Source organism: Bos javanicus, chromosome 3 (genome assembly GCF_032452875.1).
Source record: "Bos javanicus breed banteng chromosome 3, ARS-OSU_banteng_1.0, whole genome shotgun sequence".
Taxonomy (NCBI): domain Eukaryota; kingdom Metazoa; phylum Chordata; class Mammalia; order Artiodactyla; family Bovidae; genus Bos; species Bos javanicus.
Genome location: NC_083870.1, coordinates 121,043,195 through 121,106,852, shown reverse-complemented (window position 1 = coordinate 121,106,852; position 63,658 = coordinate 121,043,195). Strand labels below are relative to the sequence as shown.

The following is a 63,658-nucleotide window of genomic DNA, read 5'->3' as shown; positions in this document are numbered from 1 at the left end:
TTTACAGCATCAAACCTTGCTTCTAAGACCATTCCCACCCACAACTGGGTGTTGTTTTTGCTTTGGCTCCATCCCTTCATTCTTTCCGGAGTTATTCCTCCACTCATCTCCAGTAGCATATTGGGCACCTGGTGAGTTCATCTTTCAGTGTCCTATCTTTTTGCCTTTTCATGCTGTTCATGGCGTCCTCAAGGCAAGAATCCTGAGTGGTTTGCCATTCCCTTCTCCAGTGGACCACATTCTGTTAGACCTCTCCACCATGACCCGTCCATCTTGGGTGGCCCCACAGGGCATGGCTTAGTTTCATTGAGTTAGACAAGCTGTGGTCCATGTGATCACATTGGCTAACTGTCTGTGATTGTGGTTTCCATCTGTCTGCCCTCTGGTGCCCTATCTCAGTGCCTGCCATCTTACTTGGGTTTCTCTTACCTTGGACGTGGGGTATCTCTTCATGGCAGCTCCAGCAAAGCACAGCCGCTGCTCCTTACCTCGGATGTGAGGTAGCTCCTCTCAGCTGCCGCCCCTGACCTTGGACATGAGGTAACTCCTCACAGCCACACTCCTGTGCTGTGGGGAACCCCAAAAATGGCCTCTGAAAGGCACACTAGCTTTTGCCCAAAGCAGTGAGAGAACTCAGAATCTCCTTACTTTCAGTCCTTCGGGGCCCTCAGTCGGAATCCGGGTCTCAGGGACCCATGCCGCATGTCTTCCTGTTGCCTCCCTGTCTCCTGTCCCCCTCTGTCTCTCTCCATCAGGTTTCCTAGATGACCCCTACTCGACCTTTCATGCCCACATGATCTCTTGGAGAGGATTCTGAGGTTCCCTTTGGTCCAGGTCTTTCTCCTATATTCAAAAGCCTGAAGGATCAAAAGCTCTCCTAACATTCTGAAGCTCCCCTTCTAACTAAGCTTATCTCTCAGGTGGGGAGAGAACCAAGCTTCCCCCACCCCTGAACATCCTAAAGAATTCCCTTGTAACTACTCCTGTTTCTCAGGATGGGGAAGGACCAAGCTTCCCCCACTCCTGCAAATTCCCTTAACCCTTCAGATCCTTCTCATGGGACAAAGACCTCCCAACCAGAGGTACAATCCAAGATTTGTATCAGCTGATCTGCCTCTGATAGCAGAGTCAATTTGAGCACCATTTGGCCTATAATTTAGATATAAAACTATGACTACAGAAAGGAAAGGTGACTTTAGGACACAGGATGGCCATGATATTCTTTAGACTCTGGAGAAAATTGGTTAAACTGAAAAAAATTTTTCTTGGAAATTGCAGAACCAGTTCTTTTTGCATATGCAATTAAAAACAACAAGTTTGTTTAAAAGACTGCCTAGGGAAAAGCTTGAAGTTAACCCTTTTCGTGTCCCTGAAATACACAGCCCACTTTGCCTGAGACCTCAGCCTTGGGCAAATTAGAACTTCAAAAAAATGGGTGGGGGGAGGGGGTGGTCAAAGAGACCTTTTAAATGTCAAGTGGAAAACTATGAGATTTCTGTCTGTCTGTCTCGATGTATCTGTCTCAGTGTGTGTCTTTTGTTTGTTTGTTTTAATAATATTGCCAAAATGGTAAATGAGTTCTAATTTAATTGGCCTAAAGAAAAGTTGAAGAATAAAAGTTCTTAAAGTAAGGGTTGGGGGAGTTGGTAGGTTTGTTTCACTTAACGTGTCTCTAGTTGTTCCACCACCACTTGTTGAAAAGACTGTCCTTTCAGGATGCTTGTTGAAAGCCAGCTGGCCATAGATTTGAGGGTCACATTTCCCTGGTAGCTCAGATGGTAAAGCGTCTGCCTACAATGCAGGAGACCCGGGGTCAATCCCTGGGTCCGGAAGATCTCCTGGAGAAGGAAATGGTAACCCACTCCAGTATTCTTGCCTGGAAAATCCCATGGACAGAGAAGCCTGTTAGACTACAGTCCATGGGGTTGAAAAGAGTTGGACACAACTGAGCGACTTCACTTCACTTCACTTCAAAGAAAAATAAGTACTTACAAATCAGACAATTCTAAATACAAGAGAAATTAACCTAAAAGAATATCGGATTCACGTGAACTGGGAAATATTCAATATGAAATATCTAGTATTAATGTTTCTTTGCTAATCTAATATAGACATGTCTAAGAGTCGTTAACATTAAGCTTAATATTTTCATTGTGCCTAGGTTTATTATAAGTTAAATATTGTTATATTGTTATATCTGTTACACGTTTGTCAACAAGGAAAGTACCTGTAGAAAAAAAAACTCATAAAAAAATGTAAATGAGATATAAACTATTAAGAATAATTATATTTTAGGAATGTCTGTCTAAAATAGTGTTTCCAGATTTGGTAAGTTGAATTTCTGCTGCTGCTGCTAAGTCACTTCAGTCGTGTCCGACTCTATGCGACCCCATAGACGTCAGCCCACCAGGCTCCCCCATCCCTGAGACTCTCCAGGCAAGAACACTGGAGTGGGTTGCCATTTCCTTCTCCAATGTATGAAAGTAAAAAGTGAAAGTGAAGTCACTCAGTCATGCCCAAATCTTAGTGACCCCGTGGACTGCAGCCCACCAGGCTCCTCTGCCCATGAGATTTTCCAGGCAAGAGTACTGGAGTGGGGTGCCATTGCCTTCTCTGAGAATTGAGGTCTGGTGACCTCTAAATCTGTCTCCAAAAGACAGGCCATCCAAGGAGAGACCTTGAATTACAGCTGTACTCAGCTAATTATAATGAGGTATGTTGGTTAAGTCCAAAGAGGGAGCAAGCGTGTCCTGGTGGCAGAGGGTAAAGACTGTTTCTGTGTCCCCACTTCCTGCTGCCCAGGGGCCCAGACAGCTTATGTTCCCAGGATGTCATCTTTTGGCTCGGGTATCTGGAAGGAGTCCTGCCATTTGTTTCTCAAGGACGTACAGTCATGAACTTTCTTTATTCAATTGAAAATAAAAATCCTGCTAACTACTGAAGTGTCAGATGAGGTGAGGGTGAAACACGGCCCCTCAGCTCCTGGTCCCAGAAAGAGGGAAGAGAAGAAAGAGACCTTTGATGAACTCACATACGGTGTGTTTCTTTTACTGCTCATTGAGGCATCATCACAGTTTGAGTTCCTTCCTCACAGATCTCACAGGCTGGAGAGGTAATCAAGCATGATCAGAGCCCTGGGGAGTTTCAGATGAGCCCAGATGCACCAAGAAGAAGGGGTGGCCATCAGCAAGTCTTCATGGAGTGGGCAACTTCTGAACTGGGTCTCTAAGGGTGAGTTAGTTATCTAGCTGAAGCTTGGCACTGGGTGCAAAGACAAACACAAGATGAGTGAATGAATGGGGCATCCCTCTAACACAGGAGGCAGCCCACCAAGACGGTAGCCTGAGATCACAGGCCCCCCTGGGGAACTGGGGGAAGGGGCTGCAGTGTGCTGCCGGCCTCAACCCTTGTGTGAACTCTGCTGCCACACTGGCCTGTTTCTACCTGCTCAGGGAAACCTTTCTGCCCTCTGCTCTGGCATAGCTCCTCTTTACGGGCAATGACCACACATGGTGTTCTGTGTGCGATTGCCCTCCGCTTGAGGGGAGTGGCTTGGTGCAGAGGTGAAGGTCAGTGTGCAGTCTGAGGCTGGAGAGAACAGTGGGGAGCCCTGCAGTGGTGGGATCACGGTGGGAGGTGCTTGGCTGTGACGAGGCAGACGCCAGTCCTGGGACTTGAGGGCAGGGTGATTAGTGGCTACCCTTAAAGGGTGGACTCATTTGGGGCTGCATTGCCTTTGAGCAGTTTGGTGGATCTTCGGTTAGAAACATCTGGAAGGAATTACAGAGGATAAATATATGAGAGCATTTGGACCAGAATTCATGACCCAGGTGAGGTGAAGAGAAAGTGGAGTAAAAGGGGCCTCAGGACATGGTGGAAATTCATTGACCAAGGTCATCAAGGGGGAGACCTTCATGTCCATTCCACAGCCTCCTGGTTACTCCCAGAGTGCCGGGCTCAGACAGACCACTCAATAAACAGGTGCTCACTTGATCCAAAATCACTGAAGCTTTCACTTTGACTCACCACAATATAATATGCTGAATTCAAGAAACTGGTGCCCAGGTTTATATTAATGAGCTAGAAAAGAGAAAGGAAAATAGACTCAAGAAAAATCAAAGAATCCACACTATTAAAACCCTGAACATGCTTTCCACTGTGGCCTCAGGGTCTTGGCACTTGCTGCTCTCCCAGCTCAGAACACTCTGCCATCCCCATTGATTACTCTCTAAACACACTCTGAAATTCACCTAAACTTCCTGAATTTATTTTTCATCAAGATACGTATTACCATTGGACTTTGCATACATTTTATTTTTTCTGTCTCTGAGCCTGTCAGTTTCATGTAAGAATTGGGGTCTGCAGCCTCCTGCTTGACCTACAGCTGAGCCCGTGTCTGGAATGGGCCAGGAACAAAGTGGGCCTCCATGAACGTGCTCTGGGAGGGAGCCCTCAGTGTGTATTGGGGACAGCAGGTGTCACGAAGCACTGTTCCAGGCTGTGAATGAAGGGGTCAGAGGACAACCTGACGAAGGTCTTAACTCTCATTTTGCATCTGTCTTACATAATCAGGATTGAACATCAGGCCCACAGAAGGCAGCTGCTCTGACCTGGGGACAGCTGTACACACAGAAACCCGCAGCTCCTGTGCTGAGATCAAGGATGGATGTCAGGCTCTCACCAGGAGCTCTCCTTCTCCACCATCTCATTTCTCTCTAAGAAACCTACACTCAGGACTGGTGAGTCCTGCCCAAGGCCACAGAAGCTGAGCCCAGGACCAACGACACTTCTGAAGGTAACTCAGCCCTTTGTAACCATTGCCAAAACCCCCAATCATCACTAACAAGCTTCCTGACTCCCAATTAGGCAAAGATGCCCACTCCAGTAAACACCCCCACAGCACCCTAATCAATCACCCGATGCCAGCCCTACAGCAGGAATTTTCTTTGTCTTGAGGCCATAAAAATTGGTTATTAAACCCACAAAAACTGCCAAATCTCCCTGGTCTGCCAGGAGGTCAGCCCACTGTGCTGGCAGTGCCCACATTATCTCTTTGTTTGTAATCAACCCACTGCCTTCTGAAATGCTGTGCCTGGAGATTCCTTTCCAGCCCACACTCAGACTGCCTCAACAAGGATGGCAACCAATCCCTCCATTTGGTGGGCAGGTTCTGAGCGGTCCATACTTCCAGCTCAGAAAAGACTTGGCCTGTGCTTTGCAACTTAGAAACCCCTGCCCTCCACACGGGACCCACTCGAGTCTCACCTGCCCCACAGCCACCCCACTTCCAGAGGCATTTGCAGTCTTTGTTCAGCGGGTGAGAACCCAGAGGGCAGGCACTGAGGCTCCTCCAGCTGCCACGATCCCCCTACACCTCCGTGAGGAGTCCTGAGCCTCTGAGGGGATGGGGCCCCCTCCGTGGGTCTCCCTGGGCTGTGACGGAACCTCCTTCCTCCTGGACCGGCACAAGGATGACTTGTCCATACCCGTGAGGGGTCAGGTAGGAGTGCAGAGCGGCCCCGAGGGTCTAACGCCCTGGGATCCTGGGGGTGGAAGCGGTGAGGGAAGGGGCCGCAGGGTGGCTCGCCCAGCGTGAGGGCCGGGACGCCAGGCTGCTTCCAAGTGGCCACACCAGCCACAGACGCTGATGGGGACAAAGTGCTCCGTGTCTATGCGAGCCAGTCACTCAGCGAGTGCTCTCAGAACCAGCGTTTATGGTTAAAAAAAAAAGCACCTGTGCTGATTGGCACAGGAGAAGGGATTGGCAACAGGAGAAGGGATGACTGTGACCCGGGAAACTCTCACCTAACCTTCAGGAAACACTCTGACAGGGTCTCTGAAGATGCAAAAAAAAAAAAAAGTCTGCTTTAGTTAAGAAGACATGAGAGGAATTGAACATTGGCTGCAAAGGTACATTTTTGAAAAAGTAGAAAACAGCATTATTTCTAAATTAAAAGCCTATGTTTAGAACAAGATTACTTATAACTAATTGTATAATGCAGGCATTGGTGAAAATAAAAGCTATGTTATAGGCTGTTTTAACATCAATTTGTATTTTCCTAAATTTCACATTAGTCTAAAGTTGGGTGTCCTGTTTGGGAGGTGCTAGTTCTCCGCCAGTGTGCTTCACTCTTTAGGAGAAGTGATAACACCTGTTTACACAGGTGTGTGGCACGGAGCACAGGTGGCTAGGGCCCCTGGGCTGTGGAGACAGAAGGAAGGGGGTTGGCCAGGGAGGATGGGTCCTGCCCTCAGGCTTCTGCTTTGCCCACTCAGGGTCCCCTGGTTCATTCTTGACCTACTAATGGGGGAGACAGACAAGAGGAGCCGTAGGGGGAGCTGTAGTCGGCGCCTTCCATGTACTCTCCATTTACATCTTGGGCATGGAGCACTCTCGAAGCTCTTCAAAGGTCTAGGTTCTTCTGATGTCTCTGGTCTTCACTAGTCTTCTTGTTAAGGTATCTGTGTGCATACATGCTGTCGCTTCAGTCAGGTCTGACTGCAACGCTATGTACTATAGTCTGCCGTGCTCCTCTGTCCACGGGGTTCTCCAGGCAAGAATACTGCAGTGGAAGCCACTCCTCTCTCCAGGACATCTTCTCCACCTGGGGATCAAGCCTGGGTCTCCTGCACTGCAGGCAGACTCTTTACCATCTGAACCATCAGGGAGGTAATTACTTAATTCTAGTTATTTTCCTACAACACTATGTGGGTGTTGACCCCAAGTGTATCCCCGTGTTTTCCTTTCCCCTGTGATTTGAAGCCTCTGCTGACACCTTGGTGCTCCCACTGGGTACCTTATTATTCTTCGCCCACACTGCCTGCCCCAGCGCCACCCCTGGCCAGAGACACTCTGTGAGTTAGCAGTGGAGTTCAATCAATGGCCTACCAGCAAATCTAATGAGAACCACCCATGAACTCATGATTTTCAGCCCATTCCTGAAATGTGAATGGATGCAATTTGAAGGACAAACTCTCATACAGCAAGAGCTCTGGGAAGGGTATGAGTAGTGGGAACATGGCAGACATGCCCATTTGGCTCCTAGGAGTCTGGTCACTTCTCTCCTAGGGTGATTGCACCCTCAGTTTTGAACTGAGCACATGGCTGCCCGAGACTACAGACATTCCCATCATCCTCTGAAGCTGGGATGCTTATGAGACAAGCTCTCCTTCCAGGATGGAGGGAAAACAATTTGTGCAACTTGTTGACTATTTTCTAGGTGAAAGAACCTGGCTCTTCTTCTCCTGCTGTCTTGCTGCTGGGAACGTCAGCCTAGAAAGGGAGGCTCCATTCTGCTCCCTGTCCACCCTGGAGGGGGCAAACGCCCCTGGGATGACAGAACAGTATTCCTAGGATGGGAATGGAGCTTTCTGGGACAGCCCTGCCAGACCAACCCTGGGCTGCCTCCCTCCGCATCTAAATGGGAGACGGATGCACACTTCTCCTGGCTGTAATTTTGTGGGGACTTTTTGTTTTTGTCCACAACCTTGACTGGCACATCAGGCTTTGAGGGGGGTTTCTGTGCAGCAGCCTTGTCAGGCTGCTCCAACGTGCAGTAGTCTGGTATTTTCAGCTCTCCTTTCTGTGGGAGGACAGCCAAGCTCAGCGCCAATCCGCTGTCTTCACCAGCTGCGTCTCTGAAAATCTATGTGGAAAATAGATGCTCCCAATTCAGTGAATCAGGACCTGATTCCTCTACCTTCCAGGAAAATGGACTTGTTCCTTTCCCCGCACCTTGCACCCTCCACTCTCTCCTAAACACATAACCTGCTTTGAAATGTGCGCTCTTTCCCTGATAATATGGGCAGTTTCTAACTGCACAGCCTCAAGGCACAGGCATCTCGTGGGGGTGTAACTGGATTATTGCAAGAAAGATGAGTTTCACTCTGGTAAGTCCCCTGCTAAACTGATGCATTGAAAACTTTAATTGAAAATATCACTAAAATCCATTTTCAGTATTAAGCTAAAATATGGGAAGTTGCTAAGTTTTGCCCTAAGCTCTCAGTTCAAGGAGACAGATATTTAGGACTTCCCAGGGCTCTGATCTTGTTTATGTAATTTCTTAGATGTCCTTCACCCTTATGGAACTTGCTAGTTTATAGAGAAAAAAACCATATAGTGAAATATTAAACTGCTTGAGAACATTGTAGTAAGTTTTATAATTCATTTATTCATTTGTGCTTGTCTGAAAAGTGTCTTCTCTTTCAGGGCTAGTTTAAAATATAATTTGTTAAAAATGTCCTTCAGGTAAATGTGAGCCTTAGAAGAGGTGGGGGGTGGGGATGAGAGTTGACTCCGGCCAAGCTGTTCTGGGTGATTCTCTATTAAATAGTGACAGTCTCACCCACAGATGACTGATGTCTCCAGCATCACAAGACAGGGCTGGTCTTTTTGAATGAAGCTCACAACCACATCCTTACAGGTCACTGATTCCTGAGAACAAAGTGGGTGTTCCACATCAGGTGGTACTGTTGCAGGAAGGGGGACCCTTCCAGGGCCTGAAACTGGGCTCCTGTCGAACACTCGGAAGTGAATTGTCTGAGGAGACACATGTCTGACAAAGCCAGAGATTTTATTGGGAAAGGGCACCCGCATGGAGAGCAGTAGGGTAAGGGAACCCAGAACAGCTCTGCCACACGGCTCACAGTCTCGGGTTTTACGGTGATGGGATTAGTTTTTGGGTTGTCTTTAGCCAATCATTCTGACTCAGAGTCCTTCCTGCTGGTGCACATCTTGGTTCAGCCAAGATGGATGCCAGAGAGAAGGATTCTGGGAGGTGGTCGGACCTGTGATGTCTCCTTTTGACCTTTCCCGAACTCTTCCAGTTGCTGGAGGCTTGTTAGTTCCCTGTTCCTTACCAGGACCTCCTGTCATAAAACAACTCATGCAAATGGTTACTGTGGTGCCTGGCCAGGGTGGGCGGTTTCAGTCAGCATGCTTCCCCTCACAGTTCCACTGTGGTTTTATAGATCAGGCCATAGCATCCTACATCCCCTGGGTCAAATTCTACCACAACCTGTGCTGGTTGGACCTAAAAGCTGAGAATGATTTTTATTATTTTAAATGTTATAAAGTTTTGTGAGACATATGAATTATATGGCTGTCAAATTTCAGTGTCTATAAAGATATCTAAGACTGCTTTCCTGCTGCAATAACAGAATTGAGTAGATGCAGCAGAGGTCATATGACAGTCTAAAATATCTACTATCTGCCCTTTAGAAAAACTTGCCGGCTCTGGCTCAGGAAAGTAGTATTTTAATTACTGTATGCTGGAGTTTTACTTGAAGAAAAGTAAAGTTTTATTAAATTTTGCCCCATGAAATAAATCTTTTTTAAGTAATGTAAAACTGGCCATGTTACTCTCAGTAATCTCAGAATAAACACAAGGACAGCAAATATTTATTAATAATTGAAAATTTGTTACAGAATCAGGTCATTTAGATGATCTTCTGCATGACACATTGACGTGGTTGATTCCAGAGTTGCATTTTCCCTTAGGATCAGGTGGATTCTATAGTCTCTCCGTGTGTGTGTGTGTGTGTGTGTGTGTGTGTCTTGAATGATTGCATGCTTCTTTATTCTTGCCTCCCTGGTGCTGCTTAGAGACCCTGGATATTTTATGGAAGCAATGGCCACACCACGCTAAGAGGCCTAACCCTGTCTCTGTCTTGTGTCTTCAGGAGCTGAGTGCATACCAAATGTGCATGAAAGGTCCAGATGTGAAAGCTCAGGCGTCCCATTGACTCACACCTCCTATGTAAAGGGAACGGCCTTCTTCTACCCTCATGGGGATAATTGGGGCCAGATGTGAGGACAAAGTGTACGATGGGTCCAGGTGCAAAAAGTCAGTTATCCCCTTGCTTCATACCTGTGGTGCAAAGGGAAAATCCTTCCTTTGGGAAAACAGCTCAGAGCTCATAGAGACAAGGGCTGCCCCCTGCAGAGTGGGGCCAGTCGCCTCTGGTGGGGAAGACTGGGGTGATGACTGACTGGCTGGGGGCTCCCAGGATGAGGCAAGAGGCTGAGGAGCCCAAGTCTGCAGAGCCAAGGTCATACCAACCCCTCCTTGGATCTGCGTCTGTCTGAGTGGAGCAGTGACTTTACGGGGCTAGGATGCCAGCTGCCTGCCTGGAGGTTACAGGAGAAGGAGGGGGCAGAAAAGCAGGCGGTGTGGCTCGTCTTGGTTTCTGAAGACACTTCTTTCTGGCACCAGGTGCCAAGCTATGCGAAAGATTGTATTCTTTTTATAAAGCTGCTTTAGCTGTTCTAATTCATTTGCCTTTCCATCTTAGTTCGTTTAAAAGATAAATGTACAAATGTATATATATTTTTTTCTTTTAGCACCAGTGGAAATCCTATAACTTGGCTATTTTATCCAACAATTCATCATACAGATCTTTCCAAGTCAGTACCGATACAAATTTCCTTCCCAGATCCGTCTTAATGGCTGTTTCCTGAATGTTCTGTTTTTATACTGAGTGATACTAATATCAACAATCTTAGTACACAGGTATTTGCACAAATGTTCCTCCCACGCTGAGTTGTTATCATTGGACCTTCCGTGTGGAAGATGAAAAGGTGGTCTATGGCTGTTTATCATTCATTTCTTTGATGGCTTCTGAAGAGACTGTTTTAAAACAAATGTTGTATCATGATTCCACTCTTTCTATTCCACAGAATAAAAATCATTCATACATGATTTTACCCAGTCCTTTCATGGTTTCAGTTTTACAGTCCACACAGTCTAAGTCTCACTAAATTCCTAAGTCCGCCCGGGAGCAGGGACCTGCCCTCTGGGCCGCCTGGGTCCGAGGCTCGGGAATCGCTGAGGAGCGCGCCTTCTCCCGCAGCTGCCCGGGGAGGTCTTCCCAGCTCCCGCCTTCCCGTCCGGTGTCTGGGTCTCCGCGCCCTGCCGGGCCGGGAGCCGGCTCCCAGGCGGACGCGCGGGACAAGCGGGGCGTAGGGCGGCCCGGCGGTCGGGGTCCGCCCGGGGCCGTGTGCGCCGCCCGTCGGGAGCCACCCAGCGGCCGCCGTGAGCCCGTCCCTTCCTGGGGAACGTTGGCGACTCCCGCGAAGTTTTGGCCGCCGAGCCCGGGGCAGAGCTCCAGAGGCGGGGGGTGACAGCGGCAACGCTCCCGGTGCCATGAGACCTGGGAAGAGCCTGCTGTCTCCGGAGATTCGGGCTGCAGGTCCGCGGCCTGGGCGGGCGGCGTCGGTCGGTGTCGGTCGGTGTCGCTGCCCGGCCGGGTGGACCAGCGCGCCGCGGGGCCCCTTCTGCCCGCGGGCACCGCCGGGGCAGCTGAGCGCGAGCAGGAAAGGTCACGGCGCCGGCGTCCGCGGGGTTACACCTTCTCCATGTTTCCCACGCGTCCGGAGGTGCGGACCACACGGACGCACGCAGACATGTCCAGTCTTCCCAGCCTCCCCCATGGACCCCGATAGTCCCGATTCACAAACGTGTGTCCTCTCCCCGGAGAGGGCCGGCCCTGGTGTCCAGAACCGGAGGCACCGGCAGGGACCACGGGCCGCCCGTCCTCCTCCCCAAAGAGCGCCGGAAGCGCTTCCTTGCCTCCTTGGGGGAACGGTCCTCCCGCTGCCTTCAGTGTCGTCCCCCAGGCGGCCACGGTTCCCGGTGACGTGCTCAGGACTCCGCAGACGGGTTTCCTGCAGGTCGGGCTGCATCTATTCCAGGGGCGCCAGGAGTCCCTTCTATTCTCCTCGGGCTCACAAGTGGAAAGGATGGTGTCCGTGTGGAGGCGCTGTGTTTCCCGGGTATGAGACATGGATACATCTGTGTGAGAATCACAAAGCTGACAGATTGGTGGCTGCTGTGGCGAGGTCGACCAGATGGCCCGACAGGTTATTGGGGGTTTTTGTTAATATTTGTATTGTAATGTAAGTATTCAATGAGAAATCTTGAAATTAATTATAATGAAAATTAACATTATCATCGTTACTCAAAAATAACGTAATTATTACCTTTGTTTGCAATTAATTTCAGAAAAACTGTTTCAAGTTTATCCACAGAGTATCCAATTGAAGACGACCAGAGAAGGATGTTGAAATGAAGAACTTTCTTAACACACTGGGAAGTTGGGGAACCTCTCCTTCCAGTCACGAGGTCCTGCCCTGCAGCAACCGACCTGGAAAACCAGACCCCAGCCCCTGCAGCAATGGGCTCCAGGATTCAGTGCGTGGTCAGTGACTGTCACCTTCCTTATTTTTCTTCCTTTCTATTTAGTACCAAATGGAGGAAGCCAAATCTCATCTAAGCTGTCACCTGGGACGGCCCTCTTCCTGCCAGCCTGCGTCTGGCTTCCCCATATTACACGCTCTGAGCAGGACACGCTTTCCCTCTTTCCCACCAGAGCATGTCCCCACTCCTCTGTGTGCCCTGAGTCTCAGCCTAGGCGAGTGGTGGTGGCTGACTCCTTGCTCTGGAGACAAATTCTGAAGAAACAGTGAAGGATCAGGAAAATATCCTGGAGTAGGAAATGGCCACCCACTCCAGTATTCTTGCCTGGAAAATTCCATGAACAGAGGAGCCTGGCTATCTGCAGGCCGTGGGGTCACAAAGAGTCAAACACGACTGAGCATGCGCACACAGACACAGGCATGTTTGTTTATGTCTACAGAGCTTAGAGTGAGAACCAAATAAAGCACTGAGGATAATATGTGGGTTTTGTTATTTTTGAAAAAAAATTCAAATTAATCATTTTAAGTTGAAATATATATCATATACCCAAAAATTCTCCTTTGAGCACTATATTTTAGTGATTGCCTATTTATATAGTTGTGTAGCCATCATCACTATCTGATCCAGAAGATTTTATATTTTATCTCCCTACAAAGACACCTAATGTTCCTTAATCAGTCACTTAAATTCCACATTCCTCACTCTTTCATCCTCATGGAATTGCCTATTCTGTGTATTTCAAGCACATGGCTTTGTACAACTGTGGCCATTTAGGTCCGGTTTCTTACACAGTGTCATGTTTTTGAAGCTCATTCATATTTTATTATGTGATCCAATTTTTTGTTTGGCTTCAGAATTTTCCTGTCTTTAACACATGCACACACACACACACACACACACATACACACAGACGTGCTACAGTTCTTTAAATGTGGAAAATACACAGAGGTCCAATGTCACCATTAGAACCATTTTATGCACACAGTTCCATGGCATAAAGTACTGCCTTCCTGTAGGCACTCAACCTGCCCACCAACCCAGAGCGGCCAGCAAGCACAGAGGACGGCAGCCCAACTGTGCTGCCCATTGTCAGAACCCCCACAGCACCCACTCAGGCCAAGGCTAAACAATAGGTCCACTTCCCAATGGCCAAAGAAGAGACCAAGGGTGGCCAAGGGTGAGAGAGATGAAAGGAGAGACAAGCGGGAAAGTCCACAGCACCTGGTCTTTCCAGCTGGTCTTGCAACCAAGTACTAGCCAGGCTCAACCTTGCTTTAGCTTCTGAGCTCAGAAATTACCAGGGGCCTTCATGGTGGCATGGCCCTAGATGATGGCAGCCCCGACCAGGCACCCCAATACCCTGTGCTGTGGGGCCCTGCCATGCCAACCTCACCAGCCCCTGTCAGAGCCCTGGGGTGCCCAGCATCTGTGGGCAAACTGCTCCTGACACATCCTTCAGCCCTGTGGAGGCCCAGCCATCAGGCTGTGACTTGGAGTTCCCAGGAGATGGTTATCACTCAGGGTATGTGGCCAGTGGCAATAGGGCCTGACCCTCTGGAAGTGAGTGGAGAAAAGCCCAGTGCTCTAATTCAATGCTGTCCTGGCACCAACTGCGTGTCTCTCGCTGACATCTTCACTGCTTCATCCAGATATTGCACGTACCACTCGTGTTCCGGCTGGGATTCTAGGGGCAGCCTTCACGGGGCTGCAGCCTTTCAGTGACCAATCCCAAGTGCCGAAGCCTCTGCCTGTGGACCCTCACATAGGTGGTACCGCTGTCAATGCTTAGGGATAAAACAGCAGATCTGAGACGCTGAAGACTTGTCCTAGGTCTGGCAAACAGCTCAGAACTGAGGTCTGGTGGCCTTAATGCTGTGACCTAAGACCACACCATCTGCCAGCAGACATGTCAATCTCCAGATAATCAGGATCGGATTGATTAAGTACAAAGAGGGACAAGTGTGTCATGTTGGGAGGAGGGAGGTGGAAACAGCACCCCTCTGCCTTTGTCTCCCTACTTCCAGCTGCCCAGGGGCCCAGCCACCTCCTCAATATCCTGTGTTCACATATTGTTCTGTTTTGACTCAGACAACATGGAGGGTCCCTGCCCCTCAAGTAGTAATTTTCTCAATTTTGTGGGGTACAGTCATGAAATGTCTTCCAGTGTACAAATAGAGAAAAGATAAAACTCACCCAGACCACTGGAGTTCCTTATGAGGTGAGGGTGATATAAATCCCTTGAACTTCTGTTCTGGAAACAGGGAGGGAGGAGGAAGAAAAAGCTAATCTTCAGTGAATGTAACCTTCTCATGGACTCTGTTTAATCATTTTATCTGTACAGTTATTCAGTCATCATAACATTTACTCAAGGTCTTTTATCTTTCTGGCCTGATGTTCTCATGGAGCTCACAGGCTGAAGAGGTGCTCAAAGTGAGAGTCAGTTCCTAGGCAGGTTGATAAGAAGCCCAGGGGAAGCCGAGGAGAGAGGGTCTGGAGTTCTCAAGGAGGAGGAAAGGACAGACATCTTTTTTTTCTCTCTCTCTACATTCCTTAGTCTTAGTCACTTAAGACATTTGTTTTTGTTTTTGTTTCTTTCTTTCTTTAGGCCCAGAACTGATGATTACACAACTCAGTTTAAACTCTGTGAAAGAAAGTGAAGTTGCTCGGTCATGCCTGACTCTGCAACCCCATGGACTGTAGCCTACCAGGCTCCTTTGTCCATGGGATTTTCCAGGCAAGAGTACTGGAGTGGGTTGCTGTTTCCTTCTCCAGGGGATCTTCCCAACCCAGGGATCCAGCCCAGGTCTCCCACATTGTAGGCAGATGCTTTCCCATCTGAGCCACTTAAACTCTGTACTAGGGATCATATAACAACAATGTATCCTGCTTGAGGACAGTTTCTCCTTCCTAAAAACCTTCTGATTAATCCTGATATCTTAGAATGTATATTATGGGAATGGGTCTGCTAGGATCTTTCTGTTAAATTCTAATCCTGTTATCCTAAAATGCTAATTGTGGGAGTGGGTCTGGTAAAACTTTCACAAACTTGACACATTCTTTTGATTTAATGTAGAAACTAATTTAAAGAGTATATACATCCCTTGCTAACACTAGCAAGGGGGGCACTCCCCACCCCCTTCTGCTGTCCATGTCAGAAGCTTTCTCTGACCTTTTCCCACTGTCATAAAACTCTGCTACACAAACGCTCTTGAGTGATCAATCCTGGTCCCTGGTCCTGAAGCTAAATCTTCTTCGGAGATCCTGAATCCGACATCGTTCATAGTAAGTTCAATTGAATCTATAACAATCTCTTAAAAGCCAAATATAATCTTAAAATAAGCTATGCTGCTGCTAAGTCACTTCAGTCGTGTCCAACTCTGTGCGGCCCCATAGACGGCAGCCCACCAGGCTCCCCCATCCCTGGGACATGCCCTCTTGTGATGCGTGTCCCAGGGATATGCGTCACATATGACACTTCCTGCATGTCCCAGGGATATACGTCTTATGACACTTCCTGCAGTGTTCTGCAGGCAAGAACACTGGGGTGGGTTGCCATTTGAAAAATCAAAGTGAAGTCGCTCAGTCATGTCCGACTCTTAGCGACCACATGGACTGCAGCCCACCAGGCTCCTCCATCCATGGGATTTTCCAGGCAAGAGTACTGGAGTGGGATGCCATTGCCTTCTCCAAAATAAGCTATATGCCCTATTAAAATAAAATTCAACTGAGTAAAATTTTAAAATCTTAGTGCCTTTATTTAAAGATTTATGAGTCAGGCAGCATCCAATTTAGCAGTTAGAAACTCTGAGGAGTTGCACAAAATAAAAGACTTTTATAGGCATAAGGGATCAGGAACAAGGAAGTTGTACTGGGCAAAGAATCCAAGTGGTTACTGTGAGGTTACTTTCCAATAGAGGCTGGAAAGTTTTCTCAGGCAGATGACTTAACTAGTGATAATCAGAAGATTCCTGGCTGACTGGTTCAAGAGTTCATTTCTGGAAGAGCCAAAACTGCATTTAAGTCTATTTTGCTAGCATGGTTCCTAACTAAGCAACTCCTCTGGGGCTGTTGTCTTGTTTTTAACAGTCCCCTGAGGGGCAGCAACAAGGCTTACCACTGCTGGTTCTTCCCCAAATGCTGAGAGCGCATGTGCTCTGTGCCAGGCCTGTGCTGGGGGCAGGGACCCAGCCACGACACCTCACAGTCCTTGACATTCAAGAGGAGAGTAAAACAGAAGACCACCACACTTTAAAAAGAAAGGATTCTGCTGCTCCCGCAAAGCTGACACTGTGGAACCAGACAAGGAATAAACAGAACAGCTTGTAGAAGAATCAGCTCCATGAAGTGAAGGGCGGGAAATGGCACAGCAGGATGGGGGGGCTGGGGCAGAGAGGGGCGGGGAGGAGAAGAGTCCTGGGGCCCGAGGATGAATGGGTGATGAGCCCCAGCGGGTGCAGACAGGGGCAGCCCTGGTGCTGTGAAGGATCGAGGTGGTAAGGGTAGGAGACATGGGGGAGCTGTCACCGCAGATGCACACGGGGACGTGTCTCTGAGGAGGTGACATTTAAGCTGCGCTCCGGGCCACTGTCCCCTTCCCTTGTAACCCAGAGCCAGACACCGAGGATGGCCGCTAACATCACGCGCACCAGCCAGTCCTGAGCCTGCGCACCCAGCTCACTGTTCCCTCCTGAGGAGTCACAGTCAAGGCCCCTGTGCTGAGTTCCCCTCCCTCCCTCTCCGGACAAGGCCGATCCTTTCCCGTGTGGCCCAGTGGCGTGGCCTGTCCCTCCTCTTGGGAACTTAAAGTCATCAACTCTCTTCTCGATGACAGTCATCTCCTGATCTGTTTGCCTTATTATGCCTCCAATTTCCTATTAATACACTATATTTTAAATTAGCCAAGAATGACAGCGCACTCTAGACACAGAGTGTCTTAACTGAGCACACTCAATTAAGTGTGGACAAATGGAGAATGAACTAGGACACTTCCCACAATGTCCTCAGTCAGTTTAATGTTTATTGTGTGTTAAGCTTGTGTTCTGTGTTTTCCCGCCTGGTTAGTTTCCTCTGGGTCAGCTGTGCTTTCTTTCACCAACTCTTTCTCCTGACAAAATTACTTGCAAGCACAACTGAAGTTCAGAATATGTTCAAATTGTTCCCTACAGGGCAGGCATCTTAGAGCAGAACTTACTGCAGTGCTGACAAGGCGTCCTGTCTTTGTCCAAGTTGGCTGAGAACGAGCAGAGTAGGACTTGTGTGGTTAGTCCCTCTGTTGTGTCCAGCTCCTTGTGATCCCTCCTTTGAGAGGAGCCTGGCAGGTACAGGCCCTGGAGTCCCAAAGAGCTGGACACGACTGAGCGACTATATATTCTTCCGGATTCTTTCCCGTTACAGGTCGTCACAAGATACTGAGTACAGCTCCCTCACTACACAGCAGCTCCTTATGTCACCTGGTGTACACACAGCAGTGTGTGCGTACTGACCCCAAACTCCTGACTCACCTCTCCCCACACCCCCGTGTCCTCTTAGGTAACCATAAGCATGTTTTCTATGTCTGTGACTCTACCTCTGCTTTGTAAATAAGTTCATCTGTATCATTCTTCAATATTCCACATGTGTGATGTCATACGATGCTTGTCTCTTTCTGTCTGACTTACTTCACTTAAAGTGAAATCACCATGTTCATCCATGTTGCTACAAATGGCATTATTTCATTTGATCTTATGACTGAGTAATTTTCCATTGTATATATATTCCACATCTTCTGGAGCAAGCACTTCTTAGACTGTACAGCTTGACTTCCTTTAAAGGAACAAAAATTGTGAGGAAACCTAAGTTTTTTTAGAGATGGAGAATTTCTCTGCAATGATTCATATATCATTAATGAGCATTTAATGGATTAGGAGACCAAGAATAGTAGGTAAAATTGGTGTGTCATTTTGTTTTATGTCACTTATGTCAAGTTCTCATGCTGCTGCTGCTGCTAAGTTGCTTCAACTCTGTGCGGCCCCATAGATGGCAGCCCACCAGGCTTCTCCATCCCTGGGATTCTCCAGGCAGGAACACTGGAGAGGGTTGCCATTTCCTTCTCCAATGCACGCAAGTGAAAAGTGAAAGTGAAGTCACTCAGTTGTGTCCGACTCCTATCAGGGTTAAATTATGTTCACAAAATACAGATTTCTTCTGTTCCTCTATTCTTGATTCTCTAAAATTATGTGGTGCTTTTGTAGTCAGTTGTTCTTTGCTTGCATAGCCTTCACATGATTTTCAGAAGTAATTCTTGAAAAAATTTATTTTATAGCCTTCCTTGCTTATTTTTCTTTTCTTATAGCTGCTTTAAATATTGGTCTTGAGAATTCATATTTTTCCAGAAAGTAGTCAATTTCTTAAATATTCTAGCATATTTGCAGTGTATATAAAGGGGTTTATATTTATTTTGTGGATGGGTATGAGATAATATGAAATATACATCGGACCTGCTGTCTGACACAGGACCCCTAAAGTGTCTTGAAGTTTCCTGGGCTATAGAAATGTCTTTTGATTTGTTTTCTTTGTATGTTTTCAGAAAGTGTTCATTTTGCTTTTTCCTAGTAGGAAATGATTACTTTTATAACAGACACTTTTGATGATTATTGCTAAGGTTTGTTAGTACAATTCTATATGCCCTTTATTTTAAGGCTTGTGATTAGTTTCATCTCTCTCTCTCTTTTTTTTTTTTTTTAGTTTCAGCTCTAATACATGCATTTTCTGTCTCAGTTGAATGCCCCACATATTCAAGGAGGTTCCTTCACTCTGGCTGCTGAGGATTCTCAGCCCCACATGAATGTTGGACATTATTCAATGCATTCAGTTCAGTTCACCTCAGTTGCTCACTCGTGTCTGACTCTTTGCAACCCCATGAACCGCAGTGCGCCAGGCTTCCCTGTCCATCAGCAACTCCCTGAGTTCACCCAAACTCATGTCCATTGAATTGGTGATGACATCCAACCATCTCATCCTCTGTCGTCCCCTTCTCCTCCTGCCCTCAATCTTTCCCAGCATCAGGGTCTTTTCTAATGAGTCAGCTCTTCACATCAGGTGGCCAAAGTTTTGGAGTTTCAGCTTCAGCATCAGTCCTTCCAATGAACACCCAGGGTTGGACCTCCTTGCAGTCCAAGGAACTCTCAAGAATCTTCTCCAACACCACAGTTCAAAAGCATCTATACTTCTGTGCTAAGCTTTCTTTATAGTCCAACTATCACATCCATACATGACCACTGGAAAAACCATAGCTTTGATGGACTTTTGTTGGCAAAGTACTGTCTCTGCTTTTTAATATGCTATCTAAGATGGTCACAACTTTCCTTCCAAGGAATAAGCATCTTTTAATTTCATGGCTGCAATCACAATCTGTGGTGATTTGGGAGCCCCCCAAAATAAAGTCAGCCACTGTTTCCACTGTTTCTCCAACTATTTGTTGAGCTATTTCAAATCTTAAAAGATGATGCTGTGAAAGTGCTGCACTCAATATGCCAGCAAATTTGGAAAACTCGGCAGTGGCCACAGGACTGGAAAAGGTCAGTTTTCATTCCAATCCCAAAGAAAGGCAATGCCAAAGAGTGCTCAAACTACCGCACAATTGCACTCATCTCACACACTAGTAATGTTCAACATTCCCCAAGCCAGGCTTCAGCAATACATGATCCGTGAACTTCCAGAAGTTCAAGGTGATTTTAGAAAAGGCAGAGGAACCAGAGATCAAATTGCCAACATCCCCTGGATCATCAAAAAAGCAAGAGAGTTCCAGAAAAACATTATGTCAAAGCCTTTGTGTGCATCACAACAAACTGTGGAAAATTCTGAAAGAAATGGGAATACCAGACCACCTGACCTGCCTCTTGAGAAACCTGTAGGAAGCCACAGTTAGAACTGAACATGGAACAACAGACTGGTTCTAAATAGGAAAAGGAGTACTTCAAGGCTGTATATTGTCACTGTGCTTATTTAACTTATATGCAGAGTCCATCATGAGAAACGCTGGGTTGGATGAAGCACAAGCTGAAATCAAGATTGCCAGGAGAAATATCAACAACTTCAGATATTCAGATGACACCACCCTTATGGCAGAAAGTGAAGAAGAATTAAGAGCCTCTTGATGAAATTGAAAGAGGAGAGTGAAAAGGTTGGCTTAAAGCTCAACATTCAGAAAACTAAGATCATGGCATCCAGTCCCACTCAATGCATAGATCTCCAGTAATCATTCTTTCCTCAAAAGTTGTTCCTGCTCATCCTTGTGGAATTTCACCTGTGTGTGATCAGATGGCAGAGACTCAGTGGGCCCATTAAGCACTTGGAATCATTCTTTCTGTCTGAGTAGCTGTTTCTTTTCAATCCCCTGCCCCACACATATCATCTTCTGTGCCTCCCTGGCTCACCTGTGTTCTCAGATCAGGGCTTTGCTGGGCTGCACCTGGGTTCCCCTCCCTGTACCTGCAGCATGGAAATTGCCTGAAGGCAGACAGCCGGGAGCCATCAGATGCATTTGTGCATGCATCTTCACTCTAGGAACTTAGTCCTGCATGGCCTGCTGTCCAGGATCTGAAAACAGTTGTTCCCAGTATTTTGTTCAGCTTTCTAATTACCAGTGCCAGGTGAGGAAGTTCAGATACTGTTCCTCTTAAAGCTGGAAGTGGAAGTCACATTTTATTTTTACAGACACTCTTTGAATCAGTAATTCTAAATCAGGTAACCATATATGTTTGAAAGTAACTTTTGCTTCATTTTCTCTGTTTTGCTCTTGCAAATGTAAAAACAAAACCAAATATCAAGAGACACATTAAAACAGGTTTTGTTTTCTGTTTTTCCTGGTTGAACTTTATGCCAACAAATCCTAGGTAAGGACTTAGGAAGCTGCAGCAAGTCAAGGCACCAGCAAGATCAGAGGATCCGCAATCAACAGGGATCTTAATGGTACCAGAGAGCCTTTTTTTGCCAGGCCGTAGGAGGTGGATGCAGTAGTTGAGGGGCTAGAGGGATCCCAGGACCTTAATGACACCAGTGAGCCAACTAAAATACAGGAGGCTGAGGCCAGGTACAGCACATTTGGCCAATGTGAGCTGAAACATATTTAATTCTGAATTTCCAGAACCAAAACCTCAAACAAAATGTTCACCTTCTTCTGATATTCACATAGAAAGATTGCACAGAATCTTTTGCCGAGAAATTCTACTTCCATGGAAGAAAGCCACCAGGAAGATTGCTTGGAGAATTTAAGACATGTGTGGGTTTCAGGTGGAGAAAGAGGAAATGAGTAAATGACAACTGCGATTCAGAAACGGAAAGGGGTCTGTGCAAACCCAGCAGGCTCTCTTTGGTGGAAGGCAGGCTGTGTGCTCACTGCTCCTTCCCCCTTTTGCTGAGATCACTTTTATCATGTTTTAGGTAGCTCAAATGAAAACTTCAAGTACAGGGGCTTCCCTGGTGGTCCAGTGGTTAAGAATCTACTTGCAGGGCAGGGGACACTGGTTCGATCTCTGGTCCCCAGAAGATCCCACGCCACAGAGAAATTAAGTCTGTACACTGCAAAGACTGAGCCCAGGCATTCTAGGGCCCAGCACTCCACAGCAAGAGAAACCACCAAAGTGGGAAGCCCAGCCACCCAACTAGAGCACAGGCCCTGCTCGCTACAAGTGGAGAGAGCCTGCAGGCAGCAAAGAAGACCCAGGGCAGCCAAAAGGAAATAAAATTATATGTAAACAAAAACCTCTTCAAGTACAGTGACTCTCAATGGCTCAAGTAACTCCTGCTCAATGTTCTCAGCACACCAGCGTGTGGGGTCTACAGGAACCCCCTCCTCCCGTGAAGGCCCAGCGTCTCCATTGACCACGTGTCTCCACCACTGTGCTGTGCCGTCTCCCCGCTCACCTCTGCACAGAATTGCTTCTGATGGTGTCACTCTTTAGACAGGGGAGTCATTCTTGTGAATCATCATCTAAGAGTTAATATCTCACCTGCAATTTTATTTCTATATTCCTTAAAAGGAGTTCCTTAAAATCCCAATTGTATTCCTTAAAAGAGCGTTTTATCAAAATCTTGACTCGAACACCGATGTTTTTATTTATCAACTTTTATGTTTATGTCATGCGAAGAGTTGACTCATTGGAAAAGACCCTGATGCTGGGAGGGATTGGGGGCAGGAGAAGGGGACCACAGAGGATGAGATGGCTGGATGGCATCACTGACTCGATGGATGTGAGTGTCAGTGAACTCCGGGAGTTGGTGATGGACAGGGAGGCCTGGCATGCTGCGATTCATGGGGTCGCAAAGAGTCGGACATGACTGAGCAACTGAACTGATGTCTCCTTCATTGTGTCCTGTGCTCTGGCTCAGCCTCTCTCTCGGCCTCTGCTCTTGGCCTCTCAGGAAACAGCGTACAGGATGTATTAGTTGCACCCGCCCTCCCCTCTCGCTGGCTCTTTTTCATCCTCCCTCATCTCCGTGACATGTGTGACTCTGTGCACATCACTATCACCGTGACACCCTCCCTCCCTTGGGAAGCCTGTTATCACCTTCCTGCTCCTTTCTCTGCTGCCCCATGTGTGTCCCTGCCCCACACTCACAGCAGCCTCACAGCAGGCGCTCTCCCTCACTCTTCTCTCCAGAGTTCTTGCTGGAATTTCTGGACACCACCTCCCAAGTATTAACCTCTGACTCTGACTTCTCCTTCCCTGGTGGGCCCTGTAGCATCTTCCCCTGAGTGAAGACCACAGATAAAACCTAAATTCTCCTTCTTCCCCAGCTACCTTAGACTCCCCTGTGGATGTCTCCTTCTCATCCAGGCTCAGTGATTCAATATCATCCATGAAACATTTTTCTATACTCAATCATCTATCTGGCCATATTGATACCATTTCCAGGGGAGTGGGTGGAGCAATGATGGGCAATATTCAGATGGCAGGTAGAGACCAGACCAGGCAATGAAGGCATGCGAATGAAGGACAGTGCTAAGAAGAGCAGATTATAGAGAAGTCACAATGGAAGAAGAGGTTGGAGAATGTTTTTAAAAACAGACCAGGGAGAAATCTGCAAGAGGAGAGGTTGAGTCTTAAGGGAAGAGAAATGATCATTGCATAGCTCCTCAGGTGGGTGGGGGTGGGGGAATCCAGCAACATGCTAGTTTATGAGCAACATCCTATCAGATGCTATATTTCAGTTGGAAATATTTCAGGCTACAAGTCCATTAGATTTGTAGAAATTCCTAATGCATTAGAAATTGATACATTTTCCTGCAATGGAATAAATTAGGCTAAGGTTATGCATTACATTGTTTATTGTGATGTCAAGATGTCATTTTATATTAGTGTTTATTCCAACGTGGACCAGTAAAGCGTATTATAGTACATCATCTATTCAGTGGACTGATTGGTGGAAAATAGTGTCCCAAGAGAGAATATTCCCCAAGATAGTGTCAGCTGAATATAAGCAAGATACCATAAAACATTGTGCACAGTATGTGAGCATTTATGGTTTTAAATGTGGTTGTGCTCAGTCACTCAGTCACGTCCGACATTTTCTGACATTATGGACTGTAGCCCACCGGGCTCCTCTGCTCATGGCGATTCTCCAGGCAGGGATACTAGAGTGGGTTGCCATTTCCTGCTCCAGAGGATCTTCCAGACCCAGGGATTGAATCTGAGTCCCTTATGTCTCCTGCATAGGGAGGTGGGTTCTTTACCATTAGCACCACATGTGGAGTGAAGAAGAAATAGATATTCATAGTTGCTTGTGTATCCATAAAATGACATTCTGGGCCGTCTCTCCTGATCCAGGGGCTAAGACTCTGCACTCTCATTGTAGGGGCCTGAGTTCAATCCCTTGTCAGGAAACTAGAACCCACATGCGACAGATAAGAGTTCTCATGGAAAAGGTCCCACAGGCACAGCCAAATAAATACTTAGAAGAAAAAAAAAATACACCTCTGAAAGCTATCCCTAAGAAACAAAAACGTGGCTGACTGTGGAAGCAGCAAGGACTTGACAAGAAGGGAGGGGGTAGGAAGAACAATGGAATATGAACTATTTTATATTTTTAGGTTCTTGAGCCTTGTACATGTATTGTAAGTTTCTCAGAAATGCCAAGACGTTACAAAAATTTTTAAACCTCTAAAGAACAAAACTCACAGCTTTATTTCTACAAACTGAATGAAAGTCAACTTTGTTTTACCAGAAAGATTATCTGGCTTCTCTAAAACATCTTCTCAGGCTTTTCCCATGCTACCCAGACAGTGGTCCATACGGCACTGTCTGGATTCTTGTCATAAAGTGAAGTGAATCTTTTACTTTATCCTGGGTCCTTGCTGTCCGGCAAATGAAGGACGACGTCATCACGTTCCTTGCAGCAGGGGCCCTCTTAGGTGGCACCAACCTTTACTTCCCAATGGAGCAGTACATCTACAGAAGGAAAAGTGGCGGCGTCCACATTAGGAATCCGAAGAGAACCTGGGAGAAGCTTCTGTAGGCAGCTCATGCCATCGTTGCCACTGAAAACCCAGCTACTGTCCCTGCTGCGTCCTCCAGGAACCTTCGCCAGCGAGCTGAGCTGCAGTTTGCTGCCGCTTCGCTCCTGGAGCCTCCACTAACCAGACCCAGGCAGCTTCCAGGAGCTAAGACTCCTGGTAGTTACGATCCCTGGGCTGACCGCCAGCCTCTCCCAGAGGCATGTATGTGAACTTCTTACCATCGGTCTGTGTGACACAGACTCTCCTCTGCACTCTGGAGACCACCCATTCCCGGCAACCAGGGAGCTCAGTCCGTGGGTCTGACTCGGCGGATGCTCACCCTGGAAGTTCTGCCCATGCGCGGCATCCTTTCCCGTGAACACTCTTGGGAGGTCGTGCCTGATCTCTACGTCTGCAGATTCTGAAGAGATTAAAAGGGAAGAGCAGGTGGCAGCTGAGCAAGCTCTGACCAAGGAGGACTTCACCGTGAATGGGTCACTTCAGCAGCTGAGTGCAACGCTACTGGATCTGACGTGCTGTCTAGTCCACAGGCGGGCAGGCGAGCTCGCTGCCTACTCCGCAGTTCCCCCTGAAGGCTGGCCTGCAGTGCCCACTGCTCAGGCCACTGGATGGGTAGGCACAGCACTGCGTGGGCTTCAGCTGTTCTTTCACAGGCTCTTTTCTTGGGTGGGGGCTGTGCTGGGTCCTTGCTGCTGCACAGGTTTGCTGTGGTTGCAGTGAGCAGGGTGCACTCTCTGCTTGTGGTGCCTGACCTTCTGGTTGCAGCGGCTTCTCTTCTTATGGAGCGTGGGCCCCAGGGCCCCCAGGCTTCAGTGGTGGCAGAGCGTGGGCTCAGGAGCTGTGGCCCCCAGGCTGTGGAGCACAGGCTCGATGGTTGTGGTTCATGGCCTTAGTTCCTCTGAAGGCACATGGGATCTTCCTGGACCAGGGATTGAACTCATGTCTCCTGCATTGGCAGGATTCTTTACCATGAGCCATTACGGAAACCCACAAACTCTTAAAATGGAAATTGGTTCACAGAAAATAAGCAGTTTCTAAATAAATAAATGTGTCTACTCATGAGAATGTTCTGTGACTTTTGCTTTTTTCCTTTCACATAAGAGGAAAATTTCATAATTCATTATGTTCTTCCCTCAAACAATATTTGCAACTGCTAATTTTACTAGATAAGCTTGATCCAATTTTTAAAACGCTTTTCTCCCACTTTCCCCTATGCATTGTACATTCATTATCAATTGAGATAATATTTTATCATTGTTCAGTCACTTAGTCATGTCCAACTCTTTGCGACCCCATGGACTGCAGCACACCAGGCTTCCCTGTCCTTCACCAACTTCCAGAGATTATATTTATACTTCATATGGATAGGAGGATAATCAGTTGGCTTCATCCTTGAATTATTTCTCTGAATCTGACATATTAATATGCTAGTAAGATATAAGACACTTGACTGACTTCAGCATAAAAAAAATAATAGAATCAGGTGACCATATCTGAAGACTGATTATAAAAGCAGCAGCCATGTTGATGAGGAGAAGTGACACACGGGGGGACATTTTATGTGATGAGAGAGAGGGGTGCTGGCCTCAGGGATTTAAAGGGCTGTTTGAAAACAGAGTGGAACTCGGCTCAGTGGATGGACCTCCTAGGAGTCACTTCCCAGAGACACACAGGACAGAGTGCTGAGCATCCTGAGTGCCCACAAGGTGGTCTGAAGCCGTGGCCAGGGCACCCCTCTGCGTATCAGTGGAGATGGTAGCTGTATTGTGTGTCTGTACGAGTCTGTATAAGGTGACCCTGCATGCAGAAAAGAAAATTTGACTAAATGGCAGATGGCCTCAGTTCTAATAGTAAGATCTTTTCTTAAATCAATTTCTTTCTCCTCTCAGCTTCTCCATTTGAAAGGAGTTACTCTTCATGAGACCTATTCCCTTTTAATTCCCTTCTTCAAAGCCTCAAATTTCGTAGCTTTTTTTTTTTTCAGTATCTTTCCATGTTTATTCCTCAGACAAAATAAGCAAGAGTAAAATTTTCTTATTGGACTTTAAAGATAAACAAATACTTTTAAAATCAGACTTTCCAAACGTACTAAATTCATTCATGTTCTCACTTTAGTATCCTCAATCCTAAGCCTGTAATGAGCGTTTTTACCTGATTCAAACACAACTCTGGGGAGTGAATTGGTGGCGGGACTCCACAGACCCCTGGAATTTTGAACTCTTGACAGTTAGATCTCCTTTTACAGAAGTGTTAGCTCCAATGGAACAAGGAGCATATAGTGCCAGATTGCAGGGCTGACAGCGGGGAAAAGACAGTTTATTGATGGTAGAAAAGATCTGCCTTCTGACCAGCAGCCGCCGCTCATGGTGAGGCAAACCGGAAGTGCCTGCAGACTCAGAGACCCATGCGGAGGGAGCAGGACCCTTCAGCCACACTCGTTATCAGCGCAGCCATCAGAAAGGGGTCCTTCCTTGACCTGACTCGTGCTTCCTGTTTCTTTAACTCCCTGTGCTTCGGGGCTGCTCTGCTGAGTTGGACTCCCCTTTGCTTTTCCTAGATCTCCTTGGGGCCTTCTCACAAGACCCGGCAGCAGGCAGGAAGCAGCGGCACCATTGGGCAGGTCTGCTCCTGTAACTCCTCCGGCAGCCCTGCGGCTGGGACAGCGCTGAGCATTCACCGTCCCTCTCATGGGACCAGAGGTCGGAATGGGGAAGATGGAAGGGCTGGCTTTTACTTTCTTTCACTCCTGGGCCAGAAGCTCTTAACCTGAGGGATTTGGAGAGCCCAGGGAGCCTGTGGCCTCCCTGAAGTGATGCATAAAATGCATCTGCGCACAAGCTTTTGTTCAGATAAGAGTAAATGCCCTGGATTCACCCCTTCAGAATATTTTATCTTTGTTCCTGGTCTGTACAGATTCTGTGCTTTGAAGCACAACACCGCTGCAGTGATTTCATCACACTTCCACTGCTGCTGGTCCCTAGTAAACCCAGCTTTCAGAATCAAGAGAAGCTGCTGGCTGACAAGGCTTAAAAGCATCCTTTGAAGTACCTAGAATCAAGAGCACCTGACTGTACTCTACTGGAACATTTTAAGGTCTAGTAGTTTGCTTTTCGCTTGTGAGCAGCTAGGTCAAATTGTCCCCACACAACAAAACCGAACTAAAGTCTATGTGTCTGACCAGGGTCACAGGACACAAACTACTTTAGGGCGGGTCCCAGGTCAGCCTGAGATTCTGTCATTACCAGGAATCAAAGTAGCAAAGAGCATCTGTGACACAAACCCTAAAAGCGTTTTATTACTGGATAATTTGGGTTGGGACGGTTCCCTAGAGAAGAGAATGGAAACTCACTCCAGTGTTCTTGCCTGGAGAATTCCATGGGCAGAGGAGCCTGGCGGGCTACAGTCTAAGGGATCCCAAAGAGTCCGACAGGACTGAGTGACTTTCACTTTCTGTTTTCAGTTTGGATCTACGTAGAGGTAAAGTCTTTTCTGTGGATATTTGTAAATGCTTCCTGCAGATCCAGTTATATGGCTTTGTGTTCTTCTGGAATTGCTCCCATGACATTGATCTGGACTTCATACACTTACGTACCAAATTACTCTGTTTTCTGTGCAATGGTGGTAAAACAGTTAAAAAGCAAGTATACAAGCCAAAGCCCGTGAACTGTTTCAAACAGGTTGAAAGCGCCACCTACTGTCCAATCTTTAGAGGTGCCCGAGGAATGTAGTCTGAGCCTTATGGACTGAGAGCCACAGGAACTAGGATATTAAGGTAACTTAGACTCACATCTGACTATACTTTCTACTTATATGCTATTTATAACGAGTATGTAGTTATATTTATGCTCTCTCCTGAGCATTCTCAATCTTTGGTTACAGAAAGTAAGATATTGAAAATCACGGAGCTGTGGCAGATGTAAGAAACAGTATCAGGCTATCATGTGCTTTCCACGGGTCCCGATTATCCCACACCAAAATGCCTTGAGAGTTCTGGAGCAAAACTGCTCTTTGCCACTTTTATTCCTAGGAACGACTGAGGCCCAGAGCTCCCTGAGTGGCCCCTCCTGCAGGGGACTTGACTGTATTTATTTTACATGTTTAAGAGATGACAGCAAAAGAGAAACCTCTAAAATGGCAAAAGCTTTCAGGTACACCAAAAGGGTGGTTTTTAATGTTGGTTTGAGTGTTTTGTTTTTAATGGAAGAATCCATTATAGAACGGGCCAAAATAAGTTTAGAGAATAACATTTTCTACCTCTGAGAGCTGCTAATTAAAACTTGTCTTCACTATGGGCCTGGCATCAATTCAGACGTGCCTTGGACAGGTGACTGACTTCCAGGCTGCCTTAAACCCAGCCAGTGTTCAGGAAATGTCCCAGTGACTGGAGGGGACAGCAGCGTGCAGCCAGCGTTTCACTGTTTGTGCTGCTCGTGTGCTCTTTCTGTCTCTAGCCCTTCAGCAGATATTCATGCTCTTCTACGCAGCTTATCATTTGTTTGACTCTGAAATACATTGGTCCGGTTTTTAATGATAAGCTGGTTCGGTACAATCGTATGTAAAGTATTTATTTAAATACAAACAATATACACTCTTGTTCAAGTTCCTCCTGAGTTAAAAGTACACAAAAAAACTCGATAATTTAGAGTAAAAGTAGAATTTCTCTTTCATCCTTATCAAAGTATCTGTGGTTCACTTGTATATATTGCTCCAGCTTTTTAAAAAACATTTTCAAATATATATTTATTTACACAGATAATATAGGTTCATTTTTAGTTCAGTTAGACAAATAATGTGTGTTGTTTTACAACTTGCCTTAGTCATGTAACAGTATGACTTTGAGGTGTCACCATTTCCTGTTTGGAGGTTTTCCAGTGGTTTTAAATAGGAATATAAAAATATTTTTTTAGAACAAAATGATTCTGATATAAGCAAACTAGGTTCATCTAGCATGCACATTCAGGGAAATTCAGAAATGTCTTTAGTTGCCCTGCGCATCCCACCATCAGGAATGGAGAAACTATGAGCAAGGAAAGTCTCAGTGATGAACACCAGGCACCCCGTTAACCCAGCTCTAAAGGAGGAGGGCGGGGCGAGGGCAGCTCACAGGCTGCAGGGGATGGTCTTGTGATGCCTGTGTCTCCAGGCTGGCTGGTGGCAGCCGAGAGAATCAAGGAAAGAGAGATGGTAGGCGGGGAACAGTGGAGGGCAGGAAACGGGCCTCCTGGAGGCAAAGCACACAGGTCGCAGCAGAGCCTGGGGAGGAGGAGCAGGTCAGCTGGAGGAGGCAGTGGAGAGACATCCAGAGGAGGCTCCCTCCCGATCACCCCACCCCAGAAGGAGAGACACCTGGAGGAAGCTCCCTCCCGCTCACCCCACCCCAGAAGGTGCCCATGGGCTGGGTGCGGGGTCGAATCTGCTCCCCTCACTAAGAATGTGAGCTTCAGGCTGATCTCGGGAACACACTTCTTGTTTCACTTGAGTGATTCAATTATGCCTCCCCTGTAATTTCAGGTTGGGTCTTCTCTGCCTACCTTCCCCTCACTTTTCATTCTGGCCTCAGTCTTCATTTTTTTCTGGCAAACAAAATATGATCAGCAGGCAGAGTTGACTGCATAAAAGGCAAAGGTCTGCCTCTGAGGAGTAATATATACTCATATTGCTATGCTAGTTTATTTATATTTATTAATTTAATTTACTATAACATCAGTCAGTTCAGTTCAGTCGCTCAGTCGTGTCCAACTCTTTGCGACCCCATGACTCCCTGGCTGTGCACGCCAGGCCTCCCTGTCCATCACCAACTCCCGGAGCTAATGCAGACACATGTCCATCAAGTCAGTGATGCCATCCAGCCATCTCATCCTCTGTCGTCCCCTTCTCCTCCTGCCCCCAAACCCTCCCAGCATCAGAGTCTTTTCCAATGAGTCAATTCTCCAATGAGTCAACTCTTCCAATGAGGTGGCCAAAGTACTGGAGTTTCAGCTTTAGCATCATTCCTTCCAAAGAAATCCCAGGGCTGATCTCCTTCAGAATGGACCGGTTGGATCTCCTTGCAGTCCAAGGGACTCTCAAGAGTCTTCTCCAACACCACAGTTTAAAAGCATCAATTCTTCGGCGCTCAGCCTTCTTCACAGTCCAACTCTCACATCCATACATGACCACAGGAAAAACCATAGCGTTGACTAGACAGACCTTTGTTGGCAAAGTAATGTCTCTGCTTTTGAATACGCTATCTAGGTTGGTCATAACTTTCCTTCCAAGGAGTAAGTGTCTTTTAATTTCATGTCTGCAGTCACCATCTGCAGTGATTTTGGAGCCCAGAAAAATAAAGTCTGACACTGTTTCCACTGTTTCCCTATCTATTTCCCATGAAGTGATGGGACTGGATGCCATGATCTTCGTTTTCTGAATGTTGAGCTTTAAGCCAATTTTTTCATTCTCCACTTTCACTTTCATAAAGAGGCTTTTTAGTTCCTCTTCACTTTCTGTCATAAGGGTGGTGTCATCTGCATATCTGAGGTTATTGATATTTCTCCCAGCAATCTTGATTTCAGCTTGTGTTTCTTCCAGTCCAGCATTTCTCATGATGTACTCTGCATATAAGTTAAATAAACAGGGTGACAATATACAGTCTTGATGTACTCCTTTTCCTATTTCAAACCAGTCTGTTGTTCCATGTCCAGTTCTAACTGTTGCTTCCTGACCTGCATACAAATTTCTCAAGAGGCAGATCAGGTGGTCTGCTATTCCCATCTGTTTCAGAATTTTCCACAGTTTATTGTGATCCACACAGTCAAAGGCTTTGGCATAGTAAATAAAGCAGAAATAGATGTTTTTCTGGAACTCTCTTGCTTTTTCCATGATCCAGCAGATGTTGGCAATTTGATCTCTGGTTCCTCTGCCTTTTCTAAAACCAGCTTGAGCATCAGGAAGTTCACAGTTCACATATTGCTGAAGCCTGGCTTGGAGAATTTTGAGCATTACATTACTATCATGTGAGATGAGTGGAACTGTGTGGTCGTTTGAGCATTCTCTGGCATTGCCTTTCTTTGGGATTGGAATGAAAACTGACCTTTTCAAGTCCTGTGGCCACTGCCGAGTTTTCCAAATTTACTGGCATATTGAGGGCAGCACTTTCACAGCATCATCATAAGTATATGCATATATAATGTAAATAAATATAAAATGTTATGTACTATTGTTATTTTAATATAATATTTATATATCAATGATATATGTTAATATTAATAATATATAGGCTGATTTAGTTAATGACACCCCTGGTGAGAAGACTAATGAAGACTAAAGAAGTCAGAAAAAAACAGAAATTTGAAGATCTTTGAGAAAACTCCATGCTCACGATGTAAATGGCTGGACGTGCATGAAGGTTCTTGGCCAGGGCTCCTCACAGGCTTCTCCAGGCCCCTGTTATGGTCAGCAGTGAGAGAGGGAGCGAGGATCTGGGCAAAGCCCCCAGGCCTAGGCCGGGCCAAGCCCCCTCCAGTCTCCTTCTTTCTGTCACCATGTGTCACCTCCTCACTTACACTAGTGTAAACGAGTGTTATCACTTCTCCCACAGAATGAAGGGTGTGTGTTGCAGGAGAGCTGGAGCGAGCTCACTGGTGATACAAATCTTAAAACTATAGAGAGAGGGAGTTGGAATGAGGGAGACAGATAAATAGACATATGTGCCCTGGCTTTAGACTGTAGTGTGAAATTTATATTAAAACTGGTTAGCCTTTAGCCTGTATTCTTATCAGTGCCCGTATTAAACAATTGATCAGTCACCTAAATACCATAGACTCTAAATCATAAACTAGAATTTTAAAATACTGTAGTTTTCTGTATTGACAAAATGCACTTTTGAAGCCAATGTTCAAATCATCCAGTGTCTTCTCTTTGTGTTCGGTCACATGTTCTCTTTTTTAACTTTTGCTTTGTATTTGGGGTGTAGGCCATTTACAAACAGTGTTGTGACAGTTTCAAGTGACACCAAGGGGAACAGTTCACCCAAACACACACATGCGTCCTTTCTCCCCCACACTCCCCTCCCATCGAGGCTGCTACATAGCATTGACATCCATGTGCCACACAGGGAGTCCTTGTTGATTCCTAACCAAAGCGGACATTTGTTGCATCATCAGAGACTCTGTCAGAATCTTTCCCAGAGGTTAGCGAGGAGTTTCCTGGAAAACACTCAGCCCACCCCCTGTTGCCAGAGGAAGAGTGTTTATATACCGGTGCTAGTTTTGAGAGAATTTGGTGAACTGGACCAGCTCGTACAGAGATGGAAACAGCTTGTCACCATCAACATTGTCACCATTCCCCAGTAGGTTCAACCTCCCTGAAATGCGCCCCGAGTCCTGACCGCTGAGCAGGCCAAGCCCACTCTCAGCCCCCAGCACCTCCTCCCACAGGGCTGGGCCCACAGGAGGTGGAGGGACTGACCGCTCGTCCCCTCCTCCCCTTAATCACGGGCCTGCCCGAGCCAGCTCCCTGCTCTGGTTGAAGGAGGAAGAAGGCCCAGCAGCAGCCCCAGAAGAAGCGCACAGGGGACCCTCCATTCCCAGGAGTGCGGGCTCATTGTGCAGGGCCGAGGGGGCACGGGGGTGGGAGAAGCCTCAGCCCTGGACACTGTGGGAGCTTGTCTGCTGAACAGACTCAGGGACTGCCTGTTGGCCATGGGATCTGAGGAACAGGAGAGATTTGGATGGACTGGGGCTAGCTGGGAGGGTTTGCCATGGTCTAAAGCACAGGCTGTGTCTCTCTGGGCTGAAAATGTTAACCACTGAGCACTAGCTCCCATCAAAAGAGGGTATTGGTTAGAGGTGTCCTGAGATGTAAGAGCTTCATAGGGAGACAAGAGGAGATACTAGGAGAATGTGAAATGCCTTGTAGAGCCTGAATCACACACCCAACCTTCTGACCCCAGTTTTGAGAGGTAACAGTTTCTTATGCATGTCCCTGGTGGCTCAGATGGTAAAGAATACACCTGTAATGTAGGAGACCTGGGTTCCATCTCTGAGTCGAGAAGATCCCCTGGAGAAGGAAATGACAACCCACTCCAGTATTCTTACCTGGAAAATCCCATGGACAAAGGAGCCTGGTGGGCTGCAGTCCATGGGGTCGCAGGGACATGATTGAGAGACTAACACCCTTTCAGGTGAGGGCAGCTGGTTTGCTTGGACCTGATCAAGGAGGGGCACAGGTGAGTGTTGCTTCTGACGAGTGAAAGAGTCTTTGGGCCTAGAAAAGGAAACAGCAGTCTCCAAGGCCCTTGCTGAGTCATCTAACTTTGGGAAAACAAAACCAAACTTTAGGTCCCGCCCTGATGCTCCAGGCTGGTTGCATCCACCTGGGACTTGTCACCCCTTGTCCAGAGGATTTATCACCCCTGCCCAACTACAAGTGCCATCTCAACTAAAGAATCCCCAAACATCCCGCCTGACTAGCGTTTCCCTTATCACTTCCACAAACCTCCCTTTAAATATGAAGCCTCCCTGATCCCTCTCAGGCTCAGCCGGGTTGCTGGCCGACTGCCGCCCCTCCTTGTCTGAATAAAGGTCACCTACTTCCGTTGAAGTCATCTCTCCTTTTCTGCCTCAGCCCAATCTAGATCTTACAACCAGCACTGTCCGAGAGAAGAGGGCAAACAGGTGCCCCCCGGGAGTCAAGACACAGGCTGCTTAGTCAGCAAGACAGCTGTGAGGGGTGGAATGGGCACCGTGCGGGGCCTCTCCTGCTGTCCTCGGGTGCCCTGAAGTTCCAAGCTTTGGCCTGAAAGCGTCATAGAGAAGGACCCTTTGTATCCTACCTATTAGGAGTTAACCACTAAAGGAATGTTGCTATAAGCTTGTACATAAAGTCCCATCTCTGGGAGCCCTGCATCCCAGGTAATGAGCACCAAGCTAAAATAATAACTTTGTTTAATTCACAGGAAACTTCCTGACCAGACTCTCCTGTGAATCACGGCAGGGAGGCAGACATTAACACGTCCCGTCTGGAGCCTGATCAGAATGAGGAAATATTTGACTTTCCTCCCCCACCACCTTTGAGAATTAATATAAAGGAAGCCTGAATTCTAACTCAGGCAAGATGGGTCCTGAGACAAGAGTCCTGGGTTTCTGAATAAAGTCATTGTTCCTTGCCCCAAGGACTCATCTCTCAATTTATTGGCCTGTCATGAGGTGAGCAGTACAAGCTTGGACTCAGTTACAGAAAATCTGACAGTCTTGCTCTTTTTTTGGGAAGATTTCCATTTTCATTCATTTAGTCATTCATCGTGTATTTGAGTCCTGCTCAGAGCCAGGCCCTGCCGAACTCACCCTTGGAGACCCGGCTCAGACCTCACCAGGTCCAGGATGCCTGTCTTGATCCCATGCTCTGCCCGCACCATTTTCTGCCTCACCCAGGACCCCTCAAGTCTTTAAGCACACTGCGATGAGCTGTCCAGCTTGTGAGCCCTGTGAGGACCTGGAACAGATGCAGAACAGGGCTCAGAAAATGTGAAGATGACCAATAATCAAATCAATGAGCTGGTCAAACACAAACCAGGCTTAGGTCACATTCACCAAAGGTCATCTTTTCTCCCTCCTTCCAGAGCCAGAGTTTCAGGGGGACCTTTACCAGGAGCCCAAGGATCTTCTCTGACACTAACCTCATCCAAAACGTTAACAGTCTGGGTGGATTTTATTTTCAATTTTATTTCTTTTTACACTTGAAGTCATTTCGTGACTATTCCACTGAATACTGAGTACTTTAATGATCACTTCTGTTGTGTCTGGGCCAAGAAAGCCCAATACGTGGGTAGCATGCTGAGGAGGAGAAGGTCAGGGAAATGTGGGGCCGGGGGTGGGGGGGGGAGGAGAGGGGGTTGGGGGTGGGTGGGTGTGTGAAACAGAAGAGGCAGGTGGCCCCCACCCTGTCCTCACTGCCCGGCCCCACCCGCTTTGTACTTAACCAACCTGACTGTGATTACCAGGGTCCAGATGTCTCCTTGCTAGATGGCCTGACCTTTAGAGCCAGCTATAGAGGTCACAAGACAAACCTAAGTTCTGGGGACCTGTGTGATCCAGAAGCAGTCACCTGTGCCTTCAGAGGGTCAGTTTCTGACCCACAGTGATGCTCTCCCAGAGTGGGATGTGAGTTGGTGGCCAGCCCTGCTCACCGTGAGATGCTGCAGCTCTTGCTGTGCCCTGAAACCCCTCCCTGCAGCCTGGCTGTGTTCAGGGAACACCTGGACAAAACAGGCATGAGTGAATAGGACAGAGTGGGCACTTCCAGGGCAGAGGAGATACAGAGAAACTTGATTTCACTCTGGCCACTTCCAACTGGTCCCAGCCTAATGCCATTTGTCATACACCAGAAGTAGACATGACCTCCTGGGAGATCAGAGGACTCTCCTGAGAGCTGGGATGTGGAGCTCTGGAGGATGGGGCTGGGAAGCCCCCCACATGAGGCTGGGACTCTGGGGCTCTGAAGTTGGCCTGGGGAGTGGAGCTGGGCCTGGCAGGTTTGCACTGCAGACTGTCAGGTGTCTGGCTGAAGCTGCTGACATCTGTGGTCACACCTCCCTCAGCCATCTGACCATTTCTGATCCCAGAAGTTGAGCAGGGCTGGTCTGGCGGGCACGCAACTGAGACAGGAGCTCAGCGTGGGTGGCTCCTCCACCCGCCTCTGCTCTCCTCTCTCCTGGTCTCTCTCCTTTGCCACCTCTGCCCCCACCCGCCATGTAGTTCTCTTCTTAGGCCACCGTGGGGAGGCCTGCATGGAGTCCTGGTCGGGTGGGTGGCACGGAGTGTCCCGAGAAGGGTTGTCATGGCAGGGCTGGTTACTCTGTGCTCACTGGTGGCTCATGGTCAGTGAGGCAAAGAGCCTCCCTGCACAAAGACGGTTCCTAGTGACGTGGGCTGACCGACAATGGTAATTTTATATTCTGTGAGTTTTTCACAATTAAAAAGAAAAGAACTCGTGTGTGTGTGTATTATAATGGCCTAGAAAGGAAAATTTTCAAGTCAAACAGAGGAATGAATCGTGTGCTAAGCCATAGATGAGTCTCCAAGACATAGCACCGAGTGTAAGAAACCAGCATACGTGGCCACAGTTGTACAAATCCATGTACTTTAAATATGCAGAATAGGCAAATCACTAGGGTCAAATAGCACACAGACAATTGCCAAAAGCTGGGGGAAGGCGGAAGGGGAAGTGCCTGTTTGGTGGGTAGTGGCTTTCTCTGTGAGGAGATGAAGTGCTCTGACTTGGATAGCGGTGATAGCGGCACAGCTTTGACACAGATGATGAATCACTGAGCTGCACATTTTACAGAGTAAATTTTATGATGTGTGAATTAGATTCCAACTTAAACATTGTGATTGATAGAGGATTTTTTTTTTTTTTTTAAGAATTCACACAAGAAACACATCTTATCCTGAGTTTTGTTTGGTTCTTACCCTTCTAATGTCTGTAGGCAAACAAACATCTGGACAGGGATGAGGATTCAGGTTTCCCCCTTCAGGGACTGACTTCTCTGAGCTTCCCTTCATCACCAAACAACGAGGATCCTCAGCCTCCACAGGAGCTGCTTTCCATATTCCTACCATCCCCTCTCCTTCTCCTCCCCCTGCTCTGACGGGCTTCCTCCCTCCAGCTCCACCTCCTGAGTTTAGTCTGGGCTCCTCTCACCAGCGCTCTTGCTGGGCTCCTGACCACCCTCTGACTGCAGCCTCTCCGCCCTCCTGTTCGCTTTCTCTCTGTGATAACTGATCTGCGTTAACTGCAGTTCTGAACATGTGCGTTCTCTACTCACAGCATCTGAGTGGCTCCCACTTCCCAGGAAGGATAGTGGCATCCCAGGCCAGGTTCTAAATGCCTTTCACTCTCTCTCCCCTGCCCCCTTCCTCTGCCAGCCCTCAGCCACTGCGTCCACCCCGCTGTCCACACTGTCTTTGACATCATGTAGGAGTTGAGATGAATCCTCTGCCTTCACAGCTGCCTTTCTGGGGGAACTTATTCTCTGTTGCACCCACCACTGGCCCCGGCTCTGGATTCCTGGCTGCTGAACTGCATGCCTCTGAGGCCTTGGCTCGAAAACCATCTGCTCTGCTGATTTTCCTCTGACTCCCTCGGGCTGTGTCGTAACTCCTTGTCTTTCTTCTGGCCCTGTGTGCCTCTTCTCGGTGAGCATGTGCCACATGGTGGGGCACTTCCGTCTTGTCTGATGCCCCTCTTAGGCCCAGGGCTCCCTGAGGACAGGAATCCAGGCCCCACGACTCTCCACGACTCTCTGAGGCCCGGAGGTGCTCACTGCTCACCTGCACGGTGACTGAAGGCTGTGGCTCCCCCGTCAGGCTTGCAGGGCCATCTGGCTCTCATCTCAGGCACTGTGCGTGCTGTGGGGAAGCAGCTTTCACTCCAAGAAAGCCCCCTGCCCTCTTGTTGCAGAGATAGGCTCTGGGAGGCATGGGCATCAGGGGTTGTGGCTCCAGGTTCTACAGGAGCAATGGTCGTGGTGTGCGGACTTAGCTGCTCCACGGTGTGTGGGATCTTTCTGGATTGAACCTGGGTCTCTTGCGTTGGCAGGCAGATTCTTTAACACTGAGTCGGCAGGGATGCCTGAGATAACACATTTCTGATTTCTACCAATTTTGCTGACGCCCAAGGACCATTGAAGAATCAAGAAAACAACCAAGAGCAGCCGGGCCGCTTGTCTTACACACGTGGAAGCCGACACCAGCGGAGCCGGTAGATTGTGTCCCTTGGCGTGTGGCGCACCTCAGGCCGGGGCCCTCACTCCATGCCCAGGGTCTCTCCTGAGCCCACCGCTTCCTCCCCCAGGTCAGAGGAGAGCACCAGGACCCACACCAGTCCTCTCACCGGCTGTGACCCTCAGGAGGTGTGTCTGAGGGTCTGGGGGTCAGACAGAGCCTTCATCAGAGGGGCTGAGAGGGGCGGGAGCTTGGCTGGCTCCTCTCCTGTGGCCCAGCTTCATCTTCTACAGGCTCACTTTCTACTCCTCATGGTGACCAAGAATGTATAGCTTCCCAAGGAGGGCCCTTCCATATTTTAACAAGTGTAGTGAAGGGTCCTTCCTGTCATTGTATATTTTATTTGCCACCAGAGCTTTGAACAAGCAGTGACACACTCCGTCAAGCCCTCATGTAATTGTAGACACTTCCAAGAAGGGTTCAAGATAAAACTTTTTTTTTTTTTCAAGATAAAACTTAAAAAAAAAAAAGCTCCTAGGCAATTGAACCACTTGAGCTGTGACATAAAATCATTTCCTTTAATCTAGTTTATTCATTGTGGATAGCACTCCAAAATAATACTTTAAAAGTCACCATGGTCTTTTGGCCTTTATTTCTGAAGGTCTTTGCTGGTGGGCCCCATTTGTCTGAGGAGATCGGTATATGAACATGAAACAGCATCATTTCCAGTCTGATGAAAGTTGCCATTTTCCTCTTCTCTGCAAGGGAAACACCACTGCAGCTCACCCCGCAGCTATTTCACACTGTCAGGAGTGGAGGCCAAAAAAGCCCCTGTGCTGTACTCGTAAGTGTAACTGGATCCCTTAGAAACCAGCCCAGCTAAACTCCACCCTCAGGAGCTTTAACTCCTTGCTACTCAAATGCAGCCAGGGATCTGCAGGAATTGGCATTTCCTGGGAGCTTGTGAGAAACGCGGAACCCCAGGCCTATCCCATCTGCTGTGTCCAAGGCCGTAAGTATCCTTTACATCACTGAGAGGAGCGAAGACTGCAGACCCTGAGGCAAAGCTCAGTGCTTCATCTTTCTCAGCAATTGTGAGAGCACTTATCATCCTTCCACCATTTTCTTTTTTTTAACTGATGCATAGTTGACATATCCCTTCATATTCATTTTGGATGAGCAACACAATGACTCAATATCTGTATGTACTGTGAAATCATCACCATGATGAGTCCATCGCACGTCCATCATCTCACATTGTTACATCTTTTGTGTGTGTGTGATGAGGACTTTTTAGATCCACTCTTTTAGCAACTTTCAAATATAACAAATTAATTGTTTAAAATAGTATCATTAGCTGTAGCTGCCATGCTGCACATGATGATCCCATGAGTGACTTTCTGTAATTGGAAGTTTGTGCCTTTTGACGACCTTCACCTACTTCACACACCCCCACAGCTCACCTTCTGCAAACACCAAGCTGTGCCCTGGAATGAGGACCGTGGTGCTTTGCTTTTTATTTTATTTATTTATTTTTTTAAGATGCCACATGTAAGTGAGCTCACCCTTTTTCTGTGCACCTGTAGGACTAGTGCAGGTCTTAGTAGGTCCTGGATCTGTTACCCTCTCAACATTCCATGTGGCATCTTGGGCTGCTGTGTGAGAATGATCACTCAGTGGATGGTAAACTCGGTAAGACGGGAATGTGATCTCCTCCCACCGCCTGTCTTGGGGCAGATTCTCCCAGCCCTGGTGTGTGGCTCTGGGGCACTTCCACTCCACATCAGTAAAGTGTGTGATCATTCAGTAATCACTCTGTTTCCAACAATCATGATAATGGACATCACCTTTGATAAATGCTTCATTAATTAGAGCAACTGTTGTTTGGAAACACAAGTCCAGACCTGAATCTCTCCCTTTGAAATATCAAACATCCGGCAAGAAAACAACTCCCTGGGAGACTTTCCCCCAGATTTTAGTCACAGAGTCAGCAAACCATGAAAACTTCACATGTTCTATAGGCCTTTACAGAAGGTTGCTTTTACATTAATTAAACCACAGGAGTGGGTTTGAACCTGCCCTAATCCTAGATGATGCAGAACTGACTTCTGTAACTCAGGGAACATTAATTGTGCTCTTGGAATCTATGGACAGATAGGAATGAGAATTCACTCGTATAAAAAGCCACATGCAAAGATCTTAACCCTGTCTCAAATTTTAATTGCAGGCATGGCTGGCAGAGTCTTGCCCCATATACTCCCCATTTCAGAGATTGTTAAAAACTTTGAATAAGGTGAAATTCCCATGGGGAAGACCCCTTGTGTTTCTAGAGTACAAGTTTCAACCTGATTGATTAGTCCCCCCAGAGGGACCTGGGGTGAGGGAATTAAAGCCAGTTGATCATCAATCACTTTCCAGTGTCAGTATTTACCAGAAGATAAAGACTGCCATAAGTTACCTTCTCCATTGTCCACACATGGCTAGTTCCTAGACCTTCAGAGATGACACTTGGTTCTTTGGCTACAGTGCTTTAGTACCCAGGAAACTATGGCCAAGTGCATGACTATGTGATTGTGGTGGCTGTTCTCTGAACTGTGTAACTGGAGAAAGATCACAGGAATTATGCAGATTGTTTTATGTGTCTACCAAGCAGCTGTCACTTTTAACTCTTTCATCCACAGCCTAATCTTGAATCTCAAGTTCAGTACAATGAATCTTCAATCAAATATCTAGGAGCAAATGGAAGAGGCTGGGGGTAAGCCTAAAGATTAATACATGTCAGAGCTGGTGAACGTTAGCAATTACCTACTCCAGTCTCCAAATCCTCCGAAAATGTGTGGCATCTCCAGATCATCGCAGAGCCAGGCCCCTCCCAGCACACCCCCATCACTCATCCTTCAACCATCCAATCAACAGTGACCGAGAATCAAATCTTGTGAAGAGCCAGGAAAGAACCTTGAGCAAGACACAGCCCTGCTCTTGCAGAGTTTCCAGTCCGGCAGAGGTTACATAAGAACTGGCAATCTGATGAATGTTACAGAGGGTGAATGCAGGTGCTCTGGGAGCTGATGGAAGGGTTAGGGAAGACTCCCCTGAACAAGGAGTATTGGACATCAAGATGAAATGATGGGGAGCTGGTGGAACAAGGTGTAGGGAAGAGAGCTCCTCAGGCAGGAGAAACAGCATATATACAGCCTTGACTCGGGGGAAACGTATGGTGCCAGGCTCTAAAAGAAGTCCAGGGTGGCAGGGAGATTAGAGTGAGAAGAAACACCAGGGTCACTCATGGAAGGTCCTGGACTCTTGGACCTGGTGGTAGTGAGAAACTACTGAAAGTTTTAAGGAGGATTTCGGTTTTTATTTTTTTAGTTACATTTTCTGCTGTAGGAAGGATAGGTTGGAAGGAATGCAGAGAGACTCTTTGAGGGCAGAGGTCAGGCAGAGATGGAAACTTTGACAAATCCAGGCAGAAAAGGGTGGGAGATTCAATTAAGGGGTGACATTTGAGACAGAAAGTAGAGTGAACATCACTCTGAGAGCTCGATTCAGCTTGACCATTCTTCTGAGAGGTTTTCCTGGTGGCTCAGATGGTAAAGAATCCACCTGCAATGAGGGAGACCCGGGTTCAATCCCTGGGTTCAGAAGATCTCCTGGAGGAGGGCATGGCAACCCACTCCAGTATTCTTGCCAGGAGAATCCCACGAACAGAAGAGCCTGCAGGGTTACAGTCCATGGGGTCACAAAGAGACACAACTTAGCAACTGAGTAGCAACTGAGTACACAGGCTCAGTGTTCACTCTGGCTGAGATCACTGAGAGCAATGTAACCAGTGTTACATCTGCCTACAGGAGGTTTGTTTCAAGAACAAAATCCACAATGTAATGTGAATTAACTTCACATTAATTTGTAATGGGAACAAAATTCACAATGTTTCTAAAGTATAGCTCTCAGCATATGTGTTAAAACAAACAAACAACAACCAAAAAAAAAAAAAAACCTACCCTATTTCTACAGTGGAGGTGGGCAAACTTCTATAAAGATCCAGAGAGTAAGTATTTGAGCTTTGCCATATGACATCTGTTGCATCCTCTCAGTTCAGTCATTGTATCCAAGAAGCACCACAGATAAAAAGTACATGAAAGAGCCTGTTTCAAGAAAACACTTATAGACCATGAAATCTGGATGAATATGAGTATAATGAATATAATTTTCATGCTGCAAATATTATCTTTAAGAATTACTTTCAACCATGTAAAGATATAAAAACCATTTTTAGCTTTCAGGCCCTACCAGCACAATCTGGGATGGAATTTGGTCCATGGGGCGTAAGATGCAATGGCCTATTCTATCCATTTATAGTGGACTCTCCCACCCATAGGGACCGCCATTCCAAAACAGACTGATTGAGCTATGTGCTGTGACTGTGAACCCTACACTCAAAAAACAAAACCCAAATTACCAAAAGCTGCCTGAGGTGTGAGGGGTTCAAGTCCTCCCCCCACCGGATGCTCCCCCCCCCCACCTCCTGCTCATGCATGGCCGCCTTGTTACTGCCAAAACCTCGCCTTTCTCTGCCCACCAATGCCCAATTAAAAAATACGGAGACGGGATTTTGGAGGAAGTAGACGGCTTTACTCCTCAGCTGGCCAAGGGGAGCACACAGCAGGCTAGCACCCCAGGAACAGTGCCCTGTCAACACCCAGGGGGCCTGAGAGACTGTACACAGCCGGGGTCTCCTGGGTCCCTCAGCCTGCCACCTTCCTTCCGAAATGCAAACAGCCCTAAGAGGTGACTGCTACAAGAGGGTGTAGGGAGAGCAAAAATGCGGTACCGGATGAAGATTACGTAGATTAGGGGACTTCTGGTTACAGACACTACAGATTAGTAACACTTCAAGTAAAACTAGGAGCGAATAACTCTGACGACTGGTCATGTTTCTTCTCTAGGCTTCGCTGTTTACTTTCCTTGTTCTCAGCAGAGGAAACACTTCGTTTCTATTTTTGCTGCAACAACCTCATCTGTGTGTCCCCAGCCTCCAGCAGGGAGTGAAGCTGCCCTGTCCGGTACCCGCTTTCCTGCTGTGTGCTGGCGCCCATCGAGTTTTGAGCAGCAGTTACTTGCTGGGCACAGTTCCTCACCCATCAAGTCGTCAGTAGCTGCTGAGGCTCCCAGAGGGACAGAAGCCGCCACGCTTGGTGTCCCCGGCCCTCGGGCTGCAGACGTGGCGGCCGGCGGAGCCAGAAGCCGAGGCGGCCCCGTGTCCCCGTCCGACGGCGCCTCCAGCGGCCGCATCCTCCTGGCTGGGGCTGCCGCTCGGCCGGCCGCTCTGGGAAGCCGCGGTCGTGGGGCAGGCGACGCGCACGCCTTGCAGGATCTGCGGTCCCGTCCCCACAGAAGCTCCGGGCCCCTGGCCGCCGCTGGAACCGGGGAGCCGGGTGCGCCCCGAGAAGCCGGGAGGCGGCGAGGAGAGAGTGGGGCGGTCTCCGGGCGTCGGAGCCGGTTCCGATACCCCGCAGACCGAAGATGCGGAGGACCCAGGGATCCCGCCGGCGGCACAGCGGCCCCTCCGCCGGGCTAAGGGCTTCCGACCGACCGGGCTCGGCCCCGCGGGGAGAAACTGCGCCCGCTCCCCGCACGCGGCCACCCACGGGGCGCGAGTCCCCGCCCGCTCGCCTCCCCGGGCCCGACCCCAGGCCTCCGGCCGCTGTGCGAACCCGGAGCGGAGGACCGGGAGAATGGGCGCACGTGGCACACCCGAGCTCGGTCGCGGGGCCCAGGGCTCAGACGTGCGGGCGCCCGGGCCCCTCTCCAGCAGAGGCCCCGAGCGGGAAGCTCCGGGGCTGGGGATCACCAACGGGGCGGGGCGGAAGGAGTCTCCCGGGGCTCCGGGCTCAGCAGCGCTGCTCTTTCTCAAGTGCTTCTTCATCTCAGCGGTCCGAACCGCCCTCTGCAGTCCTGCCACGCTGCTCTTACTACCTTGTACTTTTGTGTTGAATGGACGCTGTAGATCAGGACATCACGGGGGAACTAGGAGTTAAAGAGGGTGGGCACTTGCCCAAATAGGTGGTGAGAAGACTCTGCATCTCAGGGACCCCCACACCCGCAGCCACATCCTGCCCACCCAGCTCCCACCCTAATGTCTGGGCTCCTCCTGCCTGAACCCTGCAGAGGCCTAGCTGTCCCTTGGATTCTGTGCCTGTGTTCACCGGGACCTCTCCAGGCTCAGCCCTGTCTGTGCAGATCCCACCCACCCTCCCTGACCTCGTGCTTCAGGAAATGACCCTGACAGGTGTCACCCAAATACAATCTGATCATTGTTTCTCGCTGGTTAAAAATTAGGAGAGCATTCTTCTAGGCCTGTTCATTGTGAGCCACATTATGACCCAATTGTTGTATTATCTGTATATCATATTTTAGTAGGTGATTATACTCTGAGCTGTTGTGAAGGTACTTCGCAATTGTTTAAAGTAATTTTCTCTCAAGTTGTGCAGAAAAAGTAGTGTGATCAACAGTTTCCCTCCCCCAAAAGACGTCTGGGTCCTAATCCCCAGAACCTGTGACTGTTAACTCACATGGCAAAAGGGACTTGTGTGGGTGTGGTTAAAGAAAGGATCTACACCCGGAGGCCCTCTGGGTTACTGGTGAGGGTGCAATGTAGTCCCAAGGGTCCTCAGAAGTCAGAGGGAGTCAGGAGGGTCACAGCTGGTGAAGGAGACGTGAGGACATGAGCCACAGCGGGGCTGAAGTGGCTGCTGGGCCCAAAGCGAGCAGGACAGCGACCCTAGAAAGAACAACCCCAGATCCTCCAGAAGGAACACAGACCCTCCGAAACCTCCATGTCCGCACAGCGAGATCCACATTGGACTGCTCCAGAGGGATGGGAAAGTGAACTTGTGCTCATTTGTTATTCCAGCAGTAAGAAATGAATACAGGTAGGGAAATGTATCTTTTTTAAAGATACATGGGTCCCTACTGGTAGGAGGAATTTCTTTAACATTTAAAATGTGTTCTTTAAAAAAATGTATCTTTTTAAAAGATACATGGCCCCACTACTGGCAGGAAGAATTACTTTGTATCAGGGAGTTAGAATGAGAAAAGGTAACTTGATAATATGTATCCTCTGAAAAGCAATTCAGAAGCCACTCTCCTGAGAAAGAGGGAAGGGAGGATGTGGGTAGATATGAAAGGCCCTCCCTGGGGGCAGAAAGGGACTGTGGGCAGAGGAGCCTCAGGGAAACAGCTGGGAGGGGGTGTGCTCCTGATCTTACTTAGATCTGGAGATGCTCTGGAGACAGCTGAGCTGAGAGAGGGTGATGCACAAGGGGCTCCTGGGGCCTTGCCCCTGAATCTTGACCACCAGGTGAGCGCCGTCCCTCAGAGATGAGCATCCAGAACTGGCGGGGTGGGGGGTGGGGGGTCCCACTGGAGGGAAAGAGTAACCAGGAAAAAAAAAATGACCTTATATCACAACGTGCCCCATGGAAACTTAGCTTTGCATCTTTTTTTTTCTTCTTCTGATACCTATCCGAAAGTGACAGTGATATGTTACCAAATGCTGAGGTAAGAAACCAGTCGTTCTCAGTGCACAAGCCTGAAGTAAACTGTGCCTGTGAGTCGGGGCGAACATGAGCCGGCTCTGAGTCACACAAACATCCACATTCTATCGCTACCCCTGTCTACTTGTGTGATTTTGGACAGGACACCTAATGTCTTTAATCACCTGTTTCTTTACTTCTAGAGTACAAATGGCAATCTTATTGCATCATAGAGCTGTGTGGAAAATTACATGAGATAAGACATGTATTGGCACTTAGATGAGGGTAGCTCAGTTCACTTCAGTCACGCAGTCATGTCCAACTCTCTGTGACCCCATGGACATCAGGCCTCCCTGTCCATCACCAACTCTGGAGCTTACTCAAACTCATGTCCATCGAGTCGGTGATGCCATCCAGCCATCCCATCCTCTGTCGTCCCCTTCTCCTGCTTTCAATCTTTCCCAGCATCAGGGTCTTTTCCAGTGAGTCAGTTCTTAACATTTGTGAGGGTAGCTAGCGATCTCCCAGATCCCAGGGAATGACTCTTGATACTGAGCACAGGGGAATCATGCTTAGCAGCCTCTGGATTCTGGTCCTGCTTTGGATTCTTTCCATCCATCTGGCCTGTTTCCACTTCTGCATCCCCCTTGGTTCAGAAGACCTTATTACTCTCAAGTGTAAAAATCTACTTTTCACTGTACAAGGTTGGAGGAGTTGGTGAGAAGCAGCCTTTCTCTGTGCCCACTCTGAGCCCTTTGAGTTCAGGAAACAAGGTTCTGAGGCAGCTGACAAAACTCAGACTTTGGTACTTTTAGAAACCTAGCCAAGATTACATCACAAGTGAGGGTGACCACGATTCAAATGCAGATACGTCCTGTCCCTGGGTCTCAGACCCACAGGAGGCCCGTTTCCCATTCTACTCAGATAGCCTCAGCAATTGCTTTCATGTTTCTAACTTCATAGATTTCTTGGGCTTCCCTGGAGGCTCAGCTGTAATAAATCTGCCTGCAGTGCAGGAGATATGGGTTCCATCCCTGAGTCAGGAAGATGCCCTTGAGAAGGAAATGGCAACCCACTTCAGTATTCTTGCCTGGGAAATCCATGAACAGAGGAGCCTAGCAGGCTATAGTCCATGGGTTCACAAAGAGTCAGACACAACTTAGTGATGAAACCACCACCACATTATTATCAAAGTAATCTATATTTTATTGTAGCAAACTTTGAAAAATACTGATAACTAGGAAAGAAGACATTTAAATTTACCTGTATAGAATTCAGAAAATCTACCTATCAGAGATGATCTTGCTTCATATTTTGGTTTATTTCCTTTCCAATTTAAACATTTCCATGGTGTGAAAATTGCTATACTTTGTTTAACCAAATCTTTATGCTGAGAGTAAAGATTATTTCTCATTTTAGAGTACATATTCTAATAGTCAAAATATTTACCTATTACTTGGTATGAATTCCCAGAATTGAGACTTAAAATTTCCATGCCAAACATAAATAATTTTTACAGCTTTTTGATCTGTACGTACTGTCAAAGGACCAAACAAGAAGGAATGTTGAATACTTAATCTGCTAAGGATGATAGCTACAATCTTTGTTAAATGTGTATGATATTATTTTATGAGGCACTTGTCTCTGTTTAATAGAAGACAAAATAATATCTCAGCCTTAATTTGTTGAGGGAAGTTGACTTCTTTTTTTTGTTGTTGTTGTTGTCTAACAAGATTTGTATTTCTTTATATGAACATTTCAGTTTATGGATCTTGCCAAACTTTTTGCTAGATTACTTGTTTTATTACACACTTATAGGGGCTATGTATTGGTAATGTAAGACTTTTATCAAGTATATTATAGTTTTGAGTTTGTAATCTTCCTTTTCCTTTTTGACATATAAGTGTTTAGCAACGTTGCAGTAAAACCCACGAAGACTTTTCTATGTACTTTGGCATTCAATGTAATGCTTATATATTAGTTTGCTGGGGCTGCCATGACAAAATTGCACATCCCCAGAAGCTTGAATGGCAGACATTTGTTTTCTTATAGCCCCAGAGGCTGGACACCCAAGATCATAGTGTGGTTGAGGTTGATTCTCCCAAGGACTTGCTCCTTGACTGGCAGACAATGGCTTTCTCTGGGTCCTCACTTGCCCCTTCCTCTATGTGCACCCTTCCTGGGGTTTCTTTCTGTGTTCGATTTCCTTTTCTTACATGGACAAGAGTCATACTGGATTAGGGCACAACTTAAAGGCCTCAATTTTTTTATCTCTTTAAAAACTCTGTCTGCAGATATAATCACATTCTGAGTCCCTGCAGGTTAGCACTTCAACACATCTCCCTGGGGGGACACAACCCAGTCCATCAGAGTTTATCAAGGTCTTCCCCATCTCAAGACTGCATACATGTTTATACTTTATTCTTAAGGTTTACGGTATCAGATTTTATATTAAATGCCAATTGGAATTTCTTTTGATATGTGGCACAAATCTTACTGAGAAATAGATTATACAAAGAAAAGCTTGTAGGTAATATAAGTACATAATTTGGAGAATAATAGTAAATCGAATTCTCATTTTCTCAACACCCACTCTCATTTTAAAAATTCTAATTTTTCTGGATATCTCAATTCTATGTCATTCCCTGCCTTTTATTTGAGATTTGCACATGCATATGAGTTCCTAAGCATTACATAGGCTTTTCTTCTTTTGTCCCTTTATGTAAGTAGAATCACAGTGATTATCATTTTGTGACATACTATTTAATTTGTGTGTGGTATGGGTTTCTGAGGTTCATTCATTTGTATGCATGCCATTGAATTACTTTTACTGCTATATAGTAGTCCATACTTTAAATGTACCAGATCTATCCATTCTATTGTTGCTGGATGTTGGAGCTATTTACAGCTATTTGCTGTTAAGAATATCATTCACATGTATCTGCTTTATGACCTGGATGGGAATTAATGAAACCTAGGGTGTGCACTTGTGCAGCTGTGCTATGTTACAACAGTTGCCATTCCGATTAACAAAGAATGACAGCTTCTTCTGTTCCACATCTGAGCCAGCCTTTTCATAGTCACTCACTAATGTTTGCTCAACTGTGAGCTGTGAGATGGTGTTTTGTTGCAATTTTAACTACTATTTAATTTATCACAAATGAAATTGATCACATTTTAAGTGTTCGTTGGACTTCCATGTTTCACCTTCCATGCAATGCCTGTTAACGTGTTTTTGACATCTACTTTAAAAAAATATTTATTGGTGAAAGACCTTTACACTTGCTGCACATGTCACTTCCCACTCCCTAGCTTTTGCTTTCTTCATTTCATGATGTCTTTTGATGAGCAGCAGTTGTTACTTGTAACATGATCATATTTATCCATCTTTTGCTTACCCGTTTGTTCAGCTTTTTAAAGTAGTTCTTCATTCCCCAGACATCATAATAGCATTCTGTTAGGTATTATCCAAAAGGTTTCATGTTTTTTGTCTTTCATAGTTAATGTTTATTAATACCTTCAATTTAAGTTTCAACTTACCTGCAGTTTATATTCATGCCTTGTCTCTGAAGAAAAACAGCTTCTTTTCCAGCAAAGCCTGTGGAGAGAAGATACCACCCTACCCTCTCCCCACATCTCCCTTACCCACAGCCCCATCCCTAGAGCTATCAGCGATGCAAGAAATAAGAGAGAGTAAGAGAGCAGGACAAGTGGAAGAGAAGGATGGAGCTGATGCCTTCCATGTGGTGTGGGGTCTCTCCCCCTGGAGGGAGCATTTAAGTAAAGGCCTGAAGCCAGTGAAGGAATGAGCTGTCTGTCGCTGGAAGAGAAGTGTGTTTCAGGGGAATCAGAGAGAAGGGAAATGCTCTGCAACTGCGGGGGCGTGGGGATTTCAAAGAACAGCCCGGGGTGCCGTGTGGTCCAGCACCTGAGAGGGGAAGGGGTTCATTTTCACAAACGTTCCCATTCTTCACAAGAGCTGCCTCCACCTCCAGGTAAAAAAGTCTCACTTTTAAAGACTCACCTGAACCTCCCCTCCTCTATGAGACTGTCAGGGCCCCCAGACTCCTGGGCGGAGCGAGTGGACTCTCCACTGGGCTGTTATGGGGATTACTTTCTGTATTACCAGCAGACAACGAGCTTCTGAACGAGAGATTTGTTCTTTATCACTATTGATAAAAATGTCCAGTAAATATAGGATGAATGTAGAAATGAATCCAAGAAGGAATGATGCTAACATTTTCTTCCATCTTCACCTTGGCCCATTAGAAACTGGGTATAGTAGGAACCCTGGGCTTCTGTTAAAAAGAATCTAGTAACAGTCAGGTCCATCTTTAACCTTGTAGGTAGGTCCTAGGAATGAGACTCAGGCCAAAGCTTCCCGCCTCCCCTCACTGAGAGTTGGTGACCAGTCAGCCCTTCTTTCTTTGTTCTGCCCATTGAGTGACAAGGTCTGCAGGCTCCATGGGCCAATCTTCCACCTGGCTTGGCTCTCCTTGGCCATCCCAGATTCACAAGTGCCCATCTGGTACAGGGACCAAGACGCTGATGTCATTACCTGCTGTGAGTCACAGCCCTGGGACCCTGGCTGATTTTTATTTGCTTCTGCTGACAAGGGTTCCTGCCTGTCCCTGAACAGAGGGGCTGGCCATGCTGCCCTGGTCAGCTTCCTGCACAGACAGCCTCCTGTCTTTTCACCTTGACTTTGCCTGTCCCTTTGTCTTATTGGGACGTCCTGCCTGTCACAGACACTGCTGTTCCTCACCCTGAATGAGGAAGTAGGTAAGTTCTTATGACCCCGAGAATCCCCGGGTGGTGAGTTATGTGGCCAGCCCTGGCCTTAGCACCCCAGGATGATCAGCGACCTAGCCTGCACTGAATGCAGTCGATTCGTTCTGCCTGAGAGAGAGGAGGAGAGGGTGGACTTGGGGTGGGTCCTGAAGGTATTTACTGAGTCAGAGATGCTGAGATCAGGCCTGGTTTTCCTCATGGGGAGTCTGAATCATCATTGAAAGACAGCAACCTTCCCCAGCAGTCTGGGGGCTCAGGAAGCCCAGCCAGCCTGCGGGCTCTCTGCTGCCCTGAGTGAGCCCCGCAGACAGCTGCTCCAGGTTCCATGGGCTGCTCTCCTCGTGGGGTTTTCTGGTGGTTTTGGTTCATTGCTCCCCTCACATCTCCTTGGACTATTCAGCAGAAGTGATGTGTGCCTGTTCCCTGAGATGCTGAACACACTGGGAACTCCTCCTTTTCTGTGACCTGGAGTTTTGTAAGCCTCCGAAATATCTAACAGAATCAGGTACAAAATGTGAGAAGAATGAAAATAAAGAGAAATGAAATGTCATTCTTTTTTTTTTTTGCTGGACTCAGTCTTTTAAAAATTTAACTGATTGATTTCTTTTGGCTGCACCGGGCCGTCACTGCCGCACACCCGCTGTCTGCAGTGTGACCTGCAGAGGCTCCTCTACTGCAGCGCCTGGCTTCTCACTGTGGCGGCTTCCCTTGCTGTGGAGCACCTGCTCCAGGGTGCGCACACTTCAGTAGTCGGGGCGCACAGGCTTCATTGCTCTGTGGCCTGTGGCATCTTCCCAGACCAGAGATCAAACCTGTGTCCCCTGCATTGGCAGGTGGATTCTTAACCACTGCACGTCCAGGGAAGTCTCCGGACTCAATCTTTCGAAAGAACTGAATTTAGTTTCAGGAGGGAAGTATAGCAGTGCCAAACAAGGTCAATGGTGGTTGGGGGATCTTTAAGAACTACTCTAAAGGAAGTCCTAGGATGGCTGGGAAGAGCCCTCATGGTAAAATAAATGAAACAAGAAGCCAGACCCAGAATTAGAGCTGCTGGGGACAGAATGGGGCGGTGCTGGGCCTCTGGGCACACTCTTCTCTTTCACATCAGCTGCTGCCCACAGACATCATTTACGACAATAGCTCTGAGCAGGGGAGACTTGGCAGATGAGTTGGGGAGGGAACGCAACTTCTCACCACATTAGCGACAGCTTCTTGTTCTCCTGTGGCCATTAGATCATCTGAGGTATTTATTTTGAGGGCGAACTTATGGCTGAGGCCCGAGCTCTCTTATGAAGACAAGAGAGTAGGTGGGACTTGTATTCAGAGGAAGCACACCCTTCTGGGAAAATGGGAAACCTGGAGATGAGCAGGGTGAAATGAAACAAGTGATTATATTTCTTATCTCTTTAGAAGATGGAGAGTGTCAACTAAATGTCAGAATATGTTTTGAGTGAGCACACAAATTTGTTTGATGAAGAAAGTAATTATTTTAATTTTCCTTCCTTAGAGACAAATACCTTCCTATACAAAAATTATGAAATGAGGAATGTTTCTGCCAATAATATTTAGTAGGACAGAAATCCATGTAGTATTTTATCATGCCTCTGAAGGTGTCAACTAGATTTCACCCCAAAGTAAACTTCCTCTGCATTTGATGAGCGTGTCTGCCCTGTGGGACTGTGACACCCACCGGGGGACTCATGATGTATGTGCTCCTGCTTCTTTCCTGTGCAAGGGGGTTTAAGAGCTTATCTGTGTGACCAGAGTGCCTGACCTTCCACCAAGACATGACCCCTTAGGTTGTTTCACCCACCACTGAAAAGGTTCACAGTGGCTTGGCCACATATCTGAGGCCATGACAGAAGTAAGGTTAGGGCTCCAAAGCTGCCTGATTCCCACATAGGGAGGACTCAAGATGACTGAAGGCGCTTGCATCCAGAGGGTCAGGGGAGGGCACAGCAGGAAGGGTGGGGACTCTAAATGACTTCAGTGGGTATCAGAGAACAAAGCCTGATGCATTTGATCAAGAATTAGTTATGGAAATGTTTGAGAGTGGTATTTGTTCTGTGGAGTCAAGATTCCCCAACTGATCATTGTGAGGGTTTCCTGGGATTTGATGTAAATCATAGGAATTGAATATTAATTAAATAACTCTGAACAAGTAGGTCTAATCAGAGTATAACATCTCATGACTTTCATTTTTTTTTTCTGCATAAAATGGAAATATTACTATGTTGTTTATGTGGGGAGTAGCCCACAGTGCTTTGACCCCAGAGAGGAGGGTTCCCCATATCTCTGCATGCCTGTGGTTTGGTAGGAGGGGTCACCCCCAGGTGAGTGGTTGGGGACTCATGCCTGGAATATCTAGCAAGGCTTTAGAGGCTTGGATATCATGATGGTTTCTGTTTCCTGAGCTTCATCTGGTCAGTTTCAACTGTCCTGCATGAGGATGCAGAGGAGGACAGTGGTGGCTGAGTTCTTGCCTTGAAACAATGAGAGGGACTTGCTCTAACTCCTGGTTTGATCTATGTCTTGCCAAATTGTCCAGTTTCTCCTTTCGGCCTGGATCTTCTAACACCACCCAGGGAATACTAATGCCAGTAACATCCACCACTCTGTTAGGCGTATGGCAGCTCAGGGGCTGATATGGAAACACCCTCTTTCTGTCATTCACACCCAGTGTTACAGCATCCGCAAAGGTTGTGGCTTTAGAGGAGAGATGGGAGAGGTTTCTATTAAAAAAAAAAAAAAATACAACCTTCAGGCTCACTAGAGAAAAATCCCCTGACTTACCATGTGAATGGCTACCATGGCCTCAGGTGTGTAGTGAGCATAGAGGACAGTGATGAGTGTGAAAGAAGTCTCCAGACCAGGAGAACAGGCATGTCGTCAGGTGAGCCCAGTGTGACAGAAGCTGGGGCAGAGGTGGTGATGGGCAAGAGGGAGTAATGAAGGATTATTTATTTTTCCTAATTTTAAAAAATATTAAGCTTTTATAGACTATATTTGAACATTTTGGTAGCTATAAAACAGATAAATAAAGCTTCCTCACTACCTTCTTGACAATAACTCAGTTTCTCTCTGTTCTTAAACTTTGTTCAAGTTTGAAAATTGAATGCAATATGTGTCGATTCTTATTTCTTAATGGTGACTGTGCATTGAGGAGAGAGGGTAGAGTGGACCGAATAAAGTGCAGGGCGCTGGACAGCAAACTGCAGACTAGGGGGCCCCAAGCCCGCACTCCCCACGGTGAAGTCAGCAAAGCAACCAGGGTCTGCCAGCGCAGAGGACCCGAGAAGCAGCAACAATGATCTCTTTTCTGCTCCCACCATTGCCAGCCCTAGCAGGAGTCCAGATTAGCTCCTGGGGTGTGTGTGCCTCTATGTACGTGTGTGTGTGTGTGTGTGTCATATTTCTTCCTGCCACATAAGTGAGCCTGGATGCTTCAACTAAGCAATGGTCATGCCATGCAAACAGCACAGTGGAAAGGGTAGTGTCTTTGGGAGTTGAGTGTGCACACAGAGTTTGTATCATGGGTCCAGGTGCAAACTTCCGGTTGTTCCCGTGGTTCATACCTGTTTTGTGAGGGGAATGGTCTTCCCTTGGGATATCAGCTCAAAGCTTATGGAGAGAAGGACTACACAGCTGTATGTTAGAGCCAGCAGCTCTGGGCATGGATGATTGGGCAAACCAAGTGAATTGCTTGAGGCTTCTGATGTGAAGGAAGAGACTGTGGACATAGGAACCCCAGGCCTGCAGAGTCAGAGTTCTGATTGCCTGCAGGGGCTGTGGGTGTTAGTGGAGCAGAAAGGTGCAGGGGCTGAGATGCCAGCTGCCTTCCCAAGACTATAGTAGGAGGGAGCAGAGAAGCACGTCGTGTGGCCCATCTTTGTTTCTGGCACGTCTTTCTGTCCAGACACCAGGCTACAGGGCAGACTTGATTCTTGCTCTTTAAAACCGCTTTAGCTATTCTAACTCTTTATATTTCCACTTCACTTTTTAAAAAGGTATATATATATACCCCTGGAAGTGCTAAAACTTTCTGTTTTCATTGGACAGTTTGCCTTCGTCATCTTCCAAATCAATACCTATGGATCTAACTCATTTAAATAACAGCAATAAACCAAAAAGCAAATTGACAATCTTGTGTTACGTGAATGCACTGAAAATGTACTTAACTGGTCCCTTGCCGTGTTTTCTAAATATTGTTATTACGTAATGCTGATGTCAACATTCTTAATATATATTTAGTTGCACAAATGTTCTCACACACCCGTTTTTTGTCACCTGGCTTTGCTTGGTAAAGACTAAAAGTCCAATTACATAGTCAAGTTTTCAGTCGTTTCCTTTATGGCTTCTGAGCCCTGTATTTTTGTGCTTTAGTAACATCTCAACTCTGAAATTACAGAATAAAACGTATTCCGTGCTTTTGTTCTTTCTGTTTTACTTTCACCGTTCCAGCTCACAGTTCACACAGCCCAGCCCCCTGCAGAATCTCCCTTGCTCAGGTTGGCCTGCGGCCCTGCAGTCTCGCGGGGAGGGCCTCTCCGCCGCGGCCTCCCGCTCTCCGCCCGCCCTCGTCTGCCGCCTGGGCCGCTCCGCGACGCCGCGTCGCGCTGTCCCGAGCGGGGAGTCCCCTCCGAAGCAGAGGCCCCGGGCGAGCTCGGACGTAAGGGCGGTCGGCGCCGCTGCGGCCTGCCGGCGACTCGTCCCGGGGACACTCGAAGCGGTTGTCGGGCGCCCCTGGCGGCCGCTTTCAGAGCGTTCCTGTCCTTCCGCGGCCTTCATAAGGGCTGAGACTCAGCCGGAGAACGCGGCGCAGAGCTCCAGAGACTGGCAGCACGGGCGGCGATAACAGCGGTGCTGCTGAGACCTGGGCCTGCTTGTTCCTGCTGAAGATTGGACCTGCAGCTCTGTGAGGCGGTCTCGTACCTCGACGGTGGGTTGCCGCTTGTTCTGGTCGACCAGCATCTCTCCTCGTCCTTCCATCCGCGGGGCTTGGGACGCGCAGGAAGAGGGTCTTCCGCGCCGGAGTGCCTGTGGCTCGGCGGCCAGGCTCCTGGGTCACCGTTAGGGGCGTTCGTCTCCCCTCCGCGGTCCTCCTGCTCCAGGCTCTGGGTCTTGGACAGCCTGGCCGAAGCCGTGCTCGCAGGGCTCGTTGGCGAGCGCGCTTGGGCCCCGTCTCCGAACCTGGACGCGTCCTGCTCCCGCTCGAGTTGAACGTTTAGGCTTGCGTGGCGAGGACGGGCCGTGTATCTAGAAGCTGTGCGGCGATCCGAACGTTTCGTCCGCCTGGGGTACAGCTCGCGGCCAGGAGAGTGACGGTGCACCGCGCGGTGTCCTGGGGCCACATTTTCTTGTTTTCCCGCCTCGTCTGAGTAGCCGTGTGTCTCCGTCGGCAGACGGCGCAGGGTTCCCGCCTGCCGTCCCTGGATCCCGTGCGTCCTCCCCCGGAGTGGGGCCTTGCCGGACGCGCGGAACAAAGCGGCGCTGGACTCCGCGCCCAGCCGGCACCGCGATCACCGGGCTCGTATCTCCCTGCGCCACGTCCTCGCCGCCTGGAGGCCCAGGTGCGCACCAGAGCCGGGCGGCGGTGGAGCTGCTCCGGGACGGACGCTGTCGTGTCACCATACTCTGCGATCGTACGTGAGCGGGCTTGCGTCTTCGCGGGGACCGCATGTAGTTTCTGCTGTTCTTGCGGGCTCGCGGGTTGTGTGAACCACACACGGGTCCCTCCCCGTGGGCGAGCAAGGAGGTCGCCCAACGCGCGGCTCTAGTCCTGCTCGGGCTCGGTGATCAGAGGCACCAAACAAGTGTTTGAGACCCAAAGAGTGGTCGGGGCCGTCCGCTGAGGGAACCAGGGTACCGACCCTGGCTCGGTCTTTGGTTCTGGAAGAGCCTCTGAACACAAGTGGACGGGAGGACGCTTAGGGGAGAGAAATGCAACCTGCGGCGAACTCGTAGGAAATGAGTGCAGTGGTGGTGCTGTACCTTCGCCCTGTGATCAAAATTTGTCCAGGTAGCATTCATGCTGTTTGTAGCCGGCTGGTCACCACCAACAGGTCGACCAGGTGGCCAGACAACTTTGGTGCTTTCAATTTGGTTACATTGTAGGTTGTCGTGGATATGTCATACTAGGTTGTAGTAAATGAAGAATACTAAAATCTCCAATAATGAAAATTACTATTATGGTTATTACCATTGTGTGTAATTAGTGATAAAGTTTACCCACAAAATAGCTAGCTGCTCAGTTCAAGATGACCAAAGGAGTTTCAATATGTCTAAATATACGTTTAAAAGCAGAGGGAACTCCCTACAACCCACGAGGCCCTGCCCCATGCCCCGCAGCAACCATTCTGGAAATCCAGACCCCCAAATTCTGCAGCACTAGGCCTCACATTCTGGTCTTGGTCAGTGACTGTTTCCTCATTTATCCTTTCCAATTAGAAACAAATCGGCGGGAATATGTTCCTCTAAGCAATCCCTTGGGCGCCCCTGTTCCCGTCAGCCTGCCTCCAAATTCCCTACATCACAAGCTCTCAGCAGGACATGCCTTCCTCTTTTGCTACCACTCTTAAGTGTACCCCTTAAGGAAGTCCAGACACTCCTCCTTGAATTTAGAAGCAGAAATCACATTTCAAGAGAAAATTATACTTTTGAATCAATAGTTTAAAATCTAACCACACATTCCTTTGGAAGGAATGATGCTAAAGCTGAAACTCCAGTCATTTGGCCACCTCATGCGAAGAGTTGACTCATTGGAAAAGACTCTGATGCTGGCAGGGATTGGGGGCAGGAGGAGAAGGGGACGACAGAGGATGAGAGGGCTACATGGCATCACTGACTCGATGGATGTGAGTCTCAGTGAACTCCGGGAGTCGGTGATGGACAGGGAAGCATGGCGTGCTGCGATTCATGGGGTCACAAAGAGTCGGACACGACTGAGTGACTGAACTGAACTGATGAGATCAATGAATGTAATAATGTAACTCTAGATATGGAAAGAAGCAACAAGAGGGAATATTCTCCTGGGCCAAGAGGCTAGTAAGACAGGTATAGTCCTGAGACTTTTGCTACTTGCAATGTCTGGTCTAGTAACAGCATACAATGGCCTGTCAATGGAATCTTCATTAGACCTGAGACACAAGGGCCGTGAAATGCCCCCAAAGCATGGTCAAATATGTGGTTATGAAGGGACCCTGCTGACTGGAAGTTGGCACTTGCCAGCTGTCTCTACAAAGATTACATCATGACCACTGCAAGCTGCTGACCTTGAAAGGAGTTCAAGGTGGAGATTAGAAATAAGGCACTCTGCTCTGGGAAAAACCCAGAAGAACCGGCCTTCAGGGAGTCGGATGTTTTCAGGTAAAGGTTTTTATGAGCCCAGCTTCTCACCTCTTCTTGCACCCAGAGAAACACTAATGTCATGACCCAATGTCTGGCCCTGGTTCTCCTGGCTAGCTCCTCGGGAGCTTTTCTGCTTCTCTCAATCTTTGGGCCATGTATCTTTAACTTTCTTGTTAAGTTTGTTTCTTCTAGAAAACAACAAATCTCCAAGTGATAGTTTGACAAGAATATTCCCCCAGAAAACACCCAGATGACGCTGAAACGTGCCGCCTTATCGTTCCATAGACTCTCATCTCCCTCCGTAAATGCATCCTGGCAGAGAGCAGGCAAAGGGAACCTAGAGTCCCACAACGCCCCTCCAGCCTGAAGGAGCCAGAGTGGTCATCACCCCTTTCCCCTGAGACCGGGTTCCCAAATGCCTGAGAAGGGAAATAGGTAGATAATTAGACGTGAGCAGGGTATCAAAAGGGGCCAAAGAATTGGCCCTAATAATAGAGGAAGGAAGGTGGAGACCCAAGGACAGAAGAGCAGAGAAAACCAAGGGGGAACGAAATGCAGGAACAGAGAACCAGACCCTGATCGTCCTTCCCTCCCCCATGGTGTAACTACTAACGGATTTCAGGTCCTCCTGAGCAGTACAACCTGTCTCCCCTCCTAGCCCATAGGGAGAAGGTCTTTGCTTTACTCTCTGCCCTCCTTCTCATCCAATCAGCAATGACCCGCAAGACCCGTATCCTGCTCCCTGTACCCTGGGTATAAAATTGGACTAAGGGCCCCTGTTCAAAGACGGTTCTCTCTTGAGCTGGCCTGCTGTTCTAATAGCATCTCCCACGCTAAGAAACTTTATTTCCCTCTCACTCTGTCTCATGTCAGGAAATTCTTTTCCAACCAGCGCCAAGATCATGACAATTTTCCTTACTGTTGTTACAAAATACTGATTAAATTTTCCTATCTAAAATAGGAATGTCTGATTTACTTACAGGCATGACTATAACTGACACAGGAAACCCCACGAGGCTATCAGGGGATTTCTCAGAAGAAAACTACAGGCCAGGAGAGAGTAAAATGAAATATTCAGAGGGCAGAGCAATAAAAATTGCCAACCAGAAAAACTCTATTCACCAAACTTATCCTTCAAATATGAAGGGAAAATAAAGGTTTTCCTAAGGAAAAGCTGAGGGCGTTCATCACCACCAGATCTGCCTTGCAAAGAATGTTGAAGAAGTTCAAGCAGAATAAAAAAGATGCAAAGTAACACATGAACACACAGAAAAGTATATAACACACTAGGTCAGGTAAAAATGTATAGTCAGATTTAGTTAATTCCAATTACTTAGAAGAATGGTATTAACAACTTCAAGTACAAAGGCTCAAGGAAAGGATGACTAAAAGTAACTACAGCTAATATACCTTATCACCAAACACACAGCATCAGAGAGAGAACCGGAACATCAGAACATTGCAGAGGAAGAGTTAAATGGCGGAGCCACTTTATTGGCTAAAAACGCCAGGTTGCCATCAGCACAAGACAAACTGTTTTAGGTATAAATTTTTAATGTAAGCTCCATGGTAACCACAGTAAAAATCTAGAGTAGATGCAAGGAATATAGAAAAGGGAAACAATACCCCAATGAAAAGCCACCAATTTACAAAAGTAGGCAGAAACAAAGGGAAAGGGAATCAATGGAGACAAAAAGCAACCAGAAAGCAATCACTCAGATGGCAAGAGTCAGCTCTTATTATCAATACTCAGTGTAAATGCAAATAGAGTGGGTTCACCAATAAAAAGACAGCTGATGCTTAAAAAAAAAAAGACCCAAGTATATGTTGTCTACAAGAAACTCACTTCAGCTTTAAGGATACACAAAGGCTCAAAGTGAGGGGATAGGTAAAGGTATTTCACAGGAATGAAAACAGAAAGGAAGGGGGCATGCTGCTAAGTCGCTTCAGTCGTGTCCGACTCTGTGCAACCCCATAGACAGCAGCCTACCAGGCTCCTCCGTCCTTGGGATTCTCCAGGCAAGAACGCTGGAGTGGGTTGCCATTTCCTTCTCCAATGCATGAAAGTGAAAAGTCAAAGTGAAGTCGCTCAGTCGTGTCTGACTCTTAGCGACCCCATGGACTGCAGCCTACCAGGCTCCTCCGTCCATGGGAGTTTCCAGGCAAGAGTACTGGAGTGGGTTGCCATCGCCTTCTCTGGAAGGGGGGCATAGTAATTCTTATATCAGACAAAATAGACTTTAAGAAAAATGATAACAAACATCAAAGGAGGCCATTGTATGACAAAGGGTTAATACATGAAAAAGTATACACACACACACACACACACACACACACACACTTACATATGCAAATATATAAAACAACATTGGATCACCTAAGTATTTTAAGCAAATAATAACTGACCTATAGGAAAAAATAGACAACATTACAACAATGAAGGGGGTTTCAACATCTCAGTCTTAGCAATGGATAGATCATCCAAACAGAAAATCAAGAATGACATGTTGGAATTAAACCAAAGTTGAGACCAAATTAAATTAAGAGACATATATAGAACATTCCACCCAATGGAACCAGAATACACGTCTTCCCAGGTCTACACAAAACCTTCTCCTTGGACAGATAAGGTGATGGACGGGACATGAGCAAGTTTAAGCAGAGGTCGTTGTTGTTGCAGATGCTGTTGTCACTCAGTTGCGTCTGACTCTCTGAGACTCTGTCCATGGGATTTCCCAGGCAAGAGTCCTGGAGTGGGTTGTCATTTCCTTCTCCAGGGGATCTTCCTGACCCAGGCATCAAACCCAAATCTCTTGCATTGGCAGGTGGATTTTTTACCATCTGAGCCACCACAGAAGCCCCTAAGAAGTATATATTACATATATTACAAATAATTTTATTCCTTTAAAGACAGTGAAGTGCTGGCTTAAAATTATGCACAACCTACAAGTTTAGAGTTATGTTTTAAAAACAGGGAGACAGCACCTCAAGAAAACTGGAGGGGACTGCTCTGAGGTGAGGGGGGAGCCAGGTTATATAGAAGTTTTGCACAAAGGGCAAGTAGTCAGAACATCAAAGATTATTGTTAATTAAAAGAAAGCCAGATATCTCAAGTGAATGAATTTAGCACTTTTCTATGTGTGGGAAGATGCAAGAGGCTGGCCTCACTGAAGTCGTTCCTTTGATATGCATCTCAGCTGTTTGGGGACAGGATCCTGTGGTTTTGTCCTGGAAGGAATAGCAGCCTTTATTTATTTATTTGGCTGTGCCAAGACTGGGCTGTGGCATGTGGGACATTTTAGTTGTGGCATGTGGGACCTAATTCCCTGACCAGGGACAGAACCCAGGCCCCCTGCATTGGGGGCACAGTCTCAGTCTTGAAGTAGGATCTTATCTGCCCATCTAGGAAATGAACCCAGCTGCCAGTCCACCAGTGGCTAGAGGCTACAAGCTAAGTTCCTTGATTCTTACTCCATTTGAAAGCAAAAAAGTTTCAAGGAGGCAAAAACTGCAGAACAGGTGCAAAGTTTCTTATATAGAGACACAGCGCAACACATAAGAGAGCACACAGAGAAATAATTTATTTATGTCAGAAGCATGACAGTAACACACACTGGGAGAGGAGTACGGGTGTCCTGAACGGGGAGTGCAGTAAGAAGCTGATTTAAAATACTCATATATGGAGAAGGAAATGGCAACCCACTCCAATGTTCTTGCCAGGAGAATCCCAGGGACGGGGGAGCCTGGTGGGCTTCCGTCTATGGGGTCGCACAGAGTCGGACATGACTGATGTGACTTGGCAGCAGCAGCAGACACAAAACATCACAACAGAAGTAAAGAGAAGAGATGCAAACTGAAACATATTTGAGAGTAAAAATTATATAACTAGAGATAAAAAGTAAGGTATGGACAAGAATGCCACATAGGTGTCTATTCTGGGCATCTGGGGGAATGGTAATGATATTTATAAAGGCTTTGGGGTAGATTACAATGTTATAAATTCAGTTTTGACATGTTAACTTGAAGGTGGAAGTAGGACTTCCATTTGTGTATATCATATACAACTCTCCTTAGATTTCTCTGGAGACCAGTGATAAAGCTACAGATACAGACATGACCATGTACTAGAAGGCAAAGATGGAAGACCATTATAGGCTCTGATTAAGTGACTCAACACGCATCTTGGGTCCAGTTTCTTTCTAAACTTTTCACTATTAGGCTTTGTGTATGGGCTCTATAAGTCTTCACTTTTGGCATAATATTAGATCAAATAAAGAAAAAAATAAGATCAGAAAAAAAAAAAAGAAAAAGAAAACACTCATATAGGAGTGTCCTTATATAGGGTCTTTGTTTACATTTGGCCAATTATTTTGTTTCTTTTCTCACACCTGGCTGGTCCTTTGCCCCTAAGAGGCTTGTGCAAATTTCTGCTAATATGGATTCCACCACACAAGCCTGTAGGTGTATGTCCACACTTATGGGGTGGGACTCCCTTCCCTTTCTGACCCTCAACAAGCCTTCCTGCACATGCGTGCCCAGAGAAGTCCTCCTTGACCTAAGGAGTGGGCGCTGTATCTCTACTTCAGCAGCGCTCAGTGTTTGCCACTAGCTTTGTCCTTGGAGTGTCTGGGTGAGAGCAGAGCTTCAACCTTACTCCCCTTGGCAATCACCAGGTGTGCAGCCTGGGGCCCATCTACATCCTACCGCATTTTCACATCTTGAGTTCCCTCGGGGCTCGCCATGGGGCATAGCTGCAGTCTGAAGGCTGCCAGAGGGCAGGTAGTCTTTCCCTCCTGAGTCCCCTCAGGGCTTCACCAGCTCACCTTTGGCTGGTGGCTGCAATCACTGATGACTGTGAAATCATTTGTTACTGATATGGCAGGAAATATTCCATTTCTCAATGGGAAAGCCAAAGTATAATAAGTTCTGATTCCTTAAAATATAAAACCTGTCGACTTAACCACCATGAAGGATTTTAGCCCTTTTCTAGATACTAGGAGATACAAGAATTGGCCTTATAAACTTGACTCCTGAAAATATCTAACTGAAGACTTGTTCCACCAGTTTTTCCCAGAGCACAGGGGGCTTCATTTCTGCTCTCCAGCCTGAACTCCTTTCAGGGGGTGTTGAAAATCAGCAGCTGCAGCAGCACATTATCTGATCCTTGTAGAGGTGGAAGGCAAGTGACCATTTCAAGTGCCAGTTTGCGGTTGACAAACCTAACATAGCGCGCTTTAATACATCTCTGCTTTACCTTTTCAGTATTTTCTCAACTGCGTCCACGTGATATCTATGTCAGCTACAAATTGGCACTTGTGACGAGCATTGGCCAGAGACTGACCTGCAACAGGGGATTTGCCAGCTGCCTCAGCGGAGATTGACCCTGTGCTGCTGAAGCTGTGGACCGTCAAACTCCGCTGAGGGTAACTCAGGGTGGAGAGCCAGGCACTCTGCTCCAGGGAAACTGCTGGAACAGATCTTTTAGTGCCGGGGTCCAGCCCCGGCTGATCCAGGGTATTCGAAGGGGAGACGGCTTACGCGACTATTTAAATATTCATCAAAGATATAAAGAGTAATAGGATGAGGATAGCT

General features: G+C 47.4%; 2 long non-coding RNA genes and 1 pseudogene across 3 annotated transcripts; all 3 read left to right on the top strand.

Moving 5' to 3' along the window:
- Positions 1–5,356: 5,356 nt before the first annotated feature.
- Positions 5,357–9,114, top strand: LOC133245025 (uncharacterized). The gene is made up of 2 exons (XR_009735597.1): positions 5,357–5,500; positions 7,221–9,114. It is a non-coding gene; the product is annotated as an uncharacterized LOC133245025 (long non-coding RNA).
- Positions 9,115–11,570: 2,456 nt separating this feature from the next.
- LOC133245024 (uncharacterized) lies at positions 11,571–15,971 on the top strand. 2 transcript variants are annotated; one of them, XR_009735595.1, is made up of 3 exons: positions 11,571–11,773; positions 12,018–12,198; positions 14,803–15,971. It is a non-coding gene; the product is annotated as an uncharacterized LOC133245024 (long non-coding RNA). The 2 variants fall into 2 exon arrangements; XR_009735596.1 differs by lacking the exon at positions 11,571–11,773 and adding an exon at positions 11,788–11,860.
- Positions 15,972–21,423: 5,452 nt separating this feature from the next.
- LOC133245023 (small ribosomal subunit protein uS2-like) lies at positions 21,424–25,806 on the top strand (annotated as a pseudogene).
- Positions 25,807–63,658: the final 37,852 nt, after the last annotated feature.